The sequence below is a fragment of the Schistocerca piceifrons genome, chromosome 1 (assembly GCF_021461385.2).
Source record: "Schistocerca piceifrons isolate TAMUIC-IGC-003096 chromosome 1, iqSchPice1.1, whole genome shotgun sequence".
NCBI classification, from domain to species: domain Eukaryota; kingdom Metazoa; phylum Arthropoda; class Insecta; order Orthoptera; family Acrididae; genus Schistocerca; species Schistocerca piceifrons.
Window position 1 is genome coordinate 98,361,851 of NC_060138.1, and position 72,089 is coordinate 98,433,939.

The following is a 72,089-nucleotide window of genomic DNA, read 5'->3' on the forward strand; positions in this document are numbered from 1 at the left end:
GAATGACGACAACGGTTGCACTGGTAACTGCGTCTCCTAAACACTCTGTACACAACACTCACTGCCAGTGCTGCCACCAGCAGCTTGACATATTGACATCTGACATGGGCGATGCTCACATTAATCTGACTGGTCTGTGTAAAACACATCAGGCGATATCATTTGGGATACCCGACATGGAGATATGTGCCTAAATAAATTTTCTGCAAGGCACCCAATGCGTTTCCCCAAGGCAGCAAGTGAGATGTTACGTACTCCTTCAGACATCTGGCTTGGTGCTAACATTGTTTTATATCGGCCTAGTAAAAGCCGATTCTTTTACTGAATTGGTTATATTCGCCAGTATGCCATCAATGCCTCTAAAAACTTCAAGTACATTTGTAAAGAGTATTTGGTTGTTTTACAGAGGCTCTTAACATCAAATATAATTTTTAGTTGTCGCCCCATAGGCTACTTGTTGCATTAACACGTTTACATTATATTTCTAATTTAGGTGCATAGGACTTTTTTTTTTATTTCCGTGTGTTGGTAAAGTTCCACTGCTTTTGGGCGACCTGCACTTCTTGTTCTCATGTAAGGTGAGGGTTTGGTTGCTCTTATGTGTTATACTTTTGGAGGAAGATTGGTGGAGCTACAAGGGAGCAATGGGGAAGGGTCTTCGTAAGCCTTCCTCCCCAATATTGTTCTAGGAGATTCATTTTTCACCCTCTGAGATAAAGCCTTTGAAATAACTGTATCTATGCCAGGTGCATGAATTTGTTGTTATGATATCTTCCAGTTGTCTGACGGTGCCATGGACCTGGTCCATCCTTTTATGTAGAGCTGTTGGCCGTCACTGTTTGTATTGTTATATCCAACATGTCCGCGCGAGAACCGTCGTAAGTCTGTTATCCTTGAATCTCGATTTCCTTGCAAGATCCGTCGGATGCATTTGTTCTGGTCCACCTGCATTTCAAGAACTCTCGTTTTACTTGTTAGGCCCCAAGACGGATCTGCTACACAATGTTTTTAATAATAGTGTACTCTTACATTATAGTCCAATTTTGGTTGTCAATCTTAATTTGTCTCTAAGGAGGAGGGATATAAGCTTCTTTGCCATTACATGGTGTGTCCCTATTTTGTAGCTGTAACGTGCCTCGTAAAGTTGGATTTTTTTAAATTGAGGTAGACAGCAGTCGTGTTCTCTGCGTTTAAATTTAATCCTTGCTTTCGACACTGTCTGCTAATCAGATCGTGTTGTCGCTGGAGTCGGCAGATGCTGATCGCTTGCTAGAATTATTTTAACATATAAATGACGCAGGTTTCCTACCTTTTGTCTAAAGTATCTGTAAAGTAAATTTCAGTTTACCATGAGATACTTTTCAAATAAAAATTGGTAGATCACTTCTATGTATACTTTACAGTTGCAAGTAGAACTGTAGATATTATTACAGACAACAAACAGTTAGCTACTGACTCGACTCGTCACGAACATCTTTTCTTCGTGCGAGATTACTTTTCTTAAAACAGTGTGCTTTTTCTTCAGTTCATTTCGGATAATCTCCACTAACTCGGTAAATAAACGTATAGTCATCCTCACGAAATTACGAAATTTAGCACTACAGTTTCTTAAATCATTGTACAGCTTGTGAAATAACCTGTTTATGTCACGATCGGCAATGAAGGGATGTACCCAGAATGCCTTTTCCTGCATTTTTTTTTTTTTTTTCTATTTCGAAGTCGCGCTCAAACCTGCTAGCTTTTCTATTGAGCGCACACTGAATGAATTCCTCCGGCATCTCTGGTGACGTTTCGTACTGCTAGACTTGATAGAGCGCTGCTAGCAGAGCCGTGGCGCGCCATTGCGGTACGAACTTGTGGACCATCTCTCTGTGGAGAACTGGAAATCGCAAGAGAAACGGAGGCACTAGTGCTCGTGGACCGGCAGTCACAGTCGAGGGTATACTGCAAATGGTGACGATCGGCCATGGATATGTTTTCAACATCCTGCACTATATTTCGAACACGCCGTCCGCTGGGCTGTGCTACTACTAGCGACCGTTCAAAAAAAATCGCTGAAACGTTGCAGCACCCAAAATGTTGCAGTTGTGTCAAGTCCATCCAGATGACATTTTTAGCAGCCTAATCACTATGGAGGAGTGCTAAGTATGTTACTATGACTCCGAGACAAAGGAGCAAAGCAAGTAATGCGGATTCACCACCGAACTATCATCGGGCAAGGTGGCGTTGCGTATTCTTTGTGCGGTTCTAGGCGCTTCAGTCCGGAACCGCGCTGCTGCTGCGGTCGCAGGCTCGAATCCTGCCTCGGGCATGGATGTGTGTGATGTCCTTAGGTTAGTTAGGTTTAATTAGTTCTAAGTTCTAGGCGACTGATGACCTCAGAAGTTAATTCGCATAGTGCTCAGAACTATTTTTTTGTTTTTCCAAAACTGAAGAGGGGACGATTTCAGTTGATTACGGGTTGGTGTAGAGTCTAACTGGTTGTTTGCTGATTCTGTGGTAGAATCCCGTTCGTGCTTTATTGAAAGGAATGTCACATGAATGCTCTAGAACTCATTTGGGATGACGTGAAAGGGGGACTGTTTACTCATTTCCGTCCAGTGCTTACAACATCTTGGTTCTCGCGCCTCATACCGGTCAGAAGATGCGCTACAAATCACAACAGAAGTAAGAAGATTTGATGAAAGTGCGTCGTTATAGACGTTCAAGTTGAAATACACTTCTTTTTCTTTTTGAAAAGACATACAGAGTACAAGACTTCGCCACAGTAATTAAGAACCACTACTGTTAGATTGCTGATGTTGGCAGCCGTTGTAAACAGAATATAGTCGGCACGAAATATTCCGGCGTGAGACGACGTTACACAATGTGACTGTCGTGTGACTATGGCCTCCAGTCGGGTAGACCGTTCGTCTGGCGCAAGTCTTTCGATTTAACGTCGTTTCGGCGACTTGTGCTTCGATAGGGATGAAATGGTAACAATTAGAACAACACACCACCAAGTCCCTGAGCGGAGAAAATCTCCGACCCAACCGAGGATCGAACGCGGGCTATCAGGATTGACATTCCATCGCGCTGACCACTTTTTTTTTTGCCCCGCCCGGGACTCGAACCCGGGATCTCTTGCTTACATTGAAGACGCTTTATCAATCTTTCTGTTGTTTTTTTAACTGTGTGCCGGACCGAGACTCGAACTCGGGACCTTTGCCTTTTGCTGGCAAGTGCTCTACCAACATTTTTTGTTTCTTTTTTTATTTTTTATTTTTTTATTTTTTTTTCCTCTGCCAACCTTTTTTTTATATATATAGATGGAAAAAGGCGTCTTTCAGTTACGACAAACAAAATTAGAATGTACATCCGTAGCAACAACAGAACAAGAGTTCCTTCTAAACTATGAAATAGAATTTGAAACCAACAAGTGTGATGATAGATAATAAAGAAAGAAAAAGTAACCAAATCCCGCACGCCATTCCATGTGCATGGCCCATCTGCGTACAGATTCCATGTTCCAAATTGGTACAACATTACCACTCAGCCACTGGGGGCGGACAATGAATCCCGTGGGACGGTCGAACTACTTTCCGTAACCTAGCTGTTGACATGAAGTCAACACCCAACAAGCTTTAAAACAAACAAGGAAAATTGAAACACTTAATCGTAAGGATGTACAATTATGTAAAGTAACTGAGAAGAAATAAAATATAGCCATACTCATTTACCAGAATAATTTCGATTAATAGATTAATTGCAATTAATTTCCAACAATTAGTAAGAACTGTCGTACAGAAGGTAGGTCAATCTAATGGTAGGGTTCTGTGGTCACTGTAACTATAATAAAATTCTTCAGGGTATGTGAGCACATTGTCCACATGTAGGATTCTCCGACGTTTCGGCCACTGTTGCAAATGGTCTCCCTCAGAAAAACACGGTGAGGACGGTCATTTGCAACAGTGGCCGAAATGTCGGAGAATTTTACTCATAGACAGCGCAGTCACAAACCCTGAAGAATTTTATTGACATGGTAAGTCAAGCTACTAGCAAGACATAGGAGGATAATAACTCAGTGCAGAATGGTGTACAAACGTAGATCATTATGCCAGTAACCAGTTTAGAATTTTGGACATTTTAGTTTAACGGTGTCCATTGTGACGATAAATCCATAAATTGATAAAAACTGGAGGTAAGAAACCTTTTTAAGCATTGTTATAGGAAAATTAACGCTAATAATGTTCACTTCCGAAACTGACACACGAAGTGTACATCGGGGTCATAGTGAACCTCAATTATTTTCCGGAGAAGCTGCGTGCATACAAAATAATTTAGAATGAAATTGGGCTCACATGTACTAACCTCATTTTATTTCACCACTGTCACATATTTAATATTAATGAATTCAAAGTTTTTCAATGAAGAAACCTGAAAGTGATCCGGATCTAAGATATTATTAGCAGTTTAATGGCTTCAAATGGCTCTGAGCACTATGGGACTTAACATCTTAGGTCATCAGTCCCCTAGAACTTAGAACTACATAAACCTAACGAACCTAAGGACATCACACAACACCCAGCAGTTTAATAAGATGAAGATGATATTCATTTAATGAAATGGGCACATTACACGAATATTTTGAGGTGTTACCAATAATTCATAAATTCGTCCATTCATTATTTCTAAACTTTTTCAGTATGAACTAGAATGTTATCGGTAGCTGGCAGGCCTGTTCAACTAGGGACTGCTGTATTCCCGCAGTCACTATTCTTACCGTGAACGACTATTTTGTTCATTGCTGTCTGAAGATTCGGCAGACTGGCCAGTTTCGCCATTGTCCATAACTGCTGCAAAGGCATTACTTTCAGAATCACTTCCATCGCGGAAGTCAAAGCTTCTGGTATAGCATCTTCCGTTAGTACAGGCCGATTGATGAGCTCGCGGCACGGGTGACCAGGTCCGTAGTAAATACGATTTGTCGCGTCAGTTATATCTAACATAGATAACACAAACACTAAAAAATAAAAGTAAATTAGTCGTGTTTTTTAAGCAAGGAGATGCTGGAACTGCCTCCCTTCGTTGCTTAAACATTTCTGATATCTGCTTAGGGGATTTCTCATTGGTTCTAGGCGCTACAGTCTGGAACCGCACGACCGCTACGGTCGCAGGTTCGAATCCTGCCTCGGGCATGGATGTGTGTGATGTGCTTAGGTTAGTTAGGTTTACGTAGTTATGAGTTCTAGTGGACTGATGACCTCAGAAGTTATGACCCATAGTGCTCAGAGCCACTTGAACAATTTTTTTCATTGCTCATTAGACCCTGCAGTTCCCTCTGACAAATGGCTGCAAGTTCTTCACGAACTTCAGCTTCAAATTCATCAAAGTTTATGGATTTGATTTGTACACTTTATCTTTTAATGCTTAGCCCCCTGACCCCCAGACATAAAAATCATAAAAATCGCCGGGGTTCAGATCGTGGGCGAGACTGGGAGGGGGGACAAGGAGGCCACATGTTGTTAGTGATAATTCTACCTGAAACATGTCATGAATTTCCTGTGATGAGAAGTTCTTATACATGCCGTCGCAGAGTCCTATTGTAAGATCACAAAAGCGAAAGGTGATTGATATAGACAAGGAAAAGTGAGTGCCCTAACATGGAACTTTGTGGGGCTCTACATGTAATTAAGTTCTCAGTTGGATGATACCTGATAGCTTAATATGTGTGACGTTCCTAATGACGCACTTTGCTTCCTGTCAGACATATAGGATATAATTTTGTAACATTTCCTGCTACACCATAATATTCTAATTTACTCAGAAGGATATTGCGAACTACACAGTCAAATGCTTTTGACAGATAAGAAAATGTACCAGTAGCGTGTAACTTATTGGCTAATGAATCACGTACATTCTCACTGTAAGTGTAGACAGATAGCCTTCACAATATCAGAACTCTAGACTTCGACTATATGTTATTTGCTGTCAGGTGGATAAGAAGCTGACTTTCTAAAATGTTTGAGAATGTTGCAAAAGTGAAACTGGACGGAAATATGGCGATATTTCTTTATCTCCTTTGAAATGGCTTAACTCCAGCATATTTGAAACATTCAGTAAAAATTCCACTGATAAACGACTTGTTATACACGTAGCTTAATCTGTTACTAAACTTAGAAGCTCATTTCGAATATCAGTATGTTTGGATTTCACATTAAACTGCAGTTTCCCCATGGATGAGTCAGCTGGTTTACAGATCAGACATAAGAAGTGTGTGCCATTTCCTAAGGACTGCTTATCCTAAATTAGTCGGGTGTATGATCTTTTCATTAGCAACAAAGTGTTCAAGCTTTCTGCATACACTTTCAGTATCTTAGGACGCTGTCCCATTCATTTGTGTTCAATATCCAGCTTCACAGACAGGTTTACTTGTCAGAAAGCAGCTAAATTTCTTCATTGACAGGGTTCAGTACACATCGTTAATCAGGCGAGTCTCTGTGGCTATTAATTACACTCTTCTTATACATTTTTTTCCGATCTACTGACAGCGAGGTAATTAAATTAAGACGCCGTGTCAACGAACACGATTTGCTGTCCCACGAGAGCACACAGTGCAATGACGACAAGATCTCACAAAAAACTGCTCTGAACTGCGTCATCTACGCAATTACGTTAAACCAAAAGCGATTTCTTTCTATAGAGCAAATGTCAAGATCATCACCGCTACCACAGTGTTGCCATTGTCTTTCATGGATGGCAAGGAGGAAACAGACATCATAGTCCACCTCCGATGCTTTTGAGTTAATCAGAGAGCAGACGTTCCCTCCCGTGGAGCTCTTGTCATACTTTGAACACAGGCTAAAATACATCGTGTGGTTACAAGTGACCTGGGTATACTGAACAACAAATCACATTGTATGAAACAGGACTTGTTTGATTCCGGTGACAAAAAATTGCTTCTTACATACGGATGCAATGAACGTATTAACATTTTTACCATATACCATCCATTTTCAAAGGGAACTATCACGTAGAACTACTGAAAAAGTCCTCGTTCAACACTGGATCCATTGATTTATAATACGCACTTAAAAATTGAGCTTAACTTTACCCCGTTACTGTCCAGTCAGACAGTCCCTTCACAATAGCACTATGCGATTTGCTGTTTCGCAAACACTTCCATCTCCTCTTCTTTATTTTTGGAATGGCTGTTCTTTGGTCAGTTGTCTTCTATACCTCCTCATTTTCAAATAGCCCTCTAACTAGTTATACCAATAACACAGGTCTACGACATAAGAATTTTTTCAAGTTTACTAAGTGATTTTTAGTGTTTCGAACGCTGATTTCGGGAAAAATAGTGAAAAAATTCCACGACGTACAGTTATTTCACAAACTGCTTGTCTAGTTTTAGTTTTTTTTTTTTTTTTAATTTCAGCTCTCAAGTGAGTTTGCATTTTAATTTTTAGGATCTCCACAAACTATTATTTAGCCGTTTTTATACTAGATATACGTAAAATAAAGAGTAATTAGGAGAAACCAGCAGTATTTTCATGTCAGTGCTTGTCTGTCGCACAGCCCCTTCCCCCGCCATTACCAAGCAGTGAGCTTCTGCTATTTTCCTTCAGTTCACAGTACCTCTTCACTCTGTGGTGATCACGTGTTGTTGTTACCAGTGCTTTAATGTAGTGATTGTTTCCTTGTGTTGCGAAATTGTTTTATGGACAATGCCCACCAGAGGTTGTATAAACTCTTCAGATTGCTTCTACTATTTTTATGGTACCTGTACCGTTAAAAAGCAACAAAGAAACATATCCTATTTTGTTGGAAAAGTATATTTCGCCTACTTTGGTATAAAGTTAGCCGATCAAGATAAGCCTTGGACCCCACACAGAGTTTTTCAGTGTGTGTTGAAGAACTGAGGCAATGGTTCCAACGTAAAAAGCAGTCCTTACCTTTTGGGATACCAATGGTTTGGAGGGAGCCCAAAAATCATAGTGATGACTGGTATTTTTGTTCTTGTAACGTACGAGGTATCAATTTTAAAACCAAAAATATTTCTTACGGGTGTTTTGCAGTGATGTTCCTGAACTTATGGCACATTTCAAAATAGATTATGCTCCTCCCATCTTGACTACATCCCTGCAAACCTTGGTGACGTAAGTGAAGAGCAGGGCGAAAGATTCCACCAAGACATCAAAGTACTGCAAAGAAGATATCAAGGAAGACGGAATGTCAACATGATAGCGGACTACTGCTGGATGATAAAAAGAGGTGATCCTCAACGAGTCCACAGCCGGAAATGCAATAAAAGAAGCTTCGACAGAAAGCGAAAGCGTTATTATAAGGACTTATGAGCTTAAAGGGAAATGAAAATGTACCGAAAATGTAGTTTAGAACATGATCTATAAATCAAATATAATTTTATAACGTTTGAAAAAATGTGATAAATTGCTTAAAGTTTGTTATTATACCCAAGAATACTCCCTTTTTTGTGAGAAAACCTGACGTGATAGGAAAAAAATTGATTGCTTATTTGAAATCAGCCCTGAAAAGTACGTAAAAGTCAGTTATCAAATTTCAAACAACTTTCAAAAAATATTTTTTTGCACACCTATGTAATTTGCCGAATATGCTTAAAACTTGGTGTTTCTGGGCAAGATATTTGGAGGGCTTTCATCTTCCACATCTGCAGAGTAGGGATGGTTTCACACTACTTCTTTTCCTTATTTTGTGAAGCTGGATTAATGAACTATTAGCTACTTTTGTACCTACACTTAACGTTTATTCTATCCCACTTGTTTCCGAGATGACGACTCCGAAATAGAAAATAGGAGTTACATTGCAATGGGTAGTGATTTTTCATGATCGAAAAGTCAGTCAAATAACATTTCAAAGGACGACGACGAAAGCAATCCATTATCATGCAGTGCTCCGTCGTACGCCTCTATCCGCCCTGTCCTATAAAACTCTGGCACATATTTTATGCTATGTAGTATGACCTTCTTGGAGGCAGAATATCTCCTTCGTAGGACAAGGGTTTCGGAAACAACGTGAGAGGTGCCGCGGCTAGCAGTGTATTTAGCACTAAATTCTTCTCGAATCTTTATATGGAAATGATGCTCTAAGCCCCTCCTTTTCCAACTCCAACTTTTGCTGTTGCACATGGATTAAGAAGAAACGCGAACTGACTGTGATCGACCCTGCAAGTGGAGTAGAAAAGAGTTTGGCACCTGCAATAAAAATGGTTCAAATGGCTCTGAGCACTATGGGACTTAGGTCATCAGTCCCCTGGAACTTAGAACTACTTAAACCTAACTAACCTAAGGACATCACACACATCTATGCCCGAGGCAGGATTCGAACCTGCGACCGTAGCAGTCTCGCGGTTCCGGACTGCAGCGCCTAGAACCGCACGGCCACCGCGACCGGCGCACCTGCAATAATTTAATTGGATAGAAATTAATTAGATAAAGGAAAGTTTTATTAACGTAGTGAGAAATGAAACGGTTGCTCTACCAATTAACGGAATGAAAGTTCTGTCCAAAATAACAATTAGATTTATTATAACTAAACTCAAAATAATAAACAAAACACGTGAAACATTTACAATAGATCAAATTGGATACTGCAAATAAATGTTGTGAAGGTGAAGTTGTCCATAAACTAGATTGCGACATTTATGACCAAGTGGTATGTGAAGCCAATTCCTTGCAACTCAAATCTTAAGAGAAACACCCAGCCAACCCAACAGTAATTGCTGCTACAGTAGTGATAACTCAGACAATGAACACGCAAGACAGAACAAAGTTAGAAAAGACGAACAGGCGCGCTCTGCTGAGCTCTGATTATCACCTAGCAAAATTCCCTGATTTGCCGGTGCTGCGGACGTACATTACCAAGCTATTTTCTTAACTGCAAGGACACGATCTGGTATACCGGAGGCGATGGCTGGTTGCTTCGACGTCCCGTCGTGGTGATGATAATGTCGTGAGTATAGCCCAAAACAAATTCTCCTGGTCTGGTTGTTCCAGACTAAAGACTTCCTAGCAATACAAATACGCCTCTGACAAAGAAGGCTCGCTACACAATCACTGATGGTACAGTGCGTGATTTTAACAAGAGATGTCACACAGTAACTCCGGTACAATCAACTTTATCCAATATGCTCAAGACGGACAACATAGGCTGCTTGCACACAGAACGCTCAATTGCGAACAGTACTCGGAAAGTTACGTTGAAGTCGAAACTTCAGCAACTTCGTCAGTTACAATTAAATGAAAGTATATTAGACAGCCAACGGAAGGCAGGCTGTCCAGAGCAGTGAGAGCTCATTCTTGTAACCTACCCTGACCGAAAGGCGAGAGCCAATTCTCTCAAGAGCACCCGTACAAGCCGAACACAGAACATCCCCGCCCCCACGACAGTGGTCGTGGTTAAACGTTCCAATCAGCAACCCCTCTATTGCCGATGCAGTACTATTCCACCAATGGAGATACTTGGCGCCAATTTCTGCGCCGATTTTGCTACGTCACAGAGCTATTCCCTGAGCAAGCCAATCACAGTTATGATTTTGCAGAAAACGCGGGAATTTGCACGCCAAGACTGCCTGGGAACACAAGTCATTCCCATGCCTCATTGGTAGCCTGCCAGAAAGTGTTTCCACTAAGTTTCTGCGAAGTAACGGAATCTCTAGCCCAGCCGCTCCGTCAGGCCCCTGTGGGCGTATCGCCGCCGCCCTTATGACAATGTCAGCGTCTGGAAAGCATCCACTCGTCTCCCTCACACCTGTCAGCTTAACCCTTTCAAGATCAGCAGAGCCCGCCTGTCACCGGACCACCCGCGTGACGAGAGACGCTGCGTGGGAAGTCCACGTGTGAAGGGATAGCGACTTTTCACTGCATGCAATTAGAGAGGAAAATCAAATTACTCAGAGTAAGATGGAGATATGAGAGGGGGCTCATGCCACCTCTCAAACGATCATGTGAAAACCCATTCACTGCGTTCACCCATGAATCCCAGAAGGAAGTAAATACTAGTGCCCAAGTTTATACAGTGTCCCTTGCCTTCCGGAAGGTCTGCATTATCTCGAAGTGAACTAAATATCACCGAATGGAGTATTATACCAATTTTGTGACTGGATGGAAGAGTCCCCGTCAAAGAGACCAGTATGTGTCATTTTCGCCATAGAGAACGTCTTGTGAACTCAGCTCGCTCTGTTCCTCCACGAGATCCATCGCGCTGTAGACACCAGCGCTGCTGCTTAGTGGAAAAAAAATTACGAACCTACCAAGTATCGGACTAAATTTGCCACTGGATTCTAGCCTTACTCGCAGATAGAAGCCAATACGTAACTGTTGACGGATCAAAATCGACAGTGTGAAAGTAATGTCCGTAGTACATCAAGGAAATGTTAACAGTGTATGTAAATGATCTAGCAGAAAGCGTCGGAAGCTCTTTAAAGCTTTTCGCTTATGATGGGGTTGCCTCAGAAAGCAGCAACGCCAAAAGACAGCATATATTTTCAGAATGACCTACTGCTTATTGAGAAATGGTGCAGGCTCTCGCTGTTGACCCTGAACGTAAATAAATGAAAAATATTGTGCATGCATAGGAAAAGAAATCCACTACTGTACAACTGCACAATAGATGACCAATTGCTCTAAACAGTATCTACCGTAAACATCTTGGAATAACTATCCAGAGCAACGATAGAATTACCACATAAAGCAAATAGTAAGAAAAGCAGATGACGCACTGGGGGTTATAGGAAGAACCTTAAGGAAATGTAACTCATCCACGAAGGAAGTGGTTTGCAAGGCGGTTCTCCGACCGATTCTTGAGCATTTTTCATGAATCTGGGTGCCTTATGACGAAGGAGTGATGGAAGAAATAGAGAAGATCCAACGAAGTGCGGCACGTTTGGTCGCGGGTTCGTTTAGCCAGTAGTAGAGCGTTGCAGAGATGCTCAACAACTCTAGTGGCAGGCATTACAAAATAGGCGTCGTGCATCACCGAGAGGTTAACTATTGAAATTTCGAGGGAGCGCTTCCCACGAGAAGTCAACATACAGTTGTTCTTCCCACATACTTCTCACGAAATGATCACGACGAGAAAAATTTGAGAAATTACACCTAATAAAGCTTACCGACAATCAGTCTTCCCAAACACCATTTGGGAGTGGAACAGGGAAAGGGGAATCAGTTAGTGGTCCCAGAAGTACCCTCTGCCACACACCGTGGGATGGCTTGTGGAGTCTGATACAGAAGGAGATAAATCTTCAGACATAAGAGTAAGATCGGGCGCACACCAGGGGATGCTGCTCGCGGATGATGCTGTTGTATAAGGAGAGCCACAATCCACAAAAATTGTAGTGAAATGAAGGAAGACTTGCAGGATAACGATTACTGCAGGGATCGATACTGACCCTGAGCATAAACAAATGTAGTGTATTGCCCAAAAATATTACGGATGGTTCTTTAGTGGTTGATTACATAATTTCCGGACAATTTAGAGGCAGTCACATTCATTGAATATCTGTGACTCTGCGAACGGTGAGATTTAAAATGGAACGATCGCGTAGTGTCAATCGTACTCTGCCCACGAAGTAAGGAGCTTACAACATCCTCGTCGACCGAAACTCCAATACTTCTCTTCAGTGTAGGACTCTTACCGTATAAGATTAGCGTAAGAAATAGGAAAGTTCCAATGAGGTGCAGTGGGTTACGGCACTGACTGCGTTAGTTGCGCGAAATCGGGATAGGAGACGTTCATCCCACTTTAGCGGCAGACGACACAAGAGAGTACTGTGCTAGTCGAACCACGCACGTACACAGCGAGCTGCGTGACACGCCGGATCGTGTTGCTGGTAGATGCCATCTCGCCGAGGAGAAACAAACTGCATGTAGGGGAGGACGTGGTCCCAGAAGATAGTTACATAGTTGTGTTGATTCATTGTACCTTCCACAATGACAGGATCATCCAGGGAACGGCACGAGAATATTCCCCAGGACATAACGCATGCTGGGTGTTTGCTTTTTGGACGTTTAGAATCGTAAATGTCAAGAGCCATATGTCCGATGGAGCATAAAACGTGGTTCATCTCAAAAGACAGCATGTCTCCATTCAGTGGACGTCCAGCTGCGGTACTGGCGTGCAAATTCCAGCGTTCGTCGCCAATGAACAGTAGTCAGCATGGTTGCACAATCGCCTGCTGCGGAGGCTCATACGCAGCAAGGTCTGCGGAAACGCTCGTTGAGTAGACACTGTTGGGTTCCCCTTCGTTCATCAGTCAGTTACTCAAGTGCTGCGTGTCTATTCCCCCGTACGCATCTCCCCAGCCGTCGTTCATCCCAGTTATGCATGGTCCTTGGTGCACCACAGATGTCTCGGCACTGGTTTGGGATACCGCCATTTTGCTATGTAAATTAACTTTAAACACTGCAGCACAGAAACAGTGTACCAGCTTAGCCGTTTTGGAAATGCCTCCATTCTTGGCCCGAAAGTCAATAATCATGCCCGTTTGGACGTCAGATAAATCGTTCCGTTTCCGCGTTTCGACAACGACTGCATTGTTTTTCGCGTCCTTCGACACGCATTATATGCCCTCCCACTGCTAGTGCTGCCACTCGCCGTCTGTGAGTGTTATTAGAGGTTAACATCGAACATTAATGTGACTGTCCAGCGTATGTCACCCATCAAACATGTGTTGTCTATAGACGATAACAACATTTTGTTTTCATGTTATTGCAACTGCTCTCTTAATATTTTTCGGACAAGCACTGAAACATACTTCGAGCTTCATTGAATTCATGCCATGATGTCCGCCCCGGTGGCTGAGTGGTCAGCGTCACGGATAGCCGTCCTACGGGCCCGGTTTCAATTCCTGGCTGGGTCGGGGATTTTCTCCGCTAAGGGACTGGGTGTTGTGTTGTCTTCATCATCATTTCATCCCCATCCGGCACGCAGGTCACCCAATGTGGCGTTGAATGTAATAAGATATGCACCAAGGTGGCCGGACTTGTCCTGTAAGGGGCCTGCCGGCCAATGACGCCAAACGCTGATTTCCATTTTTCCATGCCACGATGCCTAAGAATTATGGCTGTAACTTGTGGAAGCTTCATATAGGCACACATTTCTGTAATCTTAATGAAACGTTTTATTGCGATTTAATACAACATTATAATGGTTTCTCGCATCCTAGCTTCCGATGTCTCCTATCTTTCCAACCTTTCGTCAGCATATTCCCAGCTGGCAGCGCTAATCAGACTACCTCTTCACATGTTGTTTTCGGGCGTCTTCTTCTGTTAGCTAGAACCGCTCCATCGTTTTCTTAGGCCCTCTGTCTTCACCCAAACGTATACAAGCTTATACCATTTCAACCGCTTTACTTCGATTGTATCCATTGCAGTGTTGCACAGGTTCATTCTCTTACGTCTATCTCCATTTTCAATTTTATTTTTTAGTATCAGCCTGGAGCAACACCTCCAAAATCCCTTCTCCATTGACACTGAGTTTCTCTTCATCGAACCGCGCGACTGCTACGGTCGCAGGTTAGTTAGGTTTAAGTAGTTCTAAGTTCTAGGGGACTGATGACCACAGATGTTAAGTCCCATAGTGGTCAGAGCCATTTGAACCTTTTTTTTTTTTCCTCTTCATCCTTTCAGTTATTACCCATGTTTCTGTTCCACAAACTACTGTGCTACCTGCAATAATTTTAGATATCCTAGTCTTCGTGTTCGTTACAACACGTGCGCTCCGAACAACTCGATTTAATTGTTGGCGTCCTTGTTTACGTTGGCCAATGCGGTTCTTGATTCCGCTTTTACTGGATCAATGTTAGGTAATATTGATTCCTAAATGGTTTAACAGTCCACACATCCTACTTTCACAAATTCTAACGTTGGCCCTTGACTTACTCCTCCATACCCCGATATTTCGTTTCTCTAACTTAATGTTTAAACCCCATTTCTGATACATTCTGTCAAACCTTGTAACCAGGTACATCACGTATAATCTTCCTCTGCAAAAATACTTGGTCATTAGAAAAGTGCAAAGTGAAGAAGTTCTTATCATTTATGGACGCATCCACACTACGACAGGAGTGTTTCTAGGACTTTACGGAAAAATTCGAGTATATTTTAAATAACGCAGGAGATGTCGCGCATCCTTGTCGTGTCCCTGCAGTCACTGGAATCTCTCCAGATATGTTTGTACCCACTTTAATTCTACAAGTTGCGCCACTGTATGAAGCTCTAACAACTTGAATATATAAAGAGGACTCACTCCATCGATAACATTGCAATCCACACTTTATAGGGAGGACCACTACCATAGGTTTATTCTGCGCATGATCTTCCGGCGCGAAATCCATTCTTTTCCTCTTTTTCAACAATATGTCATTCGATTGTCGCCTTTATAATTTTCCAATAAAATCAAAAGACTAAATTTGTAGCACTTAATGCTCCGTAGTGGGAACACTTTTTCTATACCGCCTTTCTTACTTATATTGCATATTTATAATGTTTTCCATGTTTCTTGTGATTTTTCTCCTTTCAGGAAGCAACTGAAAGCAAAGACCATTAATTCCACAAGTTTATCTGGTCCACATATGTACAATTCGGTTGGAAGTCCATTTGGATCTGAAGCTGCACCATGCATTGTCATATACCAACAGTGTGGTTTGTTTCATGAGATTTAGCCTCCATAGTGTACTTAAGCAGTATCCTCATCACTGTACAGAGGGTGGAAAATAATAATAATAACCACTCCGTCTTCAGGCCACGAATGGTCTACCGGAACCATCCGACCGCCGTGACATCCTCAGAGGAGGATGTGGATAAGAGGGGCGTGGGGTCAGCACACCACTCTCCCGGTCGTTATGATGTTATTCTTGACCGAAGCCGCTACTATTCGGTCGAGTAGCTCCTCAATTGGCATCACTAGGCTGAGTGCACACCGAAAAATGGCAACAGCGCATGGCGGCCTGGATGGTCACCCATGTTAGTGCCGACCACGCCCGACAGCCCTTAACATCGTTGATCCCACGGGGACGGGTGTAGCCACTGAGGCAAGGCCGTTGCCTTGGAAAAAAATGGAAACACCGAAAACACAACAGATCACCATGCCTATTCTGGCTCTCAAAACAGCATGCTGTCGTTTCACAATGAATAAATACAGGTTCTGTATAGTCTTCAAGGGAGTTTTATGCCATTCTTCATGAAAACTAGTGGAAAGTTTAGGTAATGATGATGGCGGTGGATAGTTATCACGCATCCTCTTCTCCAAAGTAGTCCAAAAAGCCTCAATAATACTAAGATATGGTGACTGTGATAGCCAGGGGAGATGCGACAGTTCATCCTCATGCTCAGAAAATCAGTCCTGGACGATGTAAGGTATGTAAGCTGTGCCGTTTTGGAACACAGCGTTACCATTTAGAACAAAAAGTTTACCATGAAATCCGCCTGATGAGGCAGAATGGTCATATAATTCTTGACTGTAAAGCGACCTCGCAGATAAACCATGGGACGCGCAGAATACCACGATATGGCTGTCTAAGTCATCACCGGAAGCCCACGATGTTTCACTCTTGGCACGAAAGTCTGCACCGTGTGCTTGGGACGGCTTACGCCAGACATAAACTCGGCCAGAAGGTGGAAACCGTTTGAAACAAGAATCATCCGACCACATGACTTTTTTCCATTACTCTGTGGTCTAAATTTTTTGCCTTCGGCACCGCGTTACCCTGTTACGGGCATCTGCATCAGTGATGTGGTGTTTTGGAATTCAAGCTCGCCCCCAAATTCCCAGGTTATGCAGCTCCCTTCGTGTTGATTTGTTGCCGACAGGGTTCACAGGTGCGAGGTTCAGTTCCGCAGTGTCTTTTGTACCTGTCATCCCCTTATTTTTCGTAACAGTCCTCTTCCATTATAGTTCGTTACGATCACCCTGCACACGTTTACACTGATAAGCCAAAACATTATGACAACTGCCTACCACGAGGTTGTCTGCTGCTTGGTGGCGCTGTGAGCACGTGACGCAGTAAGAGAAGCGTACGAGCGGAGGAGAGTCGAATGGGGAGTCATTCTAGCGCTAATAAGCGGCGCAAATGCGGAAATCTGCCGATTTAAGCGACTCTGACTAAAGTCAGGTTGTTGTGCCTCATTGCCTGGGAGCGAACATATGGGAGCGGCGAAGCTGATCAACTGTTCGTGTGCTACTGTCTTGAGCATGCATGAAAGTGGATGAAGAATGCTAATCTCGCGTCCGTCGGCTCTCGTAATTTAATATATTATTTATTGGTAATGTTGATGGTTGCCGATTTACGTAGTGGGCCTTAATCAAAATGATATTTCATTCAATTTTGATTTACAATTAAATGCTTTTGTGTAGTTCTCTTTTTTAACAATGTTAATCTTCAGTATAAATTATTTGTTACGTTAATGAACGTTAGACTCGCTGAAACTTAAAACATGAGCATATAAGTTGAACAATGGAATAACCTTTTCATATTAATTTCCTCGGCTAGTCAGCTCACTTTAAATCAAAAAACCTTTGGTTATTAATTACAATTGCGGCCTACACACGCGCGAGAGTATTTTTTCTTACCTCCGTTAACCATTGCATTGTAGTCGTAGTCCTGGCTCTGGCTCTTCAAATGTCTCTGAGCACTATGCGACTTAACTTCTGAGGTCATCAGTCGCCTAGAACTTAGAACTAATTAAACCTAGCTAACCTAAGGACATCACACACATCCATGCCCGAGGCAGGATTCGAACCTGCGACCGGAGCGGTCGCTCGGCTCCAGACTGTAGCGCCTAGAACCGCACGGCCAGCTCTGGCTCTCGGCTGTTGTACTGAAAATAAGAATCTTAAAGCTACGTATTTTCTGCAACGTCGGGCGGCTGTGGAGAAAAGTGTATATTATGTTAATAGCGGGCGAGTTTTTCGCTTCCTCTATATTTTATAAGTTAATATAGCCACGTAATGGCGTCGTTGGCTGCATCGGCCGCTGCGATTGTTGTACTGTAAATTACTCGAATGCAGGTTAATTCAAAGGAAGGCGGACATGAAATCTGCATCACCTCTTACAAATTAAAAGTGCACAATAATATTAAATCACTATATTATTTGCTTAATTAGTACAAATATGGTTACATTTGCCAGCACTCGCAAGCTGTCCGTTTACACGCAATCAAGACAGGAGATGAAGTGAAGACGACTAAAAAAAATTAACAAATGAGCGTATCTTGTGGCCTCTTTAGATCATTTTGTTATATTTCTTTGCCCTCGAAACTTAAACAGAGAAATTTTTATAATACTGATACATGGGAAAAATGTATATTATTCAATTTTTAAATGTCTCTTCTTTATAAATACTGTTTTTTAAGTCTTTTCTTATTATTTCACTGGCGACGCTATACTACTGTGTTGAGCATGTATGGAAGTGGATGAAGAATGCTGAAACCACGATTAGGCGACAAGAAGTTGGACGTCCATACCTCATCACAGAACACAAGGTTCGAAGAATTGCCCGCAAGGCAGGCGGCGATCCGCGGCAAATCTGACAAAGTGCAGTGCTGGCGCAGGCAAAAATGTTTTGGAGCACACTGTTCATCATACAGTGTTGAACAAGGCAGAGTACTGCTACGTGTTCCCATGTTAACCCAACAACATGGTCTGTTATGATTAGAGTGGGCGCGGGATCATCGGATTGGACCGCGGATCAATGAAATCGTGTTGCCTGGTCGAATGAATCTCGTTTATTGTTAAACCAGGCTGATGGTCGTGTCCAGACAGGCTGTCATCCAGGATAAAGGCTGCTCGAAACACGCAGGCCAGTGGGAGCAGTATCATGTTACGGGGGACATTTACCTCGGCTTCCACGGGACCTGCGGTAGTAATCGAAGGCACCATGAGATCTGTGAACTACGTCAACATTATTAGGGACCACCTGTAACCGATTACGCCTGATGTCTTCCCAACAGCGACGGCACCTTCCAGCAGAATAACTGTGCGTATCAAAAGCCTGAAATGGTTCGAGGAATATGATAGTGACTCACGTCGATGTCATGGCCATCAAAGTTGTCTTATCTGAGTCCGATGAAACATAGCTGGAACTCTATCGGGCGCCAGTTCCGCGCACACAAACCAACCGCCTGTAAATACCTGCGCCGAGGCGCCAGGTGCTACAAACCTCCGAAAACCTATCAAGCACTTGTCGAATGTATGGCACGATAAATTACTGCTAAATTGCGTTCCAGCGGTGGACCAACAAGCTTGTAAGTAGGAGTCATAATGTTTCGGCCCATCAGTGTACATCCGCTTTGTGACTTAGCGGATAAGAACCCGTTCTTTTTTTTTTTTTAATTCCTATGTGCGGTGTAATTCTTCCATACGGTGCCTCTTGAAAAACCAAATGCTTGGGCTACTTGGTTACGAAAGCAGACACCATACAAGCACCAAGAATTTTCCCACATTCGAATTCACTTAGCGCCGACGCAATTTACTAACAGTTTCACAGAATATTGTTCTGAACACGGGTGCACTTGCGACGTATTAAGAGCGTTGAACAAATGCCGTTCTCCTCCAAATACAACGGCGCCACCTGCAGGCTTTGGCAGCATATACGATTATATTCAAGCATGTATGCCGCATGGTATTTCCATATTTCAGTCCCACCTCTGTAATTACAATGAAATGAATACCCCTGGTTGCATACAGGCGTTGATATAAGTCAACGGGGACAGTTGAAAATGTGTGCTCTGACCTGGACTCGAACCCGTTATCTCCTGCTTACATGGCAGACGCTCTATCCATCTGAGCCACCGTGGGCACAGAGGATAGTGCGACTGCAGGGACTTATCTCTGGCACGCCTCCTGTGAGACTCACATTCCAACTTATTGTCCCGGCTGTATTGATAGTGCCCCTGCCCATTATACTTATTACTCGCGGCTTTTTGTCGATTCCCGTTAAGAGTTCTGGCACTGTCTGTGCATCCGCACAGAAGAAGATGATCAAATGGCCAGTGAGCCTTAACTATATATATATATAGGAAGATGGTATCTGCTCTTTCGGACATGTCCGAAAGAACAGATACTATCTTCATGTAAACCTCTGTAACTTTTAAACTATTCCTATTTTATCTTTCTATTATCTTCAAGTTCGCTGCAAGTGTTAGACTTGGATGAAAAATATCTTTGAGATAACAGTGGGTCAAATCCCCATTCGGCCGTCCAGATTTAGAAACTTACTGACGCATAAAAACAAATGCATTGCCCTTCAGTAATATCTATTCATTTGGTCATATTCCACCATCTTTTGATAACCTCCTTGTCTTTCCTTGATTATCGAAAGTTATTTATCTTTCAGTGTGTTAATTAAGTGAAACACTTAACGATAAGGAAATGTACACATGTAGCGGTCTTGGTATTTTTAGCGAGTGGTAGCCCCTATGTTTTTCCTTTGTAACTTTGAGTTCAGTTTATTACTTCTTCTCATCACTTTAGTGAGCTTTACCATTACAATGAAAACATGGGCTATTACTGTTGTTCTCGAAGCAATACATTTGATAGAAGCAAATGCGCCCTTTATGTGGTTCTGGAAACAAAGTGGAGCCAAACCTGTGTTTTATGTTTAATAATTCCTGTACCAAAGAGAATCGATTCTACGAACATAATGTGTACCAATATCAATCATATCGCATTCTTGTAATGAATTTTACGGGATTTAACGTATTTTACAGCTGCAAGTTGGCCCTGCTTCCTTTTATCCTTTCATAGCCTCCAGTCTAACCACATAGTTATTCTTAGGAGAATGAATGCCCACATCGATGACATTACTTCCCTTGATCGGATGTTATCGGACCAATTACATTTGTAGGGGTCATGATAGACTTGGAGTTTTCATCATCTCCCGCGTGAACAGGTGTGGTACAGTCCTTTCTTCATTAGTTTCAAACATTTGACTTTTCTCTAGAGAGGTGTTCTTGCTGATCCATTTTATCAATTTAATAAATGTTTTCTTTGTGTATACAAGGACTATGGTGAGTTAACGTTTATCCATGAACTGCCGGCCGCTGTGGCCAAGCGGTTCTAGGCGCTTCAGTCCGGAACTGCGCAGGTTCGAATCCTGCCTCGGGCATGGATGTGTGTGTTGTCCTTAGGTTAGTTAGGTTTAAGTAGTTCTAAGTCTGGGGGACTGATGACCTCAGATGTTAAGTCTCACAGTGCTTAGACCCATCTGAACCATTTACCGATGAACTAACAATTGTTTTCTTGGTGGTCAGCTGAAATTTTGTGATAAATATTTAGTTTTCAGGAAGCCAGTGACCAGTTTGATTCACTCCCTGATTCACTGCAGAAGCGTCAGAGAGAGGCACTTAATTGTGATATGTAAAATTAACGTCAATATAATCTTTCGCCACCTAATGGTCGTACAGGACCTCAAACATTAACGTCAAGAATACTAGGACTTAATCCTTTATTTTATAATGATTCAGTACAACCGTGGCGTATACGATCAGATATATTGCTATTTCAATAAGGATATTGAAAAGTCAAATACGTTGTTATGATTCTCAGGACTATATCGGAAATCGAACGAAAGAAGAAACTTTTTGTCTGGTGAAGGAGGAGACACCCTAGCAAGTGGCAGTCGAGCGCTATAGCTGAATAAAGGCTTATATTAGCGACCTTCTAGTTAATTGTAAATACGTTACAGTGGATATGGGTCACGTTCTTGCTTCACAACTGTTGTTAGCAACGGCTTGCAGAAGGAAAGAAGCTTACATCTTTTGCAAGTCCCAGTGTGGCACACGGTTTTAATCTGCCGGTAAATTTCATTACAGCGCACACCCCAGTGCACAGAGAAAGATGCATTCCCATACGGATTCAGGTTTCCGCTTGTTTTCCTAAATCGCTTAACGCAAATGGCGGGAAGGCTCTTGTGAACACGGGTGATTTCCTTCCCCGTCCTTGCTAGTCAATCCAAAATGGCCTAAACTTTCTGCCTGCCTACCTTCCTTCCTTCCTTTTCCTACTTGTTCCTAAAATTTTGTATAAAGTTCCTACCATTCGTCAGAATTTAGCACTCGTGTGTTGTTTGTAAATGAAATCGTTATACAGTCCAACAACACAGATTTTTTATCTTGATGTTCGCGCAGTGCAATATTCCCGATCATTTAAGAAAACCCGCTTATAATATCAATACCTTGTTCATCGTCCGTTGTTCGGAGACATACGATTTCGCTCTATAAACAATGGAATTTCGGATATTATTCTATGCTGTTAAACAACTTACATATATAGTTGGCATTAAAAATTCTTAACGAACTTTTCGAAAAAGTGATTGGTCTTCGCCCAATGTACTAGATTATTCCATCCTCCCTCCACAAAGAAGTCCTGTTGTATTCTTGCTTTCACCAAGAAAGGCATCGCGATATGTGGCTCGTAAAATTTTTATCTCCAAGCACAATATTCTTCTTATTGTGGTTCTTTCTTCTCCATTCGCATCAAACTTTATTAGGAATGTAAATTAACTGAATGTAAACGAGTCTGTTAAGTTCCGGCAAGCTTTAATTGGTATCCATTACGTGGCTGTCTTTACTTCCCCATTATGGGTGCCAACGGCCTGTCGAGACTGAAAGTTAATGGGAAGACGTTTTCACATTACGGAGAACGTTGCTTGTAACGTACTATACAAACTAATGTGTAAAGACAACTGGATTTACTGATGTTGTATAGTTTTAAGCTCGGAGAGAGTTTAATGTGCGACGACATACTGTGGTGAAGACAATGGAGACGCGTTGTGGAAGAATGTGGTTCGAATTCCTAGCCGGCCGAACTGTTGAAAGTAGCTCTCTTGAATCACCACAGGTGAATGCGACGATGGTTCATTCGAAGGGACAACGACCGACCTCCTGCTGCATCCCCATCCAATTTGAAATTTGGGATCTCCCCAATCACCTTAATTTGAAGGGGTGGTAATATCGAAATTTCACTCCTCCTCTTACTTCGGAGAGCGTTCGAAGGCGTATGTTAATGTTATGAATTAAACAATACAACTAGAGCCCGATGCTATTTTTCCTGTGCGAACATTTGCCTGTTAGTTCATCAGTTTGGATTGTAGCAACGAAAAGAATAATGCGCCGCTGGGTGGACCCCAGTAACAGTCAAACCGAAGAATTATAACACCAGCCCTACGCACATATTCAGTATCTCTGAGAGATTCATGGCCTTGTGCAGTCTGCTGCTGACTGAAATATTCACTTTGCAAATAACATTTACGACGATTATACATGTGTATTTGTGTGTGTATTGAACCGGGGACCTAGAAACGACAGAGAGGATTCGTCCCCGCCGTAGCCCTCAGTGGTTCACAATCCCATAACAGGCCATAGCAGTCCACCCGCCCCACCGCCGCCCCACACCGAATCCAGGGTTATTGTGCGGTTCGGCCCCCAGTGGACCGCCCCCCCCCCCCCCCCAGAAAGTCTCATATCAACCAGTGTAACCTCAAATGTTTCCGTGGTAGAGTAATTATGGTGTACGCGTACGTGGAGACAGTATGTGCGCAGCAATCGCCGACATAGTGTAACTGAGGCGGGATAAGGGGAACCAGCCCTCATTCGCCGAGGTAGTTGGAAAACCGCCTTATAAACCATTCACATGCTGGCCGGCACACCGGACCTCGACACCAATCCGCGAGGCGGATTCGTGCCAGGGACCGGCACGCCTTCCCTCTTCTGAACGGTTTCCATTAGGACGTTCAAACTGCGCGGTTCGCCGCGGGGCATTATGCTAATTGGTATGCGCATGTGCACGCTGTATGGTTTGGTTTAGCGACGAAGCCCACTTTCATTTGGTTGGGACCGGGATAAGAGGAACCAGCCCTCATTCGCCGAGGCAGTTGGAAAACCGCCTTATAATCCATTCACATGCTGGCCGGCACACCGGACCTCGACACTAATCCACGAGGCGGATTCGTGCCAGGGACCGGCACGCCTTCCCTCTTCTGAACGGTTTCCATTAGGACGTTCAAACTGCGCGGTTCGCCGCGGGGCATGATGCTAATTGGTATGCGCATGTGCACGCTGTATGGTTTGGTTTAGCGACGAAGCCCACTTTCATTTGGTTGGGACCGGGATAAGAGGAACCAGCCCTCATTCGCCGAGGCAGTTGGAAAACCGCCTTATAATCCATTCACATGCTGGCCGGCACACCGGACCTCGACACTAATCCACGAGGCGGATTCGTGCCAGGGACCGGCACGCCTTCCCTCTTCTGAACGGTTTCCATTAGGACGTTCAAACTGCGCGGTTCGCCGCGGGGCATGATGCTAATTGGTATGCGCATGTGCACGCTGTATGGTTTGGTTTAGCGACGAAGCCCACTTTCATTTGGTTGGGACCGGGATAAGGGGAACCAGCCCTCATTCGCCGAGGCAGTTGGAAAACCGCCTTATAATCCATTCACATGCTGGCCGGCACACCGGACCTCGACACTAATCCACGAGGCGGATTCGTGCCAGGGACCGGCACGCCTTCCCTCTTCTGAACGGTTTCCATTAGGACGTTCAAACAGCGCGGTTCGCCGCGGGGCATGATGCTAATTGGTATGCGCATGTGCACGCTGTATGGTTTGGTTTAGCGACGAAGCCCACTTTCATTTGGTTGGGACCGTCAGTATGCACAACTGACTCATTTGGGGGACTGAGAATCCGAATTTCCCGATAGAGAAGTCTCTTCATCCTCAGTGGGTGACTGTGTAGTGTGGAATGTCCACTCACAGAATAATCAGTGCAATATTCTTTGATGGCACGTTGGCTACCAAACGGTACATGTAGGCTTTGGAATATCGAAAATGAAACCTGATTTCTACAAGATGTGGTTCATGCAAGATGGAGCTCGATCCAATCGAAGCACGAGAGTGTTTAACGTCCTAGAGGAGCACTTTGCCGACCGCGTTCTGGCTCTGGGGTAGCCGGAGGCTCCTGGCGTGGGTCTCTATTGGCCGCCATATTCTGCAGATCTGAACACGTGCGACTCCTTTCTGTGAGGCTATATTTGAAACGTCCCCTTTGAACAATTATACATGACTGTGTTTAAACTGACAGACAATATTTTTAGCGCAACGCAATCTGACTTTCAAAAATCCCTACAAAAGAATGGCCCTGACTAACATTAACCTATACCTTTCACAAATCACTTACCTCACAAAAATCTTCGTTACTCAAGCTACAGCAATACAGCGAGCGCCACTACTGCCAGCTAAATAAAAGATTCAAACTACGGAAGGCACTAACTACTGATAGGGATAGTTAGCAAATGAAAGATTTTAATAGAGAACAAACAATGTATTTACCTTAATATCATCAAAAGTCATAATATATATAGCAGTTCATGACATCCAGTCTTACAAATTTCAAAACTCCGCCATTTCTTTCCCCACATCCACCACTGCTGGCGGCTCACCTCCAACTGCTCAACGCTACGCGCTTTTCACATCCATCTGCTCAACACTACGATGGCAGACAACAATGCAAACTAGCCACAGACTGCACACAGCACAGTCAGTGATTTTTCATACAGAGCGCTACGTGGCGTTACCAATAAGAAAACCTAAACAGCCTATTACATAGCCCCCATGCTCCCCATAAACAATTTTACAAATTGTTTTGGGCACTGAACAATACATATTTGTTAAAATATTTTCACAATTACAATAACAAGAAATCAAATGCACACACTTATTGATACAATGTTGGTCAAAAGCTAAAATTTTCTCACAGTCCATAAAGACAGTTCTGATCATTCATCACAGTAAAATAGCAGTTTTTTCTCAAAGTCTGAGCAGTAAAAGAAAATGCACACGGAAGTAGTGGATTTCCATGCAGTCTTGAAGAGGTAGTGGTGTCCTTCCAACGGAAAGACAGTGCTGACTCTTGACAGCAGACAGGTAATGGGCCACAACAGAGGAAACCCACAACAGAGTCATTCGAAGTTTTGAAGAATATTGGTAGGTAGGTCATCACAGAGTAGACCCACTGTAGTCCTGGTAGAGATTACGGTATTGGTGGGCCACCAGAGGTGCAGACCCACTGTAGTCCTGGTAGAGATTACGGTATTGGTGGGCCACCAGAGGTGCAGACCCACTGTAGTCCTTGTAGAGATGGCCAGCAGCCATCTGTTGTAACTGTGCAGGTGCACAATCACCATTGAAGAGTCTTGTGGATAATATAGCAAGTCCATAACCACCACTTGTGCACTCACAAAGTTTTTGGAATTGTCCTTAGAATCAGCAATGCTGTTATCCAGTCCCTTGCTGAATTATTAACACACGTGCAAACACTAACAGTCCCTACTTCTCACATATTAAATACAAGGTGAATAGCAATAACCCCAAAACCTGAGCTGAAAACAGTCATTCAGGAGGTCATCTTCAACGGGTCATGCAGAATTTCGCTATTCGTCTGCGCCACATCATCCCCAAGGGTATCGCAGGCATATCGAACTTGTCATAACCCAAATCCAAATACCAGTAGTGACGTTTACATGTTGAAGAAAGTTTGTGCACGCCGTAGTTCGTAACTAATTTGCGTTTTTCTTCATATAGTTCAATAATTGTCACCCTGCATTCGCTGATGTCCTGTCATCCAGTCCCTTCTTCTTGTCAAGATTTACCATATGTTCTTTTCTTCGCCGATTCTATGGACAACCTCCTGATTACTTAACTTTTCAGCCCGCCTAATTTTTAAGATTCTTGTGTAGCATCACGTCTCAAAGCCATCGATTCGCTTCTGTTCCGGTTTTCCCACAGTCCAGAATTCATTAAAATACAGTGTTGTGTTCAGAACATACGTTCTCAGAAATTTCTTTCCAAATCAAGACTTTGAAACTTGTTGCTTGTTTAGGCCAGGAATGCCCTCTTGGCCTGTGCTAGTATGCATTTTATGTCCTCCTTACCTCGTACCTCATTGGTTGTTTAGCTTCCGCGTTAGCAGAATTCGTTTACTCCGTACAGTTCGTGATTACCATTTCTGGTGTTAAGTTTCTCGCCGTTCTCATTTCTGGTACTTCTCATTACTCCCGTCCTTATTCGGTTTATACTCAACAGACTGTTTATTCCTTTCAACAGATTCGGTAGTTGTTCTTCACTTTCACTGAGAATAGAAAATTGAATCCTGCAACCAACAAAGCTAATAGGTCCTTGAAGTAGTTCTTGTTGCCCTGTCTCATTTGGAGTAATAGAAAAACTATCCACACTCTTGTAGACAGGCATTGTCATCTTCCTTCTATATGTCCTCCTCCTGTACGGCATGGCTGTGTGCTTCGTGCGGCTGCCTCGAGTCGAATGAGCATGCTGTTCTCTCTCGAGAGAGATATACAGTCCCATTACGTCATAGCGATAAGCTTATCAAGGCGTGGCAGGAAGTAAGCCCGCTCAGTAGCGCAATGGCGGCACCGGAAGCCGAGTTTTCCAGCGGATCGCGCTTAGTTAGAACTCTAGCGCGATCCGCCAAGCCCTAGCGGCGGCGGCGCACACAGCCATTATTTTATGATTTACAACAAAATGCTACACATTGATCTTGTCACAAGCCGAGAAGCGATTATTCTTGGTGTTTTAGCTCTCTGGGGCACTCTGGGATGCTCTCTGGGGCACTCTGGAATGCTCTCTGGGGCACTCTGGAATGCTCTTTGGTTTACTTTTCATGATCCCATTCTTATATAAGCTTGTTTATTCCTAATTGTTTATAGTTTTACATTACCATCTTAAAGGGATTTTAATCGAACTCCTGAATCTTTATTTTATTTCCATCATTGCTTCTTGAATATGTGTATTGAACAGTAAGGGCGAGAAACTACCTCCGTGCCCTACAGCTTCTTTCTTGGCCTTCCACACCTATTGTTCCTTCTTGGCTCCCCTACATATTGTATATTACTCGTCTTTCCCTATAATGTACACATATTTTTCTCAGAATTTCGAATATCTTGCACTGTTGTACACTATCGAACGCTTTTTCCAGGTCGACAAATCCATTGAACGTGTCTCGATTTTTCTTCATTTTTGCTTCCATTATCAGCCGCAACTTCAGAAGTGCGTCTCTGGTGCATTTACCTTTCCTGAAGCCAAACTGATAGTCATCTAACATAGCCTCATTTTTTTCCCATTCTTCCTTATCAGTAACCTGGTTGCATAAGCTGTTAGACTGATTGTGCAATAATTCCCGTACTAAACTGCTCTTCATAACTTCTGAAGTGTGTGGACGATATTTGTCCGAAAGTCTGATGCTGCATCTATCATAGATTCTACACACCAACTTGGGTAGTCGTTTGGTTGCCACTTTACCTGCAATGATTTTAAGACCTCCGACGGAGCGTTAGGTATCTCCTCTGCCTTATTTGTATACCAGTATACCAGTCTGGTTCCCCTCAGAGTGAACTGATAAAATAGCTCCATATTTAACAATTATATATAACCACTCGCTCACAGAAAGATACGTACCTAAGACTAGAAAATTGCTCAAGTCACACCACTGCCCAAAAAGGGAAGTAGGAGTAATCCGTTGAATTACAGGCCTATATCACTAACGTCGATTTGCAGTAGGGTTTTAGAACATACACTGTATTCGAACATTATAAAGTACCTGGGAGAAAACGATTTATTGGCATATAGTCAGCACGGATTCAGAAAATATCGTTCTTGTGAAACACAACTAGCTCTTTATACTCTTGAAGTAATAAGTGCTATCGACAGGGGATGTGAAATTGATTCCATATTTTTAGATTTCCAGAGGGCTCTCGACACCGTTATTCACAAGCGTCTTCTAATCAAACTGCATGCCAACGGAGCATCGCCTCAGTTGTGCGACTGGATTCGTGATTTTCTGTCAGAAAGGTCACAGTTCGTAGTAGTAGACGGAAAGTCATCGAGTAAAACAGAAGTAATATCCGGCGTTCCCCAAGGAAGTGTTACAAGCCCTCTATTGTTCCTGATCTATACTAACGACATAGGAAACAATCTGAGTAGCCGTCTTAGATTGTTTGCAGATGATGCTGTCATTTACCGTCTTGTCTTCACCGACTTGCAAAATGATTTATATATCTGTATGGTGCGAAAAGTTGCAGTTGACTCTGAATACAGAAAAGTGCGAAGTTCTTCACATGAATACTAAAAGAAATCAGCTAAATTTAGATTACGCGATCAGTCACACAAAACTGAGAGCCGTAAATTCAAATTAATACTTCGGGATTACGATCACAAATAACCTAAATTATAGCGATCACATAGATAATATTGTGGGAAGAGCAAACCAAAGACTGCGATTCATTGGCAGAATACTTAGAACTTGCATCAGGTCTACCGAAGAGACTGCTTACACTACGCTTGTCCGCCCTATTCTGGAGTACTGCTGTGCGGTGTGGGATTCACATCAGGTGGGACTGACGGATGACATCGAAAAAGTGCAAAGAAGGGCAGCTCGTTTTGTATTATCGCGAAATAGGGGAGATAGTGTCACAAACATGATACGTGAACTGGAGTGGCAATCATTAAAACAAAGGCGACGGGATCTTCTCATGAAATTTCAATCACCAGTTTTCTCCTCCGATTGCGAAAACATTTTGTTGGCACCCACCTACATAGGGAGAAATGAAATAATCATCACGATAAAATAAGAGAAATCGGGGCTCGCACTGAAAAATTTAAGTGTTCGTTTTTCCCGCGTGCCGTTCGAGAGTGGAACGGTAGAGAGATAGCATGAAGGTGGTTCATGGAACCCTCTGCCAGGCACTTTATTGTGAATAGCAGAGTAATGTAGATGTAGAAGTCTTCCACAGCTCTGACTCAGATACGGAATCCTCTATCTCTTCCACATTGACTCCATTTTCGCCTTCTGCCGCGTCGTCGGACAATTTCTTCCACTCGTGAAGATCTTCAGTGTACTCTTACCACCTATCAGCTCCCTCCTCTGCATTTAACAGTTGAATTCCAGTGTTGCTTTGTTAAGGGCACGACCGATTTCCTTCCTCATACTTTCGTAATCGGATCTTATGATCCGTCTGTAAGGACCTCGATATCCACGGAGTGTTAAACCCTATTCTTTCTTCCCTCCGAAACGTGTTGTAATTCATAAGAAATCAAAGTTTCGTGACTAGATTGGTGGTGTTTTATTTTTTCATTTATATCTTAAAGTTGAACACATGAGGCAATACTGACCCTATCACTTATCTTAGATTAAGGAAAGGCAAACCTACGTTTCTACCATTTGTAGACTTAGAGAAAGCTTTTGACAATGTTGACTGGAATACTCTCTTTCACATTCTGAAGGTGGCAGGGGTAAAATACAGGGAGCAAAAGGTTATTTACAATTTGTACAGAAACCAGATGGCAGTTATAAGAGTCGAGGGACATGAAAGGGAAGCAGTGGTTGGGAAGGGAGTGAGACAGGGTTGTAGCCTCTCCCCGATGTTGTTCAATCTGTATACTGAGCAAGCAGTAAAGGAAAGAAAAGAACGGAGTAGGTATTAAAATCCATGGAGAAGAAATAAAAACTTTGAGGTTCGCCGATGACATTGTAATTATGTCAGAGACAGCAAAGCACTTGGAAGAGCAATTGAACGGAATGGACAGTGTCTTGAAAGGAGGGTATAAGATAAACATCAACAAAAGCAAAACAAGGATAATGGAATGTAGTCGAATTAAGTCGGGTGATGCTGAGGGAACTAGATTAGGAAATGAGACACTTGCAGTAGTAAAGGAGTTTTGCTATTTGGGGAGCTAAATAACTGATGATGGTCGAAGTAGAGAGGATATAAAATGTAGACTGGCAATGGCAAGGAAAACGTTTCTGAAGAAGAGAAATTTGTTAACATCGAGTATAGCTTTAAGTGTCAGGAAGTCGTTTCTGAAAGTATTTGTATGGCGTGTAGCCATGTACGGAAGCGAAACGCGGACGATAAATAGTTTGGACAAGAAGAGAATAGAAGCTTTCGAAATGTGGTGCTACAGAAGAATGCTGAAGATTAGATGGGTAGATCACATAACTAGTGAGGAGGTATTGAATAGAATTGGGGAGAAGAGGAGTTTGTGGCACAACTTGACTAGAAGAAGGGATCGGTTATTAGGACATCCTCTGAGGCATCAAGGGATCACCAATTTAGCATTGGAGGGCAGTGTGGAGGGTAAAAATTGTAGAGGGAGACCAAGAGATGAATATGGTAAGCAGATTCAAAAGGATGTAGGTTGCAGTAGGTGGAGCTGAAGAAGCTTGCACAGGATAGAGTAGCATGGAGAGCTGCATCAAACCAGTCTCAGGACTGAAGACCACAACAACAATCTTAAAGCTAGTCACGAAAATTGCCTGCCAAATATGTATATGTCTAAAACAAACGTTCTTCCCTGGGTCACCCGTGTGGTTGCGTATATCTGATGTCCTGTAGGGCCCGACTGTACCTGTGACACGGGCAGGTGCCCCACGCTGCCCTGCGAGAGGTGGCTGTCCGAGTGTTGTGGTGGTCCTGTCTTCTCTTCTCCTGCCCTGAACGCCATCGCTCCAGACCTCGCCCCTCTGCCCTGGAAGATTGCGTACAGGTATCGGCGCAACTCCGCGGGGGGGGCGCCGTTGCTTGCAAGCCGGTAATTAAATTATCCGCAGTCGTGACTCCATCTCACGTGTGTGAGAGGCCGCACATGTCTCGCCCTATGCAAAGCTAATTAACAGGTAGTCTTGGCCAACCCGACAACAGGCCGGGCGGCGGGAGAGGGCGGCCTGGCGGTGGGAGGTCCGAGGTCGGCGAACCGACTCAATGGCTCCCCGCGGGGCGCCCGTCCTCCGCTGAATCAGACGTCACCGCCGCCTGCCCTCTCGGGCCACCGCGGCCGTAATTTTCAATAGAGCCGGAGCAGAGCCGCGATTCCCCGCTCGTTCCGCGGGAACAATATCCGTAACAAATCGGAAAATAGACGGGGCAGCAACCTTTGTCGTAATTACTACCGACTATATCGCTCGCTCGAGCACTGGTGTAAGAGAAGTTGTCTCTTGGTGGGTAACGTGCTGTGTACAGGCACAGCATCGAATTTTCAGGGATCAAATTTATGTTTTATCGTTTCCTCAGTTGAAAAGTGTGTATAAGTGAATAACGCGTGTTTAAAAATTAACATTAAACCAATTTATTACTTTACATGGGCAAATCTTAGAGCAAAAGCAACGGAAACTGTCCAAGTTTTTGTTGCATTAGTGTTGTGTACATAGTTCCGCGTAGTCAGCGCGTACACAACTTTCCCACTAGAGCACGCCCCGCTAAGCACAACAGCGCAGGCGCAGCGCTCGTCCGTCTCCGCACTACGAGATGGCGCTGCCTTAGAGACGGAACAAATTCTGCTTTCGCTGATCCGCGTATTAATATGTAACGCAGCCAACGAGATTGCTGCTAACGTAGAACCTTTTCTTCTCTCGGATCACACACACACACACACACACACACACACACACACACACACAGTGATACCTGAACGCGCGAGGTATTATAACGAGTATACAGACCTCCGATTACTCAGTCTGTACGAGTCTGGATTTATCTGCACCTGCCTGTACCAGTCTACATTAGTCTGTACCAGTCTGTAGTCAAGTTTCAGTCTGCGCCTAATAAGATTACCATATCCCTGTACATAGACATGAAGATAAACGAATAGACACTTTGTCAAGTATCAGAGATATGTGAGAACAAGATTAACGTACCGAGACCAAAGGAACTTCAGATTGTCAATTTTAAACAGCATCCAGAATCAAGTTACATAATGTCTATGCTTTTTATTATTTTAATAAATGTGTGTGAAAATTAATCAAGTTCTGTTTAAAGTTGGTCACTGTCAATCTGCTACTCTAAGTGTGCAAGTGGCGTTCCTATCGTCTGACCTAACGGCAGAAAATAAACACGCCACGATAAGACCACGAGACATATTGCTGACACTCCTCTACTTCGCTAGAGCGACAAGTCAAATAATCTGATGGTGTGTGTACCGAAGGTCTTACAGTACGCACACCACAATTAGTCACAATCATTTATTATTATGTGCATCCTTGGTCACGCGACACGCATCTACAGGCTGTTTCTGTAAGAGCGTGCCGGCCGAAGTGGCCGTGCGGTTAAAGGCGCTGCAGTCTGGAACCGCAAGACCGCTACGGTCGCAGGTTCGAATCCTGCCTCGGGCATGGATGTTTGTGATGTCCTTAGGTTAGTTAGGTTTAACTAGTTCTAAGTTCTAGGGGACTAATGACCTCAGCAGTTGAGTCCCATAGTGCTCAGAGCCATTTGAACCATTTTTTTGTAAGAGCATGCTAAAATGTAGCGGTACATAGAGAATGCTCCACCGAAGAATTTGAGATAGGCAACCTGGGGTCGGAGATGCCAGCTTAAGGGGAGGTTTGCTATCTTTGGCCCGAAAAAAGCATGTTCTTTGAGAATTTTTTTCTCAGGATGTGTTATAGATATCAATGTCAAATTTGGTCAAAATGTTTATTGATATTTCCTCTACAAACTGGAACTTTTTCGAGCGGAAATGTCGAAGAGCAATGGTGGAAGTGCCGTCGGAACGAAACAAAATTTCGATGTAGACCTCAAAGTGCGGCATGTCACAGGTCAGCCAGCTCGTCTTAAATCAAAACTGAGTTGACGTTAGTGAAATATACAAGATTCTTTAGGAGTTGTACTTCGCTTAAGTTATTTGGACCATACGAAATAAAATGGCGGCCATTTGAATAAAATAAGGTTTTATTCGTCGATTTTTCGACTTCCTCAGCCAAGGAAAAATATTTGTCGCTGTTGGATCGGAATAAAACTCGTACAACTCCTAGACAAATTAGTCAGCTTCATCAGAAACAAAGCATCATTCAAATCGGTTGAGTAGATTTCAAGGTACCATACCGCGCGATAAAAAAAAAGGTCATTTCGAGAAAAACGCGTCTGAAGTTTTGACTACATATAAATGCAATATTATGCAACGTACGTTCAATCTGCTATTCCGGGTCCATAAACTAGTCCTTCCTCATAGAGGGAGTTCTACGCGATCTGGACCATCCTGCGCTGCTCCAGAGCCGCTCGTACGGCCGGTGACAACTGATTTTCGGCCGCTAGAACTCGGTGGCCATCCGAATGCTTGGCGAACTGCGTCGAATAGTGTCCCAGGGTGAGGTCCATCGTTGTCATGGTCTTCAGAATTGCTGAATACCCTTCGCTGAAGCTGCTCACTGCCAGGAATATCGCAGTCTCCACAGTCTTCGCACCAGAATGCAAATGCTTGAGGGCTAACTTCTAAACACACGCATTCAAACTTTCATTTGAATTTTGTGTGTTTCCTCCCAAGCACCAGTACAATAACTCGTCCTCCGAAAGAAGGTGCGTGAAAAAGGCCTATTTCAGGCAGGTGCATTTTTTGATCAACCGCGAATAACAAACATTTCCGTTCCGTATTCGGAAAAACCGTTCCAGGGGTGGATTCTAAACACTTTTACCGATCTAAATATACAATTTTAAAAAAATTGATTTTTGAACCAAAAGATAGTAAACCTCCCCTTAAGGAGATGTGAAAGTAAACTTGTGTACCGCTTTGTCCAGTATTACTTTTTTCCAGTTTATTTACAGCTTACACGGGGACAAGTTTACATGTACTGTGCTGTATATTTACACGTACATTCTTTATTTCCTGCAAGGAAACAAGGAAGACGAGCCTGATACTGGGAAGTCATGATGCGGGTTTTGTTTACATTACTTGTCCGTAATGTGGCTCTGTTGTATTTACATTGTACCATGACAGAATGTGCTCTGGATCAACGACAGACCCATCCATTACTCAGTGCTCTTCAAGGACGTACAGTACAGTACGATGTAGCTGTACCGTTACAATTTCGTAGAAATCACTGATATGCACCTTATGTACATGAAAGTACTTTGCAATTCTGTCGCTGCTGAGAAGCTGTACAGGGAACGATTTCCTAACGGGCATCATCCGTCACTACGAACGTTTTACCTCTCTCGATCGACGAATGCGGGAGTCTGGTTCATTGGAAAGAAGAAATGAGGGACCTGGCAACGTGAGGTCCGCTCGTGAACTTCGCTGTCTATCTGTATTTGGTCTCCCGCCCTTGTTGCGGTTACGTCGTGGTTCTTCTTCCTTCCACGTGTGGCAGCAGTGATGTGCACTATTATTTGCGCTGTGTACCATCTTTGGGTTGGTGCATATAGTTCCCGGCTAGGGGGTCTGCAGGCAGTCGCTAGGTTGTTGAGACGAGGGAAGTTATCTCCACGCGGTGCACTCGGCTGCGTCCACTGGCAGCCCCTGCGCAGTGTCGGAGCGTGTGTCCGATGGCTACGAGCTTCGTGGTTCACCGACCCAGGACGTCAAAGTTGAGTAGTGGTTTCAACTACCCAAGCCACGTACATTCATGTTGTGATGGTTCGTTTCGGTGGTTTTCTGTTGGCGAGGTTTTCCTGTGAGCAACACTGCTTCTACTGCTGAAATTTAGCCGCCATGCGGTGCAATTAACTATTTTGGTTGACTACAATTCGAGTGCACCAGTGGAATTTCCTGCCTTGTGGCCGTCAGTGTTCTGGTTACCTGCCCCGGGCACTGACGTTAATTCAGGCAGGGTTATTTTGGGTGAATTTAACTATATTACCGTGTTTCAAATTCAAGTGTACCAGCGAAATTTTCTGCCTAGTGGCCCTTAGTGTTCCGGTTAGCCGGCCGGGGTGTCCGAGCGGCTCTAGGCGCTACAGTCTGGAACCGCGCGACCGCTACAGTCGCAGCTTCGAATCCTGCCTCGGGCATGGATGTGTGTGGTGTCCTTAGGTTAGTTAGGTTTAAGTAGTACTAAGTTCTAGGGGACTGATGACCTTAGAATTCAAGACCCATAGTGCTCAGAGCCATATGAACCATTTTTTTGTTCCGGTTACCTGTCCTGGCCACAAACGTAATTTCAGGCAGCGTCCTTTCCTCACCTGTTGTCGCTGTCCAGCATCGTGTTATTTTAACCGCTAATACATATTCCATTGTGGATTATCACGTTTGTAACCTTTTATGTTTGAGTTCTCATGTATTGTTTGATGGGAAGCAAGTCGTTGCGTCGGTCGGTCCGTGGCTGTCCTCTGCTTGGGTTCCGACGGATCAAGTGTAGTTGGGCTCACCACCTGTTCTACGTAAAGTGAACGATTGCAGACCGACCTCCCTGGAGGCTTCTGAGTGCCACCGGTGTTTAATTATCTGTTTTCAGCTACTTAAAATTGCGAGGTGCCGGGGCTAGCAGTGTATTAAACACTAAATTCTTCTAGAATCTACATATGTAAATGATGCTGTAAGCCCCCCCTATTCTAACTCCGACTTTTGCTGTTGCACATGGGTTAAAAAGAAATGCGAACTGATTGTAATCGACCATGCAACTGGAGTAGAAAAGAGTTTGGCACCTGCAATAACTTCATTTGATAAATAAGTTAAATAAAGGAAAGTTTCATTAACGTAGTGAGAAATGATAGGGTTGCTCTACCGATTAACAGAATGAAAGTTCTGTCCAAAATAACAATATGATTTATTATAACTCAAAATAATAAACAAAAACACATGAAACATTTACAATACTTCAAATTGGCTCAAATTGGTTACTCAAATAAATGCTGTGAAGGTGAAGTTGTCCCTAAACTAGATTGTGACATTTATGACGAAGTGGTATGTGGAGCCAATTCCTTGCAACTCAAGTCTTACGAGAGACACACAGCCAACCCAGCACTAATTGCTGCTACATTAGTGAGAACTCAGACAATGAACACCCAAGACAGATCAAAGTTAGAAAAGACAAACAGGCGCGCTCTGCTGAGCTCGAATTATCACCTAGCAAAATTGCCTGCTTTGCTGGTGCTGCAGACGTACATTACCAAGCTGTCTTCTTAACTGCACGGACACGATCTGGCATACCAGAGGCGATGGCTGGTTGCTTCGACGTCCCGTCGTGGTGATGATAATGTCGCGAGTATAGCCCGAAACAAATATCCTGACCTGGTTGTTCCAAACTAAAGACTTCCTAGCAATACAAATGCGCCTCTGAGGGAGACGAAGAAGGCTCGCCACAAAATCACTGACGGTACAGTGATTGATTTTAACAAGCGAAGTCACCCAGTAACTCCGATACAGTCAACTTTAGCCAAAACTGCTCAAGACAGACAACATAGGCCTCTTGTACGCAGAACGCTCATTTGCCAACTGTACTCGGAAAGTTACGTTGAAGTCGAAACTTCGGCAACTTCGTCAAACAGTTACAATTAAATAAAAGTATATTAGACAGCCAACGGAAGGCAGGATGACCAGAGCAGCGAGAGCTCATTCTTGTAACCTACTCCGACCGAAAAGCGAGAGCCGACTACCCTCAAGAGCACACGTAGAAGCCGAACACAGAACATTCCCGCCCCCACGACAGTGGCCGTGGTTAAACGTTCCAATCCGCAACTCGAAAACCGGCGGAAAATTTCACTCTATTGCCGGAGCACTACCATTCCACCAATGGAGATTCTTGGCGCCAATTTCTGCGCCGATTTTGCTACGTCACGGAGCTATGCCCTGAGCAAGCCAATCACAGTTACGATTTTGCAGAAAGCGCGGGAATTTTCCCGCCAAAACTGCCTGGGTACACAAGTCATTCCCACGCCTCGCTGGTAGCCCGCCAGAAAGTGTTTTCGCTAAGTTTCTGTGAAGTAATGGAACCTCTAGCCCAGCCGCTACTTCAGGCCCCTGCGAGCGTGTCTCCGCCACTATTCTACAATGTCGGCGTCTGGAAAGCATTCACTCGACTCCCTCACACCCGTCGGCTTACCCTTTCAAAATCAGCAGAGCCCGCCTGTCACCGGACCACCCGGGTGACGAGAGACGCTGCGTGGGAAGTCCGCGTGTGAAGGAATAGCAACTTTTCATCGCATGCAATTAGAGAGGAAAATTATAAGATAGAAATATGAGGGGGGGCTCATGCCACCTCTCAAAATTTAAGGCTTATGCTTATTTTTTCCTTTTTTCTTAAAAATTTTGCATATTTAATCCTTAAATTTATCTTTCAAGCTTAAACATTGCGGCCTTCTGCCTTTAAAAGATTATAGTAATATATTCTAAAATTTTGAAATTTTATTACGGCCTTCAGCCATTTGTATTGCACCTTGCATATGTTTGTTCTGTCTACTTTGCTGTGATGTTTGTTTTTTTAATTATTTTATTGCTATCTTAATTGGATTTTATTCTGTTGATTTGTTAAGATTTCTTGTTTGGAGGCCTTCAGGCGTGAAAGAGTTGCATTCGGTAAAGGCCTGGCTATGTGCCGCTTTGGTTGTAAAAGTGTTATTAGATTACAACAAATTACAATTAGATGGTGAAACTGATCCCAACCTATTTCTCCCTTTTCTCAATCCTAATTACCTGTTCTGCCCAACGGGTTTAGCGGGCGTATCACCTACAATTACTCGACATCTAGCACAAGAAATTGGTGCACATACTAGCGTGTGGCGAGTATTCCACGAACAGCAATAACACTCATGTCGCCCGCAGCGAGTCCATACAGTGCTTGTGAGTGACTTTGCACCAAGGGTCGCAGTGTGTCAGTAGATGCTCCAGCAATGGATTGATTGACCAGATTTCCTCCAAATGGTGCTGTTTACTAGCGAGGCCTCGTTTGATGGAGATGGTATTTCGAGCAGCAGTAATAGCCATGTGGGGGATGAGGAAAACCATCACGCTGTAGTAGAATCAATCCATCAAATAGGTTTTTCTGTGAATATCTGGTTTGCATTGTAGGCGACAACGTCATTGCGCCATATCTTCTAGCTGGTCCTCTGAATGGCCACCGGTACCTTAAGTTTGTACAAAGAGTTCTACCTGAGTCGTTGGAGAATGTACCCTTTGCTGATCGTGAGAGGAAGTTAATACAACATGAGGCTGCACCGCCTCTCTTCAATGTGGATGTCCGCAGCCATCTCAGTGCGGTATTTCCTGGTCGCTGGATTGGAAGGTGAGGTTCTATTCCATGACCTGCGAGGTCACCTGAGCCGAATCCCCTTGCTTTTTTCGTATGGGGATATCTGCTGGCACTTATGTATGAGATGGATACGGTGACGGAATTAGTTGCCAGAATCGTAGCTGCCTGTGATGTGATTAGAAACATAACAGATATGTGTCAGTGTGCCTCAGAATCCAGTTTGCCGATGTCATGCTTACATTGAAGATGATGGCAATCAGTTTCAGCATGTTTCGTAAGATACAGTAGAAATGGTACTTTCAGTGCGTCAGTGATGGTATTTACAGTCAACTGTAACTAATGGAAATAAAAAAAGTGGATAGTAATGTGGATTTTATTCCTATTATCTTCTTAAACTGGCATCTCCGACTCCAGTTTGCATTCCTCAAATCGTTCAGTGGAGCATCTTCTTACGGAAACACCCTATATACGGTAATCAATTTCTTCCCATACTCAGCACGTCTTTCGTGATGGTCTGCAGTGGGTGCCTCATCGGATCACACGCTTCTTCAAGGGACACTGGCATTGGTGGTACATAAGCTCGATCATTCGCAAATCCCCACAAGAAAGAATCGCAGGGTGTTAAATCCGGCAAGCCAGGGGAGGAGGTCGTTGCCTGTTGTTACAGCACGCCCAGTCCAGCATTAGTGAACAAGACGATTAAGACGATTAAGAATCTCTCATACACTCCTGCGAAAATGGCGTGGAGCACCTTCAAGTCGCGAAATGCAGTCATAATAACTTGTGATCAACTGGGGTAACAACCAGGTTTCCACCATGTCTCGAAATGAGTTACCCGTCACCGCTTTCTGTTCGAAAACCATTGGTTGTGCACTTTCTCGCGCCACACCACACAGAAAACGTTCACTTTCGGAGAGTCACACTCACGCTTTATCAGCGTGTCACTGTGTGTCTTCATCCTGTCACTTACATGGAAAAGCAGCTTGATCGCAGAGGATGATTCTTTCCACAAAACCTGCGTCCTCCATTTTTAACTGCATATCCTCACAAAAGTCACGCCTTTTCACTTCTCCTGCTGTTGCAATGACCTGCACTAATCCCCTTTGTACGGTTAAAATACATCCACTTACTCAACAACTTCCATACCGTAATCTTTGGCATGAACAGTTCCCTGTTTGCTTTACTTAGTGAACTGCGAGGACTTCAGTTAAACGCACCGCGCACTCTTTCGACATTCACATCAAACAGACGAGGTCAACCAGGACTCTTCCCCTTACAAAGGCACCTACTTTCCTCCAAGTGTCGGTATCACCTATGTAATTCTTGTGTGGTGGGCCTGTCCTAAACCATGACCGAAACTCACGCTGCACTCTAAGCACAGACCTGGATACCGGAAAATTGAACACACATAAAGCTTTTTCCTGTTGCGACGCCATCTTGGAAACAGACGCTGCGCCTGTGCAGTGTGCGTCACAAGCAAACAGCCGGTTGTTGTTGTTGTGGTGGCGGTTGTCTTCAGTCCAGACAATGGTTTGTTGCAGCTCTCCATGCTACTCTATCCTGCGCAAACTTCTTCGTCTCCAAGAATTACTGCACCGTGCATCCTTCTGAATCTCCTTAGTGTGTTCGTCTCTTGGTCTCCCTCTACGGTTTCTACCCTCCATGGTGCCCTCCAGTACTACATTGGTGATACTTTGGTGCCTCAGAACATCCTACCAACCGATCTCTTCTTCTAGACAAGTTGTGCCACAAATTCCTCTTCTCCCCAATTCTATTCAGTACATCCTCATTAGTGACTTGATCTACCCATCCAATCTTCAGCATTCTTCTGTATCACCACATTTCGAAAGCTTCAATTCTCTTCTTGTCTCAACTATTTACCTTCCACGTTTCACATCCATACATGGCTACACTCGATGCAAATACTTTGAGAAAAGACTTCCTGACACTTAAATCTATACTCGATCTTAACAAATTTCTCTTCTTCAGAAACGCTTTTCTTGCCATTGTCAGTCTACATTTTATATCCTCCCTACTTCCACCATCATCAGTTATTTTGCTCCCCAAATAGCAGAACTCACCTACTACTTTAAGTGTCTCGTTTCCTAATCTAATTACCTCAGCATCACCTCATTTAATCCGACTACATTCCATTATCCTCGTTTGGCTTATGTCGATGTTCATCTTATAGCCTCCTTTCAGGACACTGCATATTCCGTTCAACTGTTCTTCCAGTATATTTGCTGTCTCTAGCAGAATTACAATGTTATCGACAAATCTCAAGGTTTTTGTTTCTTCTCCGTGGATTTTAATTCCTATTCTAAATTTTTCTTTTGTTTTCTTTACTGCTTGGTCTATATACAGATTGAGTAATATCGGGGATAGGCTAGAACCTTGTCTCACTCCTTTCCCAACCACTGCTTCCCTTTTGTAACTGCCATCTGGCTTCTGTACGATTTTTAAATACCCCCTCGTTCCCTGTATTTGACCCCTGACACCTTCAGAATTTGAAAGAGAGTATTCCAGTCAACAATGTCAAAAGCTTTCTCTAAGTCTACAAATACCAGAAACGTAGGTTTGCCTTTCGTTAATCTGTCTTCTAAGATAAGGCGTAGGGTCAATTAAAAACGTGGACAGTTGCCGCTGCTTATACCTATATAAACTAACAAATCGATTTATTATTAATTTTTAAAACCGAACCGTTCATTTACGAACACCCTGTATTACATTCACAACCGTTCCTTATTACTGCTATTAACAATAAGTGAACTATATTACTTTATTGCGGCATCAATGTCAGATTAATCCTATATGTTCTCCAAATCATTTTCCTACTCTTGCAATAGCAGTACAAAATTTGAAACACCATTATTCAATATATTCGATCAGCTTTCCAAAGCACTTGGTTCATTGCCTTTCAAGCTTTACATTACTCTCAGCGAAGAACTATTTTTCGGTTCGGCAGCAGGCCACGGATGCCTCCCTTCCTTCACCTCTTCATTGCAGGCAAACGGAAGATGTCTTTAACCATCCTGAAAAAAAAAAGATAAAGAAAAGAAGCGCCTTCTCATAATAACAACAAACCTCGGTGTTTTCTTCCAGTTGCAATCTTTAACTCGTTGCAGAATTACTGTAACGTTGACTGTTCACTTCTGACCCTTCTTGCAGGTATTGTTCCAGATTTGGACCTTCTGCGATCCAACATCTTTTGAACACTTTTCCTGTAGAGATCTGGCTCTTCAATTTCTTTTTGGCTCGAGATCCGGGATGTTCGAATTCCTCTGCTGATGGCTCTCTCGTTCAAAGTTGTGAACCTAAGTATCGCTTCCTGTGGTGATTCGCTCACAAAAAAGTTTCGCTTTCAGTAGCATGACTAGCTGCTGGCAGTTTCCCACGCGTTTGTGCTTGCGCTCTTGACTGAAGTGTTTTGGGATCCTTCGTGCACAAACTTTACTAAAGTTGAGGGATCCTTCGTGCACAAACTTTACTAAAGTTGAGCCTGGTATGATGTTACATGCAGAACTATGAGTCACGGATTTGTTACTTGGATTTGCAACTTCATCGACAGTCACTTGTCGGTTAAACAAAAGACAGGTCACGGACTTGCTAGACATTGGCAACTGTGGTGGATTTCGCTGGACGTCCTGAAATTTCGCCGTGTTTCAAGCTTGTTGAACCGCTTTCGAGATGCTCAGCCAACTGATAAACAATTCGCCGTGGTAAAACATTTCCTCCACATTTCCGCCCTTCGTCCAATTCCAGAAAAAAAGAAAGGAAAAAAAAAACTTGAAAGGATATCATATATTCAGCAAGCCAAAACGCTGTTTATTCAAAGACGTTTTATTAGGCTGTCATTTTTTCGTGCAATAAACTTTGGAGTCCATGGCCATTATCATGCTATTTGCAAACATACGGAGTTGCCGCTGCATATATCTGTATCTGTTTGTAACTAATATCGATTTCGTACATGTCTGTCGTGGTATTTACTACGATACCACTTCGTTAAAGCTGTCGCTGTCTGATACCTTGTCCTGCTGCGTATCGAAGGTGTAGCGCAAAATATCTTAGTCAGCTGCGGAATTTGTCGCTGAGCAATGGTGATTAAGATCTTTTTAGTATTTTTGGTAAGTTTGACACCTTCAGTTGACAGTTACGTCAACGACGTTGTATGATTACATAGTTGTCTTATTTATCTACGGAGTTGTGTGTGGTAGTAGTAAATTCTTTGCTAACGTTCGCAGGTGTTGTCTCTGCCATTAAGTTTGTTTTATCCGTTAGCGTATTCTACAATTTCAGTAAAGGTGTGAATATAATTTTTTACGTTTTACGTCGGTTCTTTCGTTAAGAATTTTGTCTGTATATTTGCGTGTGTGTACGTAACTTTTTATATCTTCTAAAAAGTTCGTTACTGGGCCCTTTGCTGTTACGTGCAGGTTCTGCATCGCATGTTTGAGCTTGTTACTTTGTGACTTTCTGTATGCATGTGGCTGAAGACTCTTCAAAAAGAAGAGCTTACAGAACGCTGCTCTTCTTTAATCTTTTCAGGAGGGCGACCGTTCACATCCCGTCCGTCCAACAATATTTAGATTTTCCGTCATTTCCCCGGCTCCCTCCGGATAAATGTCCCGAAGGTTCCTTTGAAAAGGGCGCTGCCGATTTCCTTCCCCATACTTTGGTAATCCGAGCTTGTGCTTATGACCGCGCTATCGACTGGACGTTAAAGTCTAATCTTCTGCGTTGGTGCAAACGGACAGCTGTTCAGCCATGTTTACTTCGCAAGAGACAGAACGAACTGATGTGATAACCAATAGGTAGGCCCTCAAGGATCGTTTTCATGCAAAGGGGCCAAGAACGGATGCTCCCAAGTAGGAAGGCTATTGCAACTCCTCTCTAAACGAAGTATTATGTCATTCCTGAAACAAAAATCCGTAAAGGTTCGAGTTGCCTACTAGTCGTGGGCTACGTACCCCACAGCTCTGTTAGCCATGGCGTCACAAGCCACACCCCCTTACCAATGACATCATCATCGTCATCACCACCATCACGTGACAAGCCACCAGTAACTTTTTCCCCTGTCTCTTCGCACATTCTCCCACCACTTCGACGGTCAATCACAGTATAGCATTTTAGCTGTTATTAAAACGAAGCCTGCAATAACAGCCTAGTATTTCAGCGGACATTAAAATGAGGCAAAAGGTCACTTGAATGGTGTAAAAATACATTATTTTCGGAAAAAAGGTAAACCTCAGTTGAACTGGCACCATGTTGAAAGATATGTGACTCTGAATAGCGCCGGCCGCGGTGGTCTAGCGGTTCTAGTCGCTCAGTCCGGAACCGCGGGACTGCTACGGTCACAGGTTCGAATCCTGCCTCGGGCATGGATGTGTGTGATGTCCTTAGGTTAGTTCGGTTTAATTAGTTCTAAGTTCTAGGCGACTGATGACCTCAGAAGTTAAGTCGCATAGTGCTCAGAGCCATTTGAACCATTTTTTTCTGAATTGCGTACACACACACACACACACACACACACATACACACACACACAAAACCCCTGTGTTTCATATGTCAAATAGTATATTTCCACATGTCATGTGTCTATTATAAGTAATTCAGTAATTGTGTGTTTTGACGAAAACTTTATTTCGTTTCCTTCACACACACACACACACACACACACACACACACACACACACACACGAAAACTGATTAGCAGTACAAAAAGAAGCAGCACTGTCAGTCTTCAGACCGTATTTCTATGCTTTTACATAAGCAAAAATATTCATTTTAACATTCAGCTGTCTATATTTTAAATGTTAAGTGGCCTACTTATATTTACGGCTACTAGATGGCGCTCTTGGTGTAATGTTCACCTGCCCACATATGTTAACGCGGGCTCCTTAGTCTGTTGCTTGTACTGGTCCGTGATTGGCAGTACCCAAGATCGATTGACAACGACAAGGGATCGTACTGTACCAACGTCTCTGTGCCGTTACTGCAGAGTATCCTTAGGCCACTAGTGGACCACCACGCCTTTAATTAGGTACAGTTTCTTATTTTCAACTAGGTGTTAAGACTGCAGAACGCTATCTAATTGCAGAAGATTCCAGGTGGAGAGGAGAGCCTCTGATGACGACAAGAATCTAGCCCGCGCCGCAATCACGCTGGCAATAAACCAATCGGACACGAAATCAGCCTTAGTACAGAATTAATATTGCAGCCACCTCAACCGCTGAACATGCAAACAGCCTGTTTGCCAAATAATGGGAACAACACCCTGACTCGACACTGCGCCGAAATCGTACCAAGCCACGACAGAACTGCGAATAATCACTTAACAATATTCACACGCCAATGATTACTGAAGTTAAGGAGTAGTGAATAAATGGGCCTATCTAATGAACCACTCTCGTTGTCTACGATACTGATCTCGTCAGAGCAACAAATTACTTTAATTTCAGTATCTGATTATCTTGCGTGATGATAAATGCGACATCCAACAAGCAATTGTTATCTTTCGCAACGAGCTTTTCACAACGCAGTACGTACTCTCTGACATAAACTCAGAACTATTTTATTACTTGTACTAAAATACCAATCTGTCTACCGTCTTGAAATGATTATTCTGTTTATGGACACTACCATCACTACTGTTAGGAATTAAAACATTTTTAATTCTCCCTTCAATATTCTTTCAACTCGACGCAGCTATAATATGTAAGTGATGAGACTTCGCATGCGTCACATAATAACGAATCTTTGTTAGTAGCAAAATCTTTGGCCTTTCCGTAAGTAATTCAATTACTTCAATTAAACTTATTCATCGTTTAGAAAACGTTTTCCCCTTAATTGAAATCTTTTCTTTAATAGTGAGAAGATCTACTTTCAGTAGCTTATTTATAATTTCATTCGTTGAAGAACCTTTTATCAAACACATTTAAAAACACCACATTATACGTAATATCGACTCCACTGTATCAGTATCTTTAAATTACACTCTTTTATACTTCCGAAAATGATATAGATATATTCACACTAGATACCAATTGAATAGACTGGGAAGTTTCCTTTAACCCCAATAAAATTGGATTTATTTTCCTTCTAGGTATCTCCATGCACGTTGGTTATCACCAGTGAGCGAGTACCAGCAAATATATTATCAGTCCCCACAATACGGAAACAAGTAATCAAAAAAAAATCAAACAAAAATCCTAAATGTCACTGCCACTTTTCAACTAACCTTAAGTTACAATTCAAAAGCAAATAGCCGGCCGAAGTGGCCGTGCGGTTAAAGGCGCTGCAGTCTGGAACCGCAAGACCGCTACGGTCGCAGGTTCGAATCCTGCCTCGGGCATGGATGTTTGTGATGTCCTTAGGTTAGTTAGGTTTAACCAGTTCTAAGTTCTATGGGACTAATGACCTCAGCAGTTGAGTCCCATAGTGCTCAGAGCCATTTGAACCATAAAAGCAAATCTTGACCTCTTCAGGCGTTGACCACACGCGACCCACTAAGTTCCCTAACATTTAAATCGGCCACTCGTCACCTTGATGAATCAAGTTTTGGTTTAGCTACTTGTAGCTCGTTAAATGGTTCCTTCAATTTACTATCGCTTGTCTACTCAGTGATACATGCACACCATTATCGTATAGTGAAACAGTTCGTCGTTCTATGAGCCAATTCGCTGTCTGCTGCAAGCTACTGGTCTTGAAAATACAACTACCAACACGTGTTCGAGGCTTTCCCTTCTCGATACACACACGCACAATACCCAAACCACCTCAGTAAAAACGACAAGCAACCCAATTACCTCTGAGCGCGTCGCGACCACTCAACATACAATGCAGACGAGATATCGGTCACACCGATTCCACAAAACTCAGCACCTAACAAATCAATCTCTCAATTAAATCAGGCTCACGCGGGACTGACGCCAGCAAATTTTACGAACGAAACTGTTCCCACAACTATAATCAACAAAATTCCGTGCACTCTCCCAAGACTTCGGTGTCAACTCAGTAGCCTCACTACACCACGCAGTGAAACGTTATAAGATCAGACGTGATACACACCACTACCACCACTTGGTCGGTGAGAGGTCTGTCCGGGAACTAACTAACCCTTTTCGTTGAACAATAGGAACCATTTAAAACGAACAAACACGCAACGCCACGCCAACTTTTAACAATTAGTGTAATAATCATCGATGCTGTCGATTCTTCGCAATAGCGGCCGGCTGCTGCACGTCGCTCAGGCGGCGGCATCTCTGGACGCAGCGAGGCCGATATGGTACATCGCTGCAGTCGGGCATGCTCGCCACCTGCTATTCCGTAGACGCTCTCATATCATCCAGAACACAATCTGATTTTGGTTTCACCACATCATACACGTATGTTATCGTGACCACCAGGTGTTATCATTGATTTATCACGCAGGACGCTCAGCACCTGTAAGGGCGAACGTACCTCGTGCGTTTTGACACAGCACATGCTACAGTGGTTTTATAGGTATGAGCAGCCCACAGTGGCTCGCCTTTCATGTACTCTTTATGACGTTTTTGTGACTAAAGCCTTTCTGGTTTCATATTTATTTAATACGTGACATGTAAGTACTGTCTCTCTCTTGTAGCCGCGTGGGATTAGCCGAGCTGTCTAAGGCGCTGCAGTCATGGACTGCGCGGCTGATCCCGGCGGAGGTTCGAGTCCTCCCTCGGGCATGGGTGTGTGTGTTTGTCCTTAGGATAATTTAGGTTAAGTAGTGTGTAAGCTTAGGGACTGATGACCTTAGCAGTTAAGTCCCATACGATTTCACACACATTTGAACATTTTCTCTCTTGTACTGTTAGTCAGTACTTACACATTAATACAAATATATTTTTTCCCGTAAATGTTTACTTATCTTATAGGCCACTGTAAATATTTAATTTCTGATGAAGGCACTCATAGAAGTGTTGAAACTTGCTCAAAAATACTAAAAATTGTAAGCGAGGGCTTATTTAACCAACTTTAATTTATAGACGGTCACTGAACCAAGCAGCCATGTTTAAAACTCCGACATATAAATAAATGCAAAAAAAAAATTATATTTATTTCCTAGATAAAATGTAAGAGGGCTCTTCTGAAAGCAATCTCCGATGGGTTGCTAAATGGAAACACAAGTGGAAATCCGATGAAGCTTTGCACAGATGTGTTGGGCAGCGTCTCTAGTACTCCCGCCAATCGCGTCACGTCGCTCTTCTCAGTTCTGAGAGCGCAGTGAGCTCCTAAAAATACTTAGAACAATAGGGTCTCCCCGTAAGTATGAGGGCCCGCTGTGAGATTCCGCCTGATGTCACGCAGCCCACAAAACGTAACTGTCATACGTTTCCTTCTCCATGACAATTTTCGACCGCACTCCAGCAGCGTTTTCGGAGGGAAATGTATGATCACCCACAATAGAGCCCGTAATTGAGTTTCCCTGAATTTCATCTCTGCTCAGTCCGCCCCGATAGCTGAATGGTCACCGTGACGGCCCCAAAGGGCCCGGGTTGGATTCCAGGCTGGGTCGGGGATTTTCTCTGCTCAGGGACAGGGTGTTGTGTTGTCTTCATCATCATTTCATCCCCATCCGGCGCGCACCAAGGTGCAGGTTTTATTACATTCACAGAATGTAATAAGACCTGCACCAAGGCGGCCGAACGTGCCCCGACCAATGACGCCAAACGCTCATAAATATGAAGACAGCCTTCTGTCACAGACAACGAGCTGTAGACGAGTGTAGAGAATTGGCAGGAAGTACAGGCGACTTCCTTCTATGACGAGGGCATTGGAAAGTTGGTGCAACGCTATGACAAATGTCTAAACCGGAGAGGCGACTACATAGAGAAGTTGCTGGAAGGTGTAGCTAACTGTTGCAAATAAAGCATTTTTGATTTTCACAGTGGTTTCCATCTTGCGACCGATTGGATCTTACTTTTCAAATAGCCTCGTATTATACCGGGTGATCAAAAAGTCAATATAAATTTGAAAACTTAATAAACCACGGAATAATGTAGATAGAGAGGTAAAAATTGACACACATGCTTGGAATGACATGGGGTCTTATTAGAACAAATAAAAAAAAAAACGAAGTTCACGAAATGTCCGAGAGATGGCGTTGGACAGCAAAACGTCAGTGACTGCGCATGACAATCGTGTATAAAAGGAGCTGTAATGAGAGAGAGAATCAGATGCGCCAGCAGTCGGCAGCATGTTGACGTTACCTGAAAAGGCGCTTTTAGTGAAATTGTATTATCAGAATGGGGAATGTGCTAGTTCAGCGTTACGATCCTATCGCCATAGGAAGGGGATTCGAACGGGTAAAGGTCCGTTGACAAATGCAGCTGTGGCGAGAATGATTTTGAAATTCGAAGCCACAGGTTGTTTAGACGATAGACCCCGTAGTGGCCGATCGAGCACAAGGCGTAATGCTGCTGAGACAGTTCAGGAAGAAATGGAGGCTGTAGCGGGATCGTCTATACACGGGGAAGTCAGCGCTCGTGGAGTCGCACCAGCATACCATACACTACTGTTTGGTTGGCACTTAGGCGTGCCTTCCGATGCTATCCGTACAAGATCCATCGGCATCATGAACTGTTACCTGGCGATTTAGTGAAGCGGAAGGCATTTGAGGTGTGGGCGTTTCAAAAGATGGCGGAAGATGACGATTGGTTGAGTAACGTGTTGTGGACCCACGAAGCTCATTTCACGCTCCGAGTGTCTGTCAACGCCCACAACTGCAGAATTTTGGCTACCGAAAATCCTAGAACTGTCGTGGAAACTCCATTGCACGACGGGAAAGTCATCGTATGGGTTGCATTTACCACATCTACCGTTATCGGGCCTTTTTTCTTCGAGGAAATGCGTAATTTTGGTTTTGTAACGGCTACCGTGGCGGGTGAGAGGTACGCCAATATGTTACAGAATCGCATCATCCCAGCCTGGCTGATAAACACCTGCTGGAACGTACGATGTTTATGCAGGATGACGCTCCACCCCATTTTGCTATACGCGTGAAATATCTCTTGCGGCATCGTTTGGTGATGATCGTGTGCTCAGCCGCCACTTTCGTCATGCTTGGCCTCCCAGATCCCCAGACTTCAGTCCGTGCGATTATTGGCTTTGGGGTTGCCTGAAGTCGCAAGTGTATCGTGATCGACCGACATCTCTAGGGATGCTGGAAGACAACGTCCGACGCCAATGCCTCACCATAACTCCGGACATGCTTCAGAGTGCTGTTCACAACGTTATTCCTCGACTACAGCTATTGTTGAGGAATGATGGTGGACATATTGAGCATTTCCTGTAAAGAACATCATCTTTGCTTTGTCTTACTGTGTTATGCTAATTATTGCTATTCTGATCAGATGAAGCGCCATCTATCGGCCATTTTTTTAACTTTTGTATTTTTTTGGTTCTAATAAAACCCCATGTCATTCCAAGCATGTGTGTCAATTTGTACCTCTCTATCTACATTATTTCGTGATTTATTCAGTTTTCAAATTTATACTGACTTTTTGATCACCCGGTATACAAAGCGCAAAGCATCGCGAAAACTAAAAAGATATCCTTCACTGCAACATGAGTGTGTGCAGTAAGAATATGTCAGCATCAACATAAAACTATCTTCCTGAGGAACTTTGACCTCTGTGTGAATGAAAAGCGTTTTGAAAAACTTTTTCGACGTTTTTTTTAACAGTTTGTGTGAAAATCCTGTGGTGGACCTACCAGAATGAAAAGGAGACAGGGAGCATTGTGGTACCAATAGAGATGCAGCAACAGTGGCTCAGTCAGGAAAAGTCATTGCTTCGAACAAGGAGATCATTGGATGTCACCTGAGGAAAAAATCCATCACGGACATATGAACCCTTCTGGAGCTGCACAAGTGAACTGTTGCTGAAGTGAAGTGCAAATGCGAAGTGACACCAACCGTGGTTAAACTAGTATCATGCAGAACTCAGGCTCTGACCGACAAGAAAGATATTGTGGGAAGTGGATGTAGAACGAAATCTGTAGCAGGAATCATTCATGAGTTCCAAAGTGCTACAAGCATCGCTTTTAGCAAAATGACTGTCCATGTGGAACAAAAAAGATTAGGGTGTAATGGTCGAGCAGCTGCTCATACGCCAGATATATATATCGTCAATGCCAAGCGACGTTTGAGATGGTGTGAAGAACGTTACCTGCCATCCCTGAGATACAGAGGATGAGGTGGTGGCGTTACGGTATGGAAGTGGTTTTAATGGTTGGAGTGTGGCCACCTTATTGCACTCAGGAAAACGCTAAATATCGAATACACTGTGTTCTGCATTCACCAGATGAACAATCTGTTGACAATGATTGTGTTAGCATGACAATACAAAGCAGCATCTGTGGGGCAATGGTTTGTGGACAATAAATTACCTGAAATGTTTTGGATTGCCCAAAGTCACAAGCTTAAGTGGATGGAACGCCTTTTGGATGGGTTAGAACATTGACATCACTCCAAACCCCTGTGCCCAACATCAGTACTTTCTATGCTCTTGAGGAAGAATGGACTGCCATCCCTCCACAGACATTCATACACGTCTTTGAAAGTCTCCTCAGCACACTTCAAGACTTCATAAAGGCAAAGGGTGCACAATGTTTTACCAGTCGGAAGTCACAGGTAATAACTCACACTACAATAAAGTGAAAGACTGTTTTAAAATGGTAAGATGCATGTGAGAAGAGTCTTCAGTTGAAAGGCGTTTCACAGGTTGAAAACAGCCCACGTAATTATTGAGTTTAGCATATCGAACAGCACAAATTTTAAATTGGGAACAGATAGTGAGGGATTCCATTTTAATTTCATAAGACAATTTAAAATACAGGATGTTTCAGTAAGAGCGTGCAGAAATTTAACAGGACATGGAGGATGCTCCACTGACCACTTTATGGAAGGGAACCTGGAGTCGGAGAAGACAATTTAAGGAGATAATAACAATTAAATCGCCTTACTGTCTACTTTTTTATTTCCATTAATTAACTGCAAATACCATCATTGACACAATGAACGTACCATTTGTACCGTATTTTACAAAATGTGATGAAACACCCTGTGTAGGCCGAATTATAGTGCCAGTATTATGTGACCACCTTGTCATTGAAAACAGTCCAGCACTCAGCTGTTAGACTCTCTTATCTCGCCTTTCCGGCGACCGCTGACAGGTGTTTTGAGCGTGAGACATGACAGCTTGGCTTATCACGCACGACTTAAGCAGCAGTAGATGTGTTTCGCCGCAAAATTGTGGTCAGCCACAGCAGAGAAATGCAGAGGGGCAACAACACTCTCTTTTGATATTCTAGAATGCACATATCTGTTCACTGTTGTATCTGTTACAGACATGCAACACGAACATTGACTTTTCTTAATTATGCATGTCTTGAAGCACACATACCTCTGTCATCATGTTCCTCAGATGTTTGGAAAACCGAAATGCTATGCTTGCTTCAACATGAGAAGACTTGCTACCTAATCCTAACTAATCACTTTTTTTGCCTGTCGGTCTTCGTTGGCTCAGTATGTTGCCATCGTCGTATTCCTCGTCATCGTTCAATTCTCTCCCCCTTTTTGGACACAAAATATAAGTATGCCATGCACTACACACTACTAATAAAATTTTCATCTTTTGCTTATCACCTACTTGTTGTAAAACAAGAAAGCAGAAATTTTTATGCCTGTACGCTGCAGAACCTGAAGCATCTAGGGAAGGGTAGAAGCGCAGTATGCACAGAAAGACTATCGTCATTGAAGATGAGACAATGACATCCAAAACTGTCCGCTCAGGGACTTAGCCTTCGTTCGCTGAGTATGGGCTTTCCGACACCATGGTTCCTGAAATGGGAACTAGTTAGCACCGCCAGACCACTCCCCTGTCGCTGTAAGCTCTGGGCATGCTTCAGCGACCACTGTGTGGAGCGGCAGTGGAACGTTGTGTGTCACAGGGAATGAGGATCTTTCCTGATTATCCAGATCGCGAGGATGGAACAAACCTCTAAAAAATTAAAAAAAAAAAACCTCAATCTCAATGGTGTGCTGTGCGCTGATGAGATGCATGGCTGTTGAGTTGGAACATTGCTAGCGGTCAATATCTGTGGAGCCCATAAAAATTCGGCACTGCCTCCACTGCTGCTGCAATAGCTCCTTCAGAGCCCTCCCAGTCTAAGAAAGGAAATGTGAAGCTTCCACCACAGGCAAACACAGGGTGAATCATCAGATACTTTCGATGTCATTCGCCTTGGTGGCTGTGCTGCTTCTCTTACAGAGCCAAATGACTGCAAAGTATGTCCAGGGCAACCATCTTGCCCCAAAGCTGAAACTCCATCCATTGTGGGCTCCCCACCCCGAATGGGTTCAGATTTCATGTCGAGGAACAGAAGTTCCTGGCACACGCACAGCCTCAGTGCTTGTGTTTACAGGAAACACGTTTCAAAGCCACCGGTGCCCCCATGTTAACAGGGCGTGTCGTCCACCGAATGGATGATATGATGGGAGACAGAGCCAAGGAAAGTATTGATGTGTTTGTCGATAACACACACCACTCCTCCGTTCTCTCCATGGTTACTGACCTACAAGGAGTAGCTGTTGCAGTTCATGTGGGTCAGAAAGACACTATCTGCTCAATGTGTTTACCTCTACAGGATGCAGCAGACTCTGCATCTCTCACAGACCTTATTGAACAACTCCTCCATCCATTTCTTCTGATTGGTGATTTCTATGCTCATAATGTATAATGGGGCTCAAACTGTACCTGCCCCAGGGGTCAAATCTTGTAGAACCTCATGAAATTTTAGGAGCTGTGCATCCTCAATATGGGTAACCCCATTCATTTATTGGCTGCTGGGTCATCCTCAGCCATCGACATCTCTTTCCGCTCTCCAGTCATTGCAGACTCAGCTCATTCCAGTGACCACTTCCCCCTGTGGATCCACCTGCTGGATGGAGGATTGGTTGAACAGAAGCCACCAAAATGGGTGATCTGCAGGGATAACTGGGTGCTGTTCATCCAGTTCTCTGTGCTCGAACGCCACAACAGCGTCCAGGAATGGCAGTGCTGAAACAGGGGTGTCTCCAAACAACACCCTGAGATCTCGCTCAGACACTGGCTGAGCATTCTTCAAAACTTACTGCCGACGCAAGTCAGGATTCGGCGTTTCGTCGCTACCATGTGACTTTCGACAGGGGCAAGCTGGACTTCATATCCAGCAGTTCTGAAGAACGCAGTTCCCTTTTCTCCAAGTGGGAGTTGGAACTGGCACTGTCTGAGGCTCGTGACACTGCACCTGGTCGCGACCAAATCCGGTACATAACTGCTTCAACATTTGGCAATGACGTCAAAGGAAATCGTCCTAGAATATTTTAATCTCTTTATTGCAGACATGAAAATTTCTCAAATCGTAGAGGGAGGTAGTTTTATACCTCTCCTCAAATCAGGAAAGGACCGCACATGTCCTAGTAGTTACAAGAGTATCGTCTTAACGAACTGTGTAGGATGGTTAACCATCATCATCTGGTCTGGTTGTTAGAGACCAGGCAACTCCTAAGCCATTCACAGAATGTATTCCGGAGATTTAGGGCCACTGTCGACATCCTCACCCTGCTAGAGGCGGCGGTTCAGTAGGCTTTTTCCTGCATGAACATCACTGTATGAGCATATTCTTCATTATCAGTAAGGGATACGATACTACTTAGAAACACAGTATTCTCGCACAATTCCATAAAAGAGGCTTTCGTGGCTACCTCCCAATGTTCCTACGATCTTTTATGCCTCAGCGGTTTTATAAGACCTGAGTTGGTGACACACTGTCTGACCGTTTTCAGCAGGAGGATGGTGTCCCTTGGGCCAGTTTATTAGGTGTTACCCTCTTTTCCATAGCCATAAACAGTATCATGTCTACGGTACCGTCTTCCCTATTTGTGGACGATTTTGCTGTTTTCTGTTATTCCCCCATTGTTGCAATAGTGAGCCATCAGCTGAAACATACATTGTTAAGCTTAGAGGAGTGGGCTGCAAAGGGGGGTTTCAATTTTCTCCAGATATGTGTGTGTGTATTCATTTCAGTCGATCTCGTCATATTTTTAATTTACCTGACTTGCATGTGAGGGACACCATCCTACATTTTAGAGACTCATTGTAGTTTCTGGGTCTCGTTTTTGACTCCAAATTGTCGTGGTTGCCATACCTGAGAACTTCTAAGCCAGAGCCCTCAAGGCACTGAACATCGTAAAGTGCCTTAGCCGTAGGTCTTATGGAGCAGTCAGGGCACGTCTGCTGCAGTTTTGTAGGGCTTTAGTGTGTTCCCGGCTGGACTATGGGTGCGCGGTGTATGGATTGGCGAGACCTTCTTATTTGAAGATCAGTGGTGCTGTCCACCATGAGGGTATCCCTCTGGCCACGGGTGTTTATATGACTATTCCCACAACAAGTCTCAGTGCTGAGGCCCATGAACCGGCACTCACCGTCCGGTTGCACTTCCACATGGTGCTCAGGCATGTAAGTTCCTCGCAGCTCCGGTCTCACGTGCATACCATACTGGTGCTCGTCTGCCTGTGGAACTTCCTTTCTCCAAGCTTCCACGAGCCACAATGCCGCTTGGGATCCTATGTGGCGTATGCTGGAGTCACTCAGTGTTGGGCAAGTACGACTGCAAATCCAGGGTTTTGACTGTATGACTCCCTGGTTACTGCAGAGGGCCAGAATTTAGATTTGGGGCAGAACACGAGAGACTGCACTGCTGCTTCTGTTTTTCATGAGACATTTTCTGGCAGTTCATATGAGCATCTCAACTATAAACCGGTGGACTCTGAAGGTTACTTTGTCGCTTTTCCGGATCGTGTGCTGAAGGTCCAACTGCCTCAAAAATGTATTTTTTTCGTTGCAGAATTACATGCGACCTTGCGGGCACTGGAGCGGATGAGACGTACATCCAGTAATAAATTTCTTGTCTGTTCCAATTTTCTGAGTGTTCTTCACTCTCTGAAACGTTCGTAGCCAACAGATAAAGTCGTCCAGAATATCCAGGATGCTCTCCTCCAACTACAGCGACTGGGGACGAGGTGTCTTTCTGCTGGGTATCAGAGCACATGGGTACTGCGGGGAACGATAGGGTGGATCTAGTAGCCAAGGAGGCGTGTTGTGATCCTCAGTTACTTGAGTGTGCCATTCCCCTCCGTGTTATCACCTCGCTGTTGAGGTACAACGTCATGCGTCGATGGGAAGACAAGTGGTTGGAAATGACTTCGTCTAGTGAACCCCACGACGCTGCCGTCCTTCCAGCCACGTTGACAGGACGCCTTACAGATCACTGTACGTCTAATTTCATTGGGCTCGACCAAGCTTTTTTTTGTAAGTGGTGAGCCAGTGACATTTCCTTGCGCTTTTGTGCTTTTCTTTTAGCTCCTTTGTCGTTTTACTTGTGTTTTAATTTCATGTATAGGTACTTTTCCTCTTTCTAAGTTGTTTTAGCCCCTGTAAGATAAAGTGACTGTGTGGTCATTTTGCATGCATGAGTGTGCAACAGTTTTAGAGATTAAATGCACATTAGTATGTTTTAATTAGTGTAAGGGCGCTGATAAATTCACCGTTGACCGCCCATTAGATCCAAACACACACACACACACACACACACACTCCAGTGTCGACCGCAGTAAGCATCAACATCAAATCTGGAGTGGCAGCACTGATTTATCTGAGAGACTGAAAAACGGATCTGCCGTTAAAACTCTTGTCTAACAGTGTCGGTGAACTTCATTAATAGAGGTTCTGTGTGATATGTCACGGAAGAGTGAGCAACATGGACACAGATCTTTTCAAAAATAGTGATACAATAGGTTGTTAGATAGAAGCAGAGGAAATTTAGTGTGATGTAAAAATGAGAAAGATGAAATTTACTGATGATGAGGCAGATGTGGATATATTGCCCGTTATACATAATGTAGTGTGTATGTGTGTGTGTGTGTGTGTGTGTGTGTGTGTGTTCAAAATGGTTCAAATGGCTCTAAGCACTATAGGACTTAACATCTGAGGTCATCAGTCCCCTAGACTTAGAACTACTTAAAACTAACAAACCTAAGAACATCACACACAGCCATGCCCGAGGCAGGATTCGAACCTGCGACGGCAGCAGGCGCGCGGTCCCGGACTTAAGCGCCTAGAACCGCTCGGCCACAACGGCCGGCTGTGTGTGTGTGTGTGTGTGTGTGTGTGTGTGTGTGTGTGTGTGTGAACCAGGAGAAGGAAATAAATATTTTGTCAAAACATACAATTACAGAAATACTCCGTAAAAGTGATAGAAATTAAATGTGAAATGAAGAGAAAGGCGTGATATATTCTGATGTCCCATCATGTACAAACATTTTCCTTATATCATGATTGCAGTTCTTGTAAATCTGGAAGGTATGTTCGGGGACAGACAGTCACCCACAATTCCCGCCAACACATTAATCTTAATATTCTACTGATGTCTAGTTGAAATTTCAGCGAATGGTTTCTCATTGTGGTAGTTAGTGCACTGAACACAAAGAGGTTTGGTACTTTCCAAGGCTTTTCGGAGACATGCAGCTGTATCAGCAATATCAACACAGTCTAGAATGGATATATATGAACAGCATTGTTTAATATTGTACTCCAATCAGTGAATCATACTGCAGTTTATACTTTTCAAATATAAAAGTCTTCATCCTGCGTTTGAAAAGCTGCTGTTCTGCAAGAAAACGTTTCAACTCTTGTGGAACGAAAGCCTACTCACCATTTAAAATACATATAATTTGTAGATAATCACTCAGTTTGAGCAGTAGTTAATTATTCCTTTTAATTATTTCGTCACGATAATCGTGACCCGTTTTCTTGTAATAAATTGTCTTTATTTCTATTAGGAGAGAAACTTTAGTTGTTCAGATACAATGGGAACAATTGAGAGAGAAATTTATTATTTAATGTTCCCTATAAACTACGTTTGCATGCACTGTTCCCATTTCAGTAGTGCTTTGTCGAATAGTTAATGGTTCGACTCGCCCTAAATCGTGTGCCCTTTTACACCTCTAATTGGTTTGTAGCAATAACTGTGCCTGAATTCCAGAGTGATTTCTTAATCAATGACTTTCCGTGACTCGTTGCTACCTCTTGCGCGAATATCGCGTTCATCGATATTGTTAATACCACGGCTCAGCATGAAATACATATCTAGTATCGTAATGCAGTTACTTGGGGATACATCACTGAGGCACAGCTGGCGTAATTGGTAAACGTGTTAGGCAAGCGGAATGTCATTATTAAAGCCCGTGTCTCAAGTAACTACGTATTCTGTTTCTTTACTTATAGCTATCAAAACTGAAGTGTCGACGAATTACGCTTCAAGGATCTTTATTTCAAAGTTTTAAATTATATATTTTCACATATTTTTAGGTATAATATGTATTTCACACTATACTACATAATTTTATATATTTCTATGTCTCTGCGGAGTTCTTATACATTTTCGTTAAGTCCGACATGTTTTCGTTAATAGCAAGAAAGGAGAAAAAATTAAGTCGTGTTATTGTGTTTCTCATACTGTCGTCAATTTCGCTGCACTCAAAGGTAAACTGCAGAAGCTCGATGCGAAAAGCCATGACTCGTGTTAAACGCTTTCCTTTCTTATTTTCAAACGCCTCACAGTGAGTTACAGTCAGTTGCATTTTTAAGTTAATCAGGGTAGCGACTGCGTCTTCGTCAGAAAAGCTGAAAGTATGGATTTCTGTTGACAGTGATTTAACCACTGATGGCAAAATATTGCTCTGCCAAACTTGTAGGATGTTCGATGAAATCTCAAACTGAACAACGTTAACGAAGCAATCCACATATTAGGAATAAACAACGGATGTCTTCTAAGAAACAGGTCCTGCCTAAACAGCTGCAGAGAGAGCTTACATCATCCGAGAGCGAATTTCACAAAGAACTGTGTTTTGCATTGGTTGCAGGGAATTTACTTTGGAACAAACTTCATGTACCGGTAAAATCACCTTTCTTACATAAATACTGCAACCGCAACATTCCCAACGAGTCTACTTTCAGGAAGAATTGTTTGGATTCTTGGTATGTAGACACATTACAAAGAATCAGGGCTGACATACGGTGTAAGAAGAGGGACTGGTCGGGTATTTTGGCACCAGCGGAGAATGCAGTTATCGGAACACAAAAAAAGGCTAATATGGTCCTGTTCTAAAGGACTGAGTGAAAAGTGGTACCAGCTATCTCATTCAACCTTCCTCTACTCCTTTAAAAATTTTACCAAAAATGTTGGCATGCGAACATAATCGTGCTCTTTTTAACACGCAACTCATGTCTGACTCCCACAAGCTTCCCTACTTGTAACTCGCTCACACCCACAAGTCAATCACTGTAACTCATACACATCCGCCAACAGTTGCCCACACTCAATCACTCATTCTGTCCAACTCTCCGTCATTATTTCTTTGTGTTTCTTTGCCACTGTTCCCTGTCTCGCAGCCATAGTCTCGCTGTGTCCTATTACTATCGTCTCCTCTCACTTTCACTGCCTCCGTCTTGTTCTATCTTACTGCTACAATCTCATTCATTCATTCGCGCTGTTGCTCTCTCTTGCTCACAGTCACTACTTCCTTGATGTGACTGTCATCGAGTCCGCAGAAATCTGTTCGCCGTGCAGCTCGACAGCTCAACATGCCCCCGATGTCCGACTGTCGTTTACACATGAAACCTTACAAAATTCAGCTACTGCAATCTCTTCGTAAAGGTGACTAACAACCACCTGTGGAGTTCTGTAATTTCGCCGGCCGGTGTGGCCGTGCGGTTCTAGGCGCTTCAGTCTGGAACCGCGTGATCGCTACGGTCGCAGGTTCGAATCCTGCCTCGGGCATGGATGTGTGTGATGTCCTTAGGTTAGTTAGGTTTACGTAGTTCTAAGTTCTAGGGGACTGATGACCCTAGGTGTTAAGTCACATAGTGCTCAGAGCCATTTGAACCATTTTGAAGTTCTGTAATTTCGTTCTTGGCAAGATGGAGGATGGCAGTTTTGTTCCACGCTTAGTGTTTAGTGAAGATGCAATATTCCATTTAAATGGAAAGGTGAACCGTCATAATGTGAGAATATGAGGTATGGAACAACCACATGAAGTTCTACAATGTGTGTGGTGTCACCGCCAGACACCACACTTGCTAGGTGGTAGCCTTTAAATCGGCCGCGGTCCGCTAGTATACGTCGGACCCGCGTGTCGCCACTGTCAGTGATAGCAGACCGAGCGCCACCACACGGCAGGTCTTGAGAGACGTACTGGCACTCGCCCCAGTTGTACAGCCGACTTTGCAAGGAAAGGTTCACTGACAAATACGCTCTCATTTGCCGAGACGATAGTTAGCATAGCCTTCAGCTACATTTGCTACGACCTAGCAAGGCGCCGTATTCAATTGATAATTAATATTATGAAGCATGTACCGTAACGAGAGATGTTCTACAATTGTGGATTAAAGTTAAGTATTACATCAACTACTTACTTTATTTGCTACTATTAATTCCTTTAACTGTTCCAGACCTCACGCCAGTCAGCGTGTAATTAAACGGGTGCATTGCGGCCTCCTCTAGAAACACAGTGTTGGCTGTTCTGCCAACACTACAATGTGAAAGGGACCCACCAAAATTAAACGTGTTTTGTGCTGTTTCATGGCGAAAGGTGTATGGTCCATCTTTCTTTGGTGAGAACACTGTAGCAGGAAGCTCATATCTCGATATGCTTGAGAAATTTCTTTTCACACAGTTGGAGACTGATTCGAACGACTTCATTTACCAACAGGAAGGGACACTGGCACATTGGCTGAGCCTTGCGTGGCTCGTGTTCCCGCCATCATGTATTTTACACCCTGTCTTTAACGTACTTACACCTCACTACGTTAATTTAAATTTCTACTGTCACTGAGTTGCTGCTTTGCCCGACTGTGACAGGCGCTAGCAGCGCTTATCGATATATCGCCTCTCGTAGTATCTATGCCCGCTATTACTTCCCGGGCGTTGTCTGTCGTTACGGAGTCCGCGTAGCGAGTTCGGGTTGCGAGTTCGGTCTGGCAGTGAGTTGGAACGCGTCTGGAGCGCAGTCCGGGCCTGCCAGTCGGGTAATTGCAATGCGGCACTAGCGCAGTCGGGTTGGAGCAGCAGTGAGGTCTGCATCGTTATGGCTCGCCCGACCGTTGCCGCCGCGCATCACTTGAGCCGGGCCACGATCCTGGTTGATCGTCGGTCGGTCGTCCTACCGGACGACGCGTTTTCCCGCCGATCGTTCACGAGTCGGCTGTGTGTGTGTGTGTGTGTGTGTGTGTGTGTGTGTGTGTGTGTGCGCATCGACTCCCGATTTGTCTTCGTGTGTGCTTAGTTACTGTTGGGTATCGCTCAGGTCTTCGTGCAAGTGTTTGTCAGGTTGTGCGTGTAGTTGGCGTTATTTCGACTGACGACTATCTTAGATGTTGTCGACATTCTGAGGAGTCGATCGGCTGCTGCGCACCAGGGAAGTTGTCTCCACCCGGTGCAATCGGCTGGGTCTGCTGGCGGTCCCTGCGCAGTGTCCGCCAAAGCCAAGCGATAAGAGTGTTTACATAACAACACTGTTGCATCCTTGAGCCTCCGGTTCTAGATGTACCCTTGTCCGGTTAATGGCTGACGCTACAGACCTTTATTTATGGAAATATAGAGTACAATCAGCTACAAATTTTACATATTCACATACACCTTTACCTTTAACCCAAATAAATACAGACTCATTTTGATTAATTTTGCTTTTGCTACTTGTATACAGAACAAGAGGAGATGTTGAGTCATAAGCTGATTTGCCAAAATCTTTATTACCAATTTCATACATATGATAGGTACGACAGGCAATTACATCTCTATCATTAAAACTTTCAAGACCAGGTACACTGGAAACTCCACTACCACCTCTTACTATGGCAACGGTGAACCATCCATTTCCATGTGAGAAAGTATCGTTTATATCCAAACTAAAATTAAGAGAACATCCAAGAAATACACAAGGTCCATCGACGAGGGCATGGGTGCGACACTCTTCACTGGAAAGCGATTTTTCTTGCCTCCTGATGTTGTTGTAAGTTCAGTATTTTCTATGGTTTTGTAGACTGTTGTCCCGGACGTCAAAGTTGAGAAGTGTTCTCAACTACCCAAGCCACGTCCATTCGAGTTGTGGTGGTTCGTTTTGGTGGTTCGCTGTTGGGGAGGTGTCCCTGTGAGCAACACCGAGTGTTCCTATTGCTGACATTTAGCTGCCATGCAGTGCAATTAGCTGTATTGGTTCGAGAGCACCAGCGGAATTTTCTGCCTTGTGGCCCTTAAGTTTTCTGGTTACCTGCCCTGGCCACTAACGTAATTTCAGGCACCGTCCTTTCCTCACCTATTGTCGCTGTCCAACATGGTGCATAATTTTGACAGCTAATACATATGTCATTGTGGATTATCACGTACGCAACCTTTTGTGTTTGAGTTCTCATGTGCTGATTGATGGCAAGCAAGCCGTTGTGTCGGTCGGTCCGTGGCTGTACCCTGGTTGGGTTCTGACAAGTCAAGTGTAGTTGGGCTCACCACCTGTCTCACCTAACTGAACGAGGACAGACGGACCTCCCTGGAGACTTCTGAGTTCCGTTGTCTTTATTACCTTTCCCACCGGTGTTTAACTACCTGTTTTCAGCTATTTAAAATTTAAGGCTGATGGTAATATTTTTTTAAAAAATTTGGAAAATTAATTGTGGACTTTCAGCCTTGCAACTTTATTCTTAAAATTGTCTTTTAAGCTTAAGCGTTGCAGCCTTCTGCCTTTAAAAGATTATGGTACTATATTTTAAAGTTTTGAAACTTAATTGTGCCCTTCAGCCATTGGTATTGGACCTTGCATATGTTTGTTTTATCCTCTTTGCCTTGAGGCTTTCCACTTAGCTATCATATATTTTTTTAATTTCTTTTATTTGCTTTTTTTAATTGCATTTTTATCTTGTTGATTTTTAAGATTTCTTGTTTTTAAACATTGTGGCCTTCTGCCTTTAAAATTCTATGGTAATATGTTCTAAAATTTTGAAACTTAATTGTGGCCTTCAGCCATTTGTATTGCACCTTGCACATGTTTGTTCTATCTACTTTGCTTTGAGGCTTTCCACCTAACTGTGATAGATGTTTCTTTTTTTTTAATTATTTTACTGCTATTTTAATTGGATTTTTATCTTGTTGATTTGTTAAAATTTCTTGTTTGGAGGCCTTCAGCTGTGAAAGACTTGCATTGGTAAAGGTTCGGCTATGTGCCGCTTTGGTTGTAAACGTGTTATTAAATTACAATAAATTACAGTTAGAAGGTGAAACTGACGGCAGCCTTATTTGGCCCTTTCCCCAATACTAATTACCTGTTCTGCTCAGCGGGTTTAGCGGGCGTTTCACTGGCACCTGGAAGTGCTGAATTTTTATGTCAAAGGATTACTAAACAATGGACTGGTCGCACTGGACCAAATGATTCAGCGTTATATTACTGGCCTCCAAGGTCACTGGACCTGACTGTATGTAATTACCTCTTGTGGGGGTTTGTAAAATACTCTATTTATGTGCCTCCATTATCAACAACAATGAATGAACTGAGACATAGCATAACAGCAGCTGTGGAAGCTGTAACTCAAGACGTTTTCGCTCCAGTTTGGGAACAATTTGAATACCGCATTGACGCAAGCCGTGCAACAAAAGAGTTTCCAGTTCATCAACATCAAAATTCATTGTATATGTTTATGAATATATGACATATAGACGTGCCAAATCGGATTCTTTTTGATACACCCTGTACTGTTGCTGCCGGGAGCTCCATCAACCACACTCCGAAAATCATCGCGACGTATGATACTGACCACAATCAGAGCGTCGCCTGCGACAGCCGTCGGAGAAGATCATGAAAACCATTAGAGATTTTGCATTGTATAATGTTACGCAAATATTGAATTGAAAGAAGATTGTAAACATTCGTCGAAATCAGAAACATTGCGTGAAAAAAAAGGTGAAAATTCGTACTTCGTGACGACATAATATGCTAAATGATTGAAAATAATATCGATGTTTCATGGTTAAATGATTTGACGACTTTGAGCTTGAAGGAGTTGGGAGTTGGTCCATACCTGGTTTATTGTATTTTTATTTATTTTTTTATTTATTTTTTAGAGACGTTTTTCTAGAGCCCACGCCCGAATGGGTGCACCTCAACGTTTTCGAATGGCTTACCTATTGGAATCTCCTCTCCATAAAGCAAAGACACTTTAAAACTGCATAAACTCTTATAATATTGAGCAGCATAGTTAACTGAAATCAAATCTAAGTCAAATGGATTGATGTAACAATTTACAACCGGTAGTAGGGATAGTCAACAAACTTTGAAGATAGACGTAAACTTTTAATAACGAATATCTAATCGTCAAGAAAGACTTGTGATCGTGTGATATTCCAACAGGCTGTGACAGGCAAATGTATACTGCATTAGGTGCACTTGTGGAATGTTCACGACAAACATTTCATTCGTGTGTGGTCATTCCATGGATACTTTTGACAATTAAATATAAAATATACGAAGTATGTGGATTTTTGTTGAAAGTGACATATAATTCCGATACAAGAGGCATTGATGAAATCTGTAATTATGTACATGTAGTAAATATGTCATTTATGATTGCTGAAGACTCATGTGTATAGAAGTAGCCAACGTGTAAACGCTGGCTACTATCATTTAATGTATATAACCGTGCGATAAGATTATCACGCTGTGTTCTGTTCGTTTTGCTCTCTCTTGCTATTGTCTGGTAATTTTGTTCGCTTCCTATTAATATGATGTACTCGGCGTGAATAACAATGAAATTCTGTACTCAGGTCTGTTATTCTATTAAATTTGATTTAATCTGGAAGAGAGACTTATCTCTAAACGTGGTTACATGTTTTCATTTATAGAAATGTAATACCTATTTGCCACATTCTTGAGCCTTCAGCATTTTTAGCACACGCTGTTGAGAAAACGAAAGGAACATCGCTGGTCCCCTTGTCACCCATTACGCGGAAATTATAATTTTCAGTAATTATGTATGAAACAGCGCAACCTAAAGCGCACCAACAGTTATATTATCATTCCACAAGAGTTCTGAGAGCTGACTGTCACAAATATATTTTTCTACAAAAGTTACAGAACTGACGTAAGTAAAAAGTCCAGAATCGATAATGGCCTGGCTCAAGGCTGAAGGTAAAATAATTTTCGGTTTACGCTGGTGAACCTAAACAACATTACTGAGTCATCGAAGACATTTTGCAGCACTGAAACTGTATTTTTGTGGTGTCTAATTCATACTTTACACTCTCGTAGGTACAGAGGCTTAACGTCGCGAGATTGGTTAAGACTTAAGCTCCAGTTACTTTCAATGTATAAAGTTGTTAGGAGAATAGTGGATAGATATTATTTATGTGGTCTACGTGTAATGGAAGAGTGTAGTAAGAAGAACCCACGAAATTACTTTCACGTTTATAGACGAAGTATTAAACTTTCTGGTCTTAAAAAGTGTACAACCTTTAAACATTTATAACGTAGACCACTTGCAAAAACATTTCATGTCCATAACAATAATAATTTCTCCTTTCAAAAGACACTAGCTTACTAACAAAAAAATATAGTAATATTTTCCACTAAGTCGCTACTCTCGCCTCTCCTTACCATTATGTGAAAAGCCGTACGCAACAATAACACATTTAGAACAACTGACACGACGATATAAATATCATAAAATGCAATCACTGTAGCCAAATAGCAAAATATATTACTTTTTCAACAATAAAATGTACCAAAAACTGTTAATCTTCCGTCTATACAGGGTGAACCGGAACTCCACAGGAAAACAATCAGAGGGTGTTCGGCAATACCTTCTGAGTATTTTGTTATAATGGGCCCAATGTCTCAGGTGGTTCGTTATCGTATAATAATAATGCAATTTATTCCGTTTCTTACTCGTTCTGTCTTTGTTTCTGAGAAAATAGCTTCACAACAAGGAAAAAGGCTGTAATATGTAAAACACAGGACTTTGTTCCTGGTAGGCGAATAGGTACAGCTGACGTGGTTGGGATCAACACGGGGACAGCTCTACTTTGCGTCTTTGTGCCGCTTTTCCATTGCATACGGTGAACCGGTACACGAGGTACATATCTGCCAACTGTTCATAAGTAAACCCATCCAGTCTACTGCTGTGTATCAGTGTTGACGCAATGCACAGCTAACTGTGGCGGAAAACAAAACCCGGGACAGAACCGAGCAGCGCAGAATGCAAATTTGAGGACAAGCTAAAAGAAGGCACGACTGTTGCAAGCACCGTGAGCGAATGGAAACAGACACCCAGCATAACGGGCTGTGGTTTCTTGTGCGTTGAGGGTTGGCGACATTAAGTGGTAGAGGGGGGGGGGGGGGGCTGACCAGAGCGAAGCAACGCAGGTAGTATGTAAAGTTACTCTGTAGTGTCCAGTTGGGTGAAAGATATCGGTAAGAAATCCAGCCAAGTGCGAGCCACGTGCTGTGATCCGTTTCGTCTCGAGGTAGGAACAAAAACTACAGAAATTTTTTCGCGAGTCAAAACAGTTCATGGTGAAGGTGTTATCAACAGGACGAGTGTGTTTAAATGGCGTAGTCAGTTTAGTGACGGCGGAACAAATGTTCATGACGAACAGAGGAGCGGAAGACCTATTTTAACTGACGAATTGGTTCAATAAATTGGGAAAACTTATAGGTGAAGACCGTGGATTATCAATGGATGAAATTTCTGCGGTGTTTCCACAACCCTCCAGAACTGTCTTATACGAGACTCTCAAAGAAACTCCGGAAACTGTGCGCATGATGGGTCTCGAAACAACTGAAAGAGCAGAACAAGAAAAATCGGGTCAACAGCAGTCACAAATTTCTTGAGGGGCTTGATTTGAATGTAAGGATTCTCTGAGCTCTACTGTGACTGGAGATGAAACTTGGGTGGTTCATTACAGTCCCTGAAACAAGAAGACAGTCGTCATTGCATCGTCAATCCAGTACCCCGTCTGTCAAAAAATTCGGAAACCACAAATTCGAAAATCATGGTCTCAGCGTTTTGGGACCGAAGAGGTATCATATTTATCAAATTTCTGCCGCAGGTGACCGTCAGTTCACAACGATATCGAGATACGCAAAAAAGTTCAATAAGACCATTCAAAACAAAATAAGGGGAATGCTGACGGGAGGGAGGTGCTTGTTGGACGACAACGCCCGTCTTCACACAGCCTTAGCGCTCGCTGTTGGACTCAACTGGTTGGGATGTATTGAACCATCCCCCATATTCGCCTGAGTTTATGTCTTTCGGTTATCTTCTTTTCACCTGCCTGAAGGCACACATGAGTAGAATTACAGTTTCAATCTACCATCACATGCAAAAGGAGGTTCTGAAGTGGGATAAGAAGTTGTCGGGAGAGTTCTCAGAGCAGCGGATAAAGAAACTTGCGCCACAGCTCATCAGATGCACTGAATGGTATGGTGAGTACGTGAAAAAATAGTCAACATGTTTATCAACCATATTCTGTAATTTATTCAAATACAGTTTTTCCGAAAAAATATAAAAATCTAGTACATTTACTTTCTTAACATGCTGGTATTTGGTGCAAGGAACCAAAGTACGGTAACTCTGTAGCGAGACCCCTGACATCGTGGATTCCTCATACCGAAGTACTCAGATGGTATTCCTGAACAAAACTGTTCGTCAGTGGAGTTCTGGTTCACTCTGTGGGTAAAGTCTGGTTCCAACGTTATTCATGGAGGCACTCTACACAGTCAATTTGCAAGGGATTTTAAGCTGTTTGACACGATAAGTTTTGTCTCTCCATGTATGTTGTTGTACATGTCTTGCGATGCCTGATGATGATCTCATGATAGTGGTTGTAATAAATAAGCATTTGTCATCAACTATTGACAGTGAACTATGACGTTATTTTATACTTACAAGCTGTGGGGCACCAACATCACAAAATATGCAACTCACACTAGTTACTTGGAAAGGGGACAGGTGTTGGAAATGAATCAAAATTTAATACCAAATAAAGATCGAAATAGCTGGAAAAATACTAATGCTACCATTTCATAACAGGCACTTATCACCTGCAATGTATTTAACAGAGAGTATCAGGTAATGTGCAGATAAAAGCGAATACTTTCGATAATCACATTCGTGCAGGGTGTTCCGAAACGATTCGTTCAGATTAATGCAGTAGATAGTCAACATCAAAACAAATACATTTAGTTATGGGGAATACTGGCTGAGAAGGTTGCTTAGCATGATAATTACAACAATGGCGTTTACAGGAACTGCTCTAATGCGCATCTAATGGACTAAGTGATCGCAGTACAGCGTCGAACCAGTAATTGTCGTGTCCGTTCGAAGATTGCTCTCATGTCCGCAATGTTTCCATCTTCTACGTCAGCTTGATACACAACCTGCTTCATATGCCTCCAGAGGAAGAAATTCAAACACGTGAGGTCTGGTGACCTGGATGGTTTGGCCGGTATTACACTATCAAATTTCTTTGTCCAATATCTTTGTCAAAGAAATTTGATCGTGTAACAGGGAACTTTGTCAAATGTCGTCAAATATTTGATCAAATCTAGGCCCTGCTGCAGATTTGATCAAAAACATGCAACGTGATACGTTTCCACGTGGAGCGCTAGCATCACTGCAGCGTTCTGTCATCTGTAGTGTGTTTGTAAACATGGCCGGAAAATACAATTGGTGTGCGGTGTCTACCACAAAATTAATAGAGACGTATGAAGCTGATGAGGTGGTTTACAATGTGAGGCACCCTGAGTATAAAAATAAATTACGAAGATTGGTGAGCTACAAAAATATTGTGGAGGTTATTAGCCTTTTTATTTATGCAAGTAAGGTTCACATGAAATACAAATGAATAGCATTAATTTATTCACTGCAGCAACTTGAAGCATACAATAATGTTTACGTAACATGCAAGTAGTTTACATTATTTTTATTGCTATTATTGCAGATGCATAAAAGCAAAAGTGGAGCCAGTACATAGGTGGCGTACACTCCGCAAGGTTACTGGTTCCACATGCTAAAGTTATTTGACCAGGCCACAGAGGCGGACGAGAGTGTCAGCAATATCGAGAGACAGAAAGTGGAAGTGAACTTAGTACACCAACATTCGAAGAAATGTTTGAGGTATGTACATTTGTTTACAGTTTACGTAACTAAATGTGATTATCTTGCCAGGGCACTTTCCCAGCGTCATTGTAAAATGTCTTAAAGCATTCTCGAACTGCTCTCCCGTGTACTGGACGTCCAGAAGCAGCTTGGAAAGCTATTGGTTCCATTCGCTGTAGGTCCTCAGTGCTTTGTGACTCAAGGTAAGTGGAGTCGCCTATTACAGCAGACACCGTTTCCTGACGAGTGTACAAGTGTTTTCTTCTCTTAGTTAACAAGTTGTGCAGCGTGTAGGCAGCCAGTGTAATTGTGGTAACTTTTTCTGGGGGCAAATTAAGGGTAATAAGAAAAGTCCTGAAGGGACTTGCAAGAATACCAAAGCTGCTCTCAATAATCTTCTTCCTCGTGACAGTTTGTAATTGAAAACCTCCTTTGTGATTCCTTTTAAGGGGTATGGCTTCTTAACGTGGTAACTCAGATGAAAAGCATCATCTGCTAGTACAACCATTGGAGTTGTAATGTTTGTGTTCCCAAGCTTCCTGCCTTCAGGAATGTTGAGAATAGATCGGTCAATGAGACGCTACTGTAGTTTGCTTTCTGAAAACACTCCAGCATCACCAACATGCCCATTACTTCCTACATCAACATTTAAAAATATGTAGGAAGCATCTACCATGGCAAATAAAATGATACTGTTGAAGGATTTGTAATTGAAAAAGTGAGATCCACTGGCTTGTGGGCATTTAATACGAATCTGCTTTCCGTTCATTGCTCCTATAGTGTTATAACAGTTCCACTTCTTCTCGAAATCCTCTGCAATTTGCTCCCACTCTTCTCTGCTTGAGGGTACCTGTAAATAAGATTTATGTATGTGCAAGGAAGTATGTAACTAATGACTTTCATCTCTTATTTTATAGCATGAAATGCAGGCTCAACAAGAACCTTCTGTCGCATACAGTGAGCCACAGCCACAGACCCAGCATCAAGAACGGCCTCACACAAAAAGAAGGAAAGGCACAACAGACGTTGTGGCTGATATGGCCAGGACTCTGCCCCAGCCTGTCCAAGAAGACGCTACAGTGCCCTTGCCACCCACACCGCAGCTGAACTGCGTGAGATGGATAATGTGGGCGGTAAGGAATTTACAACGGGCACAATACATGGTTTGCAGCGGTATTTGATGGACAGATGGGATTTGCTGCATGCGACAGCCCAACAAGCACAACCGTCCGCCTCTGGATATATCCAGGCTGCCTTGCAGCAGACTGGTATAGAAGAGGACGATGCCATACTATTAATTACATATATATGTATAATTTTTTTTGTAGCTCTCCAATCTTCTTAATCTATTTTAGTACTGAGGATGCCTCACGTTGTAAAACGCCTAATCGGCTTGTAGTTTCGGACACCAATTATACATGCTGTGCTAATAAACTAAAATAAAAATTGTTCTTAATGAACATAAAGTGTATTGAACATTTATTTACCTTCAGACGTTGGTCCTTTAGTGCTTTATAAATTGTTTCACACGTTTCAGGTATTATTTTACTAAATGTGCACTGTGGAATTTGAGTTCTGTACCGTAAACTAGAGTAACTTTCTTCTGCAGCAAGGAATCGCAGTGTTACAGTGAGCCTGTCTTCTGCAGATATAGCAGATCGAAAGTGAATATTGTGCTTTGAGATATGAGAAATCACTTCACTGAGCACATACAGAAATGTATGACCATCCATTGTTAAGTAATTGATGTACGACTTGACGCCCTCCACTATAAGCTCACGTAACAAGTTTTGCTGAATGCTTTTATCGTGTCGTAGTAAAACACACGGCTTCACTCAGGTACATTTCTTTTTTTTCCCGCGTTCTGTACCACATGTGCACACAGTGCAATTGTGGTACATGCAACTGCTGCTGTTAATAACAAGTTCTTGTTGTCAGCCATCTTGAACTTCGACGAAAAATATGATGACAGTTTAATACCCCTTCTAGCTCTACGTCAAAGATCTTTGTCAAATATATTTGACAGAATATTTGATGACATCTTTCATCAAATCTTTGACGAAGAAATTTTATAGTGTAATACCGGCCCTAGGCTACAGCGCCACCTCGGCAGATGTATCGCTTCCCGAAGGTCGCTGTCAAATGTTCTTCACAGCTGTGCTGAAATTGGCTGGCGTTCCATCGTGCTGGAAGAACATCTTTTCTCTAACATACACAGGTACATCCTCCAGCAGTTCTGGCAGAACACGTTCCACGAAGATATCTCCGTTGAGGCAAAATGTAAGTATCTACAGTCCAATCCTGTCACCGAGAATGCCGACCCACACATTAACACGGAATGCTGTTGATAAGCACGAGATCCAGTACCTCGTGGATTCACATGTGCCTAAACACGCGAACTGTGAATATTGAAATAGCCTTCACGAGAAACGAAGCCTCATCGGTTTCCTTAACCTCGATTAGAAATAAAGGTGCAGGGCTGTGTGTTGTAAAAGCCGTTGTGCGAACTGCACGCGTTGGGGAAAATCTTCAGGTGCTAGTACTGCCAATTGCGGAAGATCGAAAGGATGAAGCAACTGGTCATGTAAGACTTTCCACACAAGGCCATGTGTGAAGCCAACTAAGTGTGCAATACGTCGTTACTTGTAGACGGAGTGTTCTCAACATGTAGCAGAATCTCGTTTCCAATTTCGGGAGGTTGCACTGTTTGATTCCGACCTGCGTCATTTATACTTGCAAGGAAAGTGCCTGTTTCACGTAATAGGCGATGCAGACGTCCGAATGTTTGGTAGCCCCTTTAACAAAATGTTCCTTTACCCCAGAGGTAGACACCGATGCCCTTT